The sequence below is a fragment of the Ctenopharyngodon idella genome, chromosome 21 (assembly GCF_019924925.1).
Source record: "Ctenopharyngodon idella isolate HZGC_01 chromosome 21, HZGC01, whole genome shotgun sequence".
In the NCBI taxonomy this organism is placed as follows: domain Eukaryota; kingdom Metazoa; phylum Chordata; class Actinopteri; order Cypriniformes; family Xenocyprididae; genus Ctenopharyngodon; species Ctenopharyngodon idella.
This window is the reverse complement of record NC_067240.1, coordinates 2,045,466-2,112,557: the sequence shown is the minus strand read 5'-3', so window position 1 is coordinate 2,112,557 and position 67,092 is coordinate 2,045,466. Positions and strand designations below refer to the sequence as shown.

General features: G+C 36.2%; 6 protein-coding genes across 11 annotated transcripts; 3 read left to right on the top strand and 3 right to left on the bottom strand.

The window, feature by feature from the left end:
- The first annotated feature begins 10,306 nt into the window (after positions 1 to 10,306).
- On the top strand, positions 10,307 to 12,555 carry si:ch211-241b2.4 (C2H2-type zinc finger protein). 2 transcript variants are annotated; one of them, XR_007927092.1, is made up of 3 exons: positions 10,307 to 10,580; positions 10,955 to 11,772; positions 12,056 to 12,555. XR_007927092.1 is itself a non-coding variant. In XM_051877280.1 (2 exons), the coding sequence occupies exons 1-2, from the start codon at positions 10,505 to 10,507 to the stop codon at positions 11,686 to 11,688; spliced, it is 810 nt and encodes a 269-aa protein (XP_051733240.1). In that variant the 5' UTR covers positions 10,308 to 10,504; the 3' UTR covers positions 11,689 to 12,555. The 2 variants fall into 2 exon arrangements, 1 of the variants encoding a protein (XP_051733240.1); XM_051877280.1 differs by having other exon boundaries at positions 10,308 to 10,580; positions 10,955 to 12,555.
- A 123-nt stretch (positions 12,556 to 12,678) lies between these two features.
- LOC127503446 (gastrula zinc finger protein XlCGF7.1-like) lies at positions 12,679 to 15,714 on the top strand. Of its 4 annotated transcripts, none has more exons than XM_051877279.1 (2): positions 12,679 to 12,873; positions 13,836 to 15,714. In XM_051877279.1, the coding sequence occupies exon 2, from the start codon at positions 13,841 to 13,843 to the stop codon at positions 14,609 to 14,611; it is 771 nt and encodes a 256-aa protein (XP_051733239.1). In that variant the 5' UTR covers positions 12,679 to 12,873; positions 13,836 to 13,840; the 3' UTR covers positions 14,612 to 15,714. The 4 variants fall into 4 exon arrangements, with proteins under 4 accessions (XP_051733239.1, XP_051733236.1, XP_051733238.1 ...); XM_051877276.1 differs by having other exon boundaries at positions 12,679 to 13,028; XM_051877278.1 differs by having other exon boundaries at positions 12,679 to 13,078.
- Positions 15,715 to 17,842: 2,128 nt separating this feature from the next.
- Positions 17,843 to 28,399, top strand: LOC127503444 (gastrula zinc finger protein XlCGF8.2DB-like). 2 transcript variants are annotated; one of them, XM_051877273.1, is made up of 3 exons: positions 19,945 to 20,030; positions 24,425 to 24,538; positions 24,721 to 28,399. In XM_051877273.1, exons 2-3 carry the CDS (start codon positions 24,481 to 24,483, stop codon positions 25,590 to 25,592), a joined length of 930 nt encoding a protein of 309 aa, XP_051733233.1. In that variant the 5' UTR covers positions 19,945 to 20,030; positions 24,425 to 24,480; the 3' UTR covers positions 25,593 to 28,399. The 2 variants fall into 2 exon arrangements, with proteins under 2 accessions (XP_051733234.1, XP_051733233.1); XM_051877274.1 differs by lacking the exons at positions 19,945 to 20,030; positions 24,425 to 24,538 and adding an exon at positions 17,843 to 17,915.
- Positions 28,400 to 36,469: 8,070 nt separating this feature from the next.
- Positions 36,470 to 49,747, bottom strand: LOC127503429 (gastrula zinc finger protein XlCGF57.1-like). Its single transcript, XM_051877178.1, has 2 exons — positions 49,241 to 49,747; positions 36,470 to 37,863 (listed from the first exon to the last, which is right to left on the bottom strand). The coding sequence occupies exons 1-2, from the start codon at positions 49,296 to 49,298 to the stop codon at positions 36,641 to 36,643; spliced, it is 1,281 nt and encodes a 426-aa protein (XP_051733138.1). The 5' UTR covers positions 49,299 to 49,747; the 3' UTR covers positions 36,470 to 36,640.
- Positions 41,991 to 47,916, bottom strand: LOC127503434 (gastrula zinc finger protein XlCGF57.1-like). The gene is made up of 3 exons (XM_051877237.1): positions 47,849 to 47,916; positions 46,180 to 46,302; positions 41,991 to 46,058 (listed from the first exon to the last, which is right to left on the bottom strand). The coding sequence occupies exons 2-3, from the start codon at positions 46,235 to 46,237 to the stop codon at positions 44,932 to 44,934; spliced, it is 1,185 nt and encodes a 394-aa protein (XP_051733197.1). The 5' UTR covers positions 46,238 to 46,302; positions 47,849 to 47,916; the 3' UTR covers positions 41,991 to 44,931.
- Positions 49,748 to 51,610: 1,863 nt separating the features above from the next.
- LOC127503442 (gastrula zinc finger protein XlCGF7.1-like) lies at positions 51,611 to 58,224 on the bottom strand. The gene is made up of 4 exons (XM_051877271.1): positions 58,148 to 58,224; positions 56,962 to 57,038; positions 56,718 to 56,834; positions 51,611 to 53,185 (listed from the first exon to the last, which is right to left on the bottom strand). The coding sequence occupies exons 2-4, from the start codon at positions 56,972 to 56,974 to the stop codon at positions 52,365 to 52,367; spliced, it is 951 nt and encodes a 316-aa protein (XP_051733231.1). The 5' UTR covers positions 56,975 to 57,038; positions 58,148 to 58,224; the 3' UTR covers positions 51,611 to 52,364.
- Between the last annotated feature and the right edge of the window lie 8,868 nt (positions 58,225 to 67,092).

The window sequence follows — 67,092 nt, the reverse complement described above, 5'->3', positions numbered from 1 at the left end:
TTATTGCTTTATAACAGCATTAGATGAACAGACAGGGAAATGTCTGAGGGGAAATTCAGTTACAAAAAAAGAAACATTAAATGTAATGAATACAAAAATCACCTATATGTCTGAGGCTGAGACTAGTAATGCATATATATATAGGGGTGTAACGGTACACAAACATGACGGTTTGGTACGTACCTCTGTATTGAAGTCATGGTTCGGTACGGTTCTGTACAGCAGGGGGGAGAAAATTAAACATAAAATTGCTTTTTTTGGAAACACTGTATTGTACAGTGTCATTGTTACTTATGTTACATGTAGTTACTATAGTAATAACTATAAATTATGCATAATTACATGCAACTAAACCAAACCAAACCCTAATCCTAACCCTATAGTAAGTACAAGAAGTTACTTAACAACAGAGCCTAAATTATTAAAATAAACGCTATTTATTTTTAGATATAATAATCAACACTCAAATAATAATAAAATGCACATAAGACAGGTTTTGCATTAACTTCAAAATCTAATTCTAAAGTTAATTTTCTACACCAATTCATTTTTGACATATAATCATTTGCACAGTAGCTGTCATAACATGTTTTCATGACATACAATAAAATAATCAAGACATGAAAAGGCTAATATAGACCTTATGTAACCCCACCCCTTTTCAGCGCTGCGCTCGTTGTCTCTTGTCTTCCGGTTTGTATTTCCATCTTATGTATTTATGAATGAACTGCTAGTTTTCAAATCTTCCCGGTCTACTGACATTTGTTAAGACATCTGCTTTAAACATTACAATGTTCATGATAACTTTCGTTAACTCTACAGTAAGTAAATCCACTTCACCAACTAATTACTCTTCATTTCTCTGGAGAATAAGGCGCATATATGAAATTCTCCCCTTAAGAGTTCATTTCTCTAGTGAACTAACATGCTGTGGACACTGAAAGACTTGCCTGAGGTAAATGTAATGCTATGCGAAATATTATTTTCAAGCTGTTTTATTGATATCTTTACACAGTTGAAACACTGGTTGAGAGGTTACATGTAAACATCGACTGATCGTCTCTTTTTCTTCTGCGCTTTTTAATGGTAGCAAGCAGTGTTGCATTACCGCATGCACCCCCTTCTGGATTGGAGTGTGATCGCCTGTGACTGACTGTATTTGTCGTGTGACTGCATGTACCAAACTGTGACGTCCGTACCGTATGGTTTGGGACGAATACATGTACCGCTACACCCCTAATATACATATATATTACTAGTCTCAGCCTCAGACATCACGCCCATGGACCGTTGGCTGAAGCCCTGGGTATACTTCGTTACTTCGTACACTAGTGTATGTGCACCCATGCGCAGTTCTCTCGCCACGAGTTACAACCCATGTAAATATCTTTGCATTCTTTCATGCTAGAGTTGTACAAATGAGGGTACTTTCTAACCGTTTCACACAATCTCTCGTCTATGTAGGCCTCCATTGTCGCTGTAGCTTGCATGTGTTCCGGTCTGATCTGTTTATGCAGTTTTTCTCTGAGTAGCTTGTGAATCGACGCCCCCAGGGCACGGTTGCCACCCTGTGGATAAACAAATTACTGCAAAAAAAATTAAATGTGCATACAAGTATGTGCAGTTACAAAAATCTGGCGGTGTGCGTACAGTACGTGTGTACTCTTCTGATGACGAAAGTCATGCGCACGCTTAACAAAATCAACTAAACACTGGATTTTCAAAGTTTGTGTAGTTCGCCGCCGCATTGTTGCAGTAAACTTGCACAATGTTCTCGAATGAATTACATGCCGGTCTGTTATTGTAGGGACATCGACTTTACATTTTCACGCCCCTAAGCATGATGCTGAACTGTGATTGGTTGCCTCTGGGTGGGCGTAGAGTCCAAAGCTGCGATAGAGTCCAGACCTTCTGCCGTCAGTCTGGTGCATCAAGTGTTAAATAAGTACATTCTTTTCATTTTTGCAGCAATTCTCTGTCCATTGCAAGATAATAGTAATGGTTATGTTATCTTGAACTCAAAAACACAAAGGACAGTCATGGGATTATGGTAAAGGTCATCATCAAACAAGATAGTGTAACGACTGAGATAAATCAGACCCAAATATTTGTTTTATTTAACAAATATTCTTAACACCCTCACTGAATGCAAGCCAAGGTGTCTGCCCAACCCCCAAGGTAATAGAACTGGTTGCCATGGGGGGTTTTTATGACCCTGAACTATGCAGACATCTGCACCTAAAGTCCTTGTGAATCAAGTTACAGGGAAGGCACAAAGCCTGTAGAAACAGACTCTCCTGCATTCATTTATAGATGAACTGATCTATAAACGAACATGCATCCCAGAACAATGTGTGTATGATTATAACTGTCTTGTGAAGGGGCTCTTGCACTGCATGTTGCTTTACGCACATGAACTATAAGTTTAGATAACCCTGGGTATACCGTGTCTCCTATCAAATTAATGCTCATTTCACAACTTATATTTTCATGTAAGTGACTTCCTCATTGGATGCAGTGTGTGTTTGTTGCATTAATTGGAGTATAAAGGGACACAAATCCACACGGCCCAGTTTAATCATGCTCAGTCGGAAAAGCTCCCACAGGAGGATTTTTGCCGCTCGGAAATCCTACCCATCTCATTGGTTAAACATCGTATAGATTTTAAAATCTTGCTAATTACTTACAAAGCACTAAATGGTTTAGCTCCCCAGTACCCGAGCGAGCTCTTAATGCATTATAGACCTTCACGTCTATTGCGATCTCAGAATTCAGGCCAGCTGATAATACCTAGAATATCAAAATCAACCGCAGGCGGTAGATCCTTCTCCTATTTGGCATCTAAACTCTGGAACAATCTTCCTAGCATTGTTCGGGAAGCAGACACACTCTGTCAGTTTAAATCTAGACTAAAAACACATCTCTTTAACATAACACATCATCAATTTATATTTTCAAATCCGTTAAAGGATTATTAGGCTGCATAAATTAGGTCAGCCGGAACCGGGAACACTTCCTATAACACCTGATGTACTCGTTACATCAGAAGAAGAATGGCATCTACGCTAATATTAGTCTCTCTGTTTATCCCGAGGTTTACCGTAGTCAACCGGATCCGGGTCGTATCCAGCTGAGATCGAGGACCTGCGCCTTGACGCGACCACAACGCAGCCCTGAAGTGTCAGCAGAGATTGAGTCAACTAGATCATCCATTGTGAAGGCCTCATCGACACGACAGCCAGTGGCACAGATCCTCAACAAACCGTCCATACCAGTGTGATGAATACGATCCTCAACTGGATTGAACTGGAATAAATACTTTGAATGTTGTGATCCTATCGGACTTATGATAGCTACCTGAATCGTAACAAAGCACTGTTCGCTAGAGGAGAACTGGCCTCCCGACTAAGCCTGGTTTCTCCCAAGGTTTTTTTCTCCTTTTTAACACCTGTTTGCCACCTGATGTCACCTGTTGGAGTTTGAGTTCCTTGCCGCTGTCGCCTTTGGTTTGCTTAGTTGGGGACACTTGATATTCAGCAGTGCTTTGATCTGCCTGCATTGACACCATTCTTTAAGAGCTGCTGTGCAGCCAAAATTATATACCAGTTATCACTGTAAAGCTGCTTTGACACAATCTGCATTGTAAAAAGCACTATATAAATAAAGGTGACATGACTTGATTGGTTAGGTCAACCCTCAGGGGTGTGACTTCTCCCGGATCTTAAAAGCCAGCGCACAATGCTCCTCCCTCTCTCTCTTGCTTCTTTGACGGACTGAAGAGACCCCCTGCTGGGCAGCCTCTTCAGGCCAAGGCCTGAGGGCCGGGCTGGGCCTGCCCTGCACCCCAGCCATGTGCTTAACTAGGAGAGAAAAGGACTCTTTCACACTAAGATTCAAACTAACCATGCAAGTTTGTCATCGGTTCTTCATTCAACACAGAAGACATCGATTTTCCCCCTTATCACCATTGGACTGAATTCTCAGGACTTCCTACGGCAACAGTGTATCCAGACGCTCTTCAAAAAGGCAGAGGCCTAATGCAAGTATCGTACGATATACTAAATTGCTGCTAGTTAGTTAAAGTTATGAACCTCCTTTGTTAACAAAGGAGCTTTGTAATGAATACTGATGATTCTTTCCGGGTTTTTGACTTTTCCCCATAGCTCCTCATAAATGATCAGATCTTATTACCAGCAGTAAATGCTAAGAAAGAAATGTTTTTCTGTGGCCATGAAAAATACCCTTCTCTTAGAATTAATTAATAATCAATACTGAGTGTTCACAGGATGAACTGATTTATTGATTGTAACTTTAATGTAGCTACATCAAGTTAATCTGATTAACTGATTAAAATATTCATAATTAATCATAATTAATAATCATAATGAGTTATTAATAATTAATAATATTTCCCCTTTGAGTTAATTCGCTACAATGGTGTGAATGTAACATCTCATATACAGGATAACTGAAATAGTTTTTAAAGATCTTTTTACTGTAATATCTACCCGATCTGACCCTAAAAGGTGTAACCTAATGTAATCAGGTCTATTAGTCATATTAAATAATACTGTGACGTTGTTATTTAGATGTTACCACTTACAGCACATTTCAGGCTACTCAACAAACAGTACAATGCAACCAAACTAGATTAGGCAAGACAGAAGTGTGTGGGCATCGAGGGATTCCCCATGGCTCCTAACCTCTGTTATTTCCTGATTCCTAGTTCAATGAGACTTAAAAAACAAGCCCAACAAAAAAGGAACAAATACCTCTTTTTTTGTGTCCTTTCTGATTCAAGCTATGCTATCCTAAAACCACATACATGCAAAGGTTCTGGATGTATAAACCCCCTTAAACTCCCATAACTGAATGAAATTTTCAGCGTTAAAGTCGACTAAATGCAACCGTCACTTGCACATCTAAACTGCATCCCGATTCAGAGGCTGCATCCTTCAAAGGCTGCATTTCCTGCAAACCATGTTTAAAGCAAAGATAGCTATCGTGATCTATATATCATTATCATGAAATAAAATTACCCATATTGTGAAATAAGATTTTCTGCATGGAAGGTTTTGGGATTGACCCTTAAACCATGTTTAAATTAAATTGTGTGTGACTCCAGGAGTGACTCCAGATCTTGCATTGGTCTCCAAAACAGTGTCTTTAGTTTGGTTCTGCACTTATTTAATTTAAATCCAGAAATCACTAGTTAAACTTTTTGGTAGCAAATTCATTTGTAAAATGCAGCTGTTAGTCCTGTAAATAATCAAACCGTGCACGTAGAGAATGTGTTTAGATGCTCAGATGACAAATGCTTTGAGCTTCGTGTATTAGGTTCATAGATGTGTTCAAGTTCAATGCTTTCACTTTCATATTAAATGTAAAATGAGTCATTTTTGTTGATAAATTTGCAGATAAGAATGCTATTTCTGTTTCTTCAATCCATTTCCTTCTTTCGCATCTCCTCACATCTATACTTTAATTTAGATTTGGTTTGGTTTCTACCGTCAATGTGTCACTATAATCTATAATCAGAATTAACTTGAAATTCGTTCCTCCTTCTGGGTGTCTGGTTTTGTCTATAAATGCTGTCATTCTGTGTCACAATATATAATTTTTGCAATCCAGTGTTGTCCATGAATTCTTATATCAGGACGGACGTTCCCCATATTGAAAGCATTCGATTTTTGTAAACCAGCTGCTTTTGTTGGCTAATGTCCGTGTTTGTGTGTTAAAAGTGCTCAGTGGACGACACATGTAACCTCAGGGCTGTTTATGATCAGGCTGGACTGAACGGTACTTTCCAAACCACTTGACCTCTCTTAACCACTGCTGGACGAGATAAACCACAGACACGTTCTGCAGGGGGAATTAAAAAAACATTTATAATTGTTCTTTTAAAAATGAACACTTTATCGGTGTGGGCTTTTAGAAAATCTTTTTACACAAACTAGTTTGCACTAGTTTAATTAGTCCACTGCCAATCTCCAACAGTGGACATACATGCATTAAATAAAGAGTCATTTTTGCCCTTTTTTCTGAATGTCATTGAACATTTTTGGATTATACACTCCATATACATGATTTAATAATACTGTCACATTTCTTGCATTATTTGACAGCTTGATTGGAAATTATGTGCAATAAAAACATTGTTCTTCACACAAGCTAAAGAAACACTTGAAGTGCTCTTGTATTTCCATGCATTTTTTATCAGAAGGAGATTATTTTCAGGACAGGCTTCTACAGTAATGCAGTGTAAACAGTGAAGCATTTCAGCACGCAGAATAAAGGCACAAAGCATGATTAGATCACTGACACTAATTGAACAATGATCCACCTAAACACTTTGGCTCTGTACCGTCATGGCTACAAATGCAGCTACCTGCACAAGCAATGAGAACTAAGTGGTTAATGTGGAACACACTAAATAGGCAACAACTGTGTGCAACAATGCAGCACAAGCACAAGCAGATATTTTTTTTAAAATATATATTTAAAAAAAATATAGAGATTAAAAAAAGTTCAAAAATATATCTTTAATATAGATGTAAAAAAATATATATATAAATATATTATATAATTATTAATATTATTAATGTTATTATTATTTATTTATTTACACACACACATATATATATATATATATATATATATACACAGTACTGTGCAAAAGTCTTAGGCATGTCAGTATTTTCACCCCACAAAAATGGTTTTAAGCCAGTTATTTATATCTTTTTCTAGTGTGTCAGTAGGAAACATCAGTTCACATTTCCAAACATTCATTTTGCCATTAATTGTAATAATCCATTGAGATTTTTGAATGCACAAGGAGTCTGACAAAAATGCTGTAAAGTGAGGATACTATCCTGCTGAAAGAGGCCACAGCCACCAGGGGATACCGTGTCCATGAAAGGGTGTACATGGTCTGCAACAATGCTTAGGTAGGTGGTACGTGTCAAAGTAACATCCACATGGATGGCAGGAACCAAGGTTTCCCAGCAGAACATTGCACAAAGCATCACACTGCCTCCGCCGGCTCGCCTTCTTCCCATACTGCATCCTGATGCCATGTGTTCCCCAGGTAAGCAACACTCACGCACCCGGCCATCCACGTGATGTAAAAGAAAACGTGATTCATCAGACCAGGCCACCTTCTTCCATTGCTCTGTGGTCCAGTTCTGATGCTCACGTGCCCACTGTTGGCTCTTTCGGCGGTGGACAGGGGTCAGCATGGGCACCCTGACTGATCTGCAGCTATGCAGCTCCATACTCAACAAACTGTGATGCACTGTGTATTCTGACACCTTTCTATCAGAACCAGCATTGACTTCTTGAGCAATTTGAGCTACAGTAGCTCGTCTGTTGGATCGGACCACACGGGCCAGCCTTCGCTCCCCACGTGCATCAATGAGCCTCGGCCGCCCATGACCCTGTCGCCGGTTCACCACTGTTCCTTCCTTGGACCACTTTTGATAGATACTGACCACTGCAGACCGGGAACACCCCACAAGAGCTGCAGATTTGGAGATGCTCTGACCCAGTCGTCTAGCCATCACAATTTGGCCCTTGTCAAAATCGCTCAAATCCTTACGCTTGCCCTTTTTTCCTGCTTCTAACACATTAACTTTGAGGACAAAATGTTCACTTGCTGCCTAATATATCCACCCACTAACAGGTGCCGTGATGAAGAGATGATCAGTGTTATTCACTTCACCTGTCAGTGCTCATAATGTTATGCCTTTATATTCCTCACATATATATATATATATATATATATATATAAATATATAATTTGTAATGTTTTTGAACCAAAAATAAACAAATTATCTATCTATATCTATCTATATATATATATATATATGAATGTATGTATATAATGTGCCTAGTCATGCTAGAGAGAGGAAATGTTCCCAGCAGAGAACATGTTTGCATAAGAGGATCATAAACACCTTCTCTTTATGAGGAAGATTAATGTCCTGTTTATGAGAAGGATGTTCAGCCCTTCTCAAACAATCACAAAGTCAAATATGAGCTTTATAATACAGCAGCTGCAGATGAACCTTTGAGGGAACAAGGAACAAGGAAACTGACCCCACAAACACTAACATGAAGCTGATCTTTCATAACAGTCTTCATAATAGCGCTGCTGCCAGAAAAAACCTCTTCCTGATTCCTTTATAGTGTCTCCCTCCTGTTTTCTTTTCACTTCCTGGTGAACTTTAGGAAAAATATTTGAGGAAACACTTCATTCTATTTATTGTCCTGTAGTTCTATTCAATTCTCTTATGTTTTGTTTAAGAATTTTATACATTGAGGTCCTTGTGTTAGTCGGATTGAATGCTGCTGTCGTTAAAACATGCAAAAACAGGATAAATGCATAGTAATATAATTAGTAACAAACATATTGTAAGACTGCAGAATAAAAGCATTCTTGACTTTTGGACCCCATTGTATGCCTTTCTAAGTAAAAGCAAAAATGATTGACTTCCTTTCTCCTGAGGGAAGCAGAAAGTGGGACACTGTAAACCTAATCATTAACAGAGTCAGAGAAGGAAGTGAATAAACAAACAAGTCAGCACGTGCTCCATTCCCGCACAAGATTTCCCTATAGATTCAGAATAAACTTTTATCAGTTAAAATCATAGGTGCACAAAACTACACAAAAAAACATACATGGGTCAATGGCGTGATGCTAATTTAGTTTATCCTGAAATAAATAAATAAATAAAAATCATACACATAGTGACTTGAATATAAGCTACACCTCTTCTGTTTCCAGTTTTAGTTTTCATTTTCCAAATAAAAATACTGGATGTAATACAAAAATGCTGCTTTGACGCTTCACCAAAGTAATAAAGTGATTAACAATACAGCATGTTCTTCTTCTTCTTCTTCTTCTTCTTCTTCTTGTGTGATTCGCTTCAAAGGCGTATTGCTGCCCTCCTCAGGTCATCTGATGAACTCCATCTTATATATTAAATCCTCTTATAAAGTCCGGTGTAAAGTAAAAAGTTTACAACAATCTTTGTGGTCTCAAAATCCTTATTTTCAAGAATTGATTTAAAAGATATAGATGGGAATCCAGACTCCAACAGCTCAGAAAACATGCGGATTCTTGCATCACTATGAATTACACACTCCATTACCACATGCTTCACAGATTCCAACTCTCCACACAAACATCTGCCATCTGTATGCTTGCCAACCATTGCCAGCCCATAATCCAGTGCACAATGTCCCAATCTTAATCTTGTGACTATCACACTATCCCTCCTCTCTAATCTTGTGAATGCTGTGTGCATTAATGTAGGTTGAATTGAAAAATAATGTCTGCCCTTATTCCCTTCCTCCCATTCTTTCTGCCATATTTGTGAATTTTTTTGCTCTTGCACTCAACTCTTCCATACATTACATTCAAATCAACTTCACTCTTGTGTGTAGCTTTTTTCCCCATCTCATCAGCCTCTTCATTCCCCTGAATCCCTTTATGTGCTGGAACCCACATAAAATCCACCGTGTTTCCCATTTTTATCACCCGATTCAATGCAACAAACTAAATCTGGTCTGGCCTCACTCCTCCTACCCTTTATTGCCATTAGTGCGGCAGTGAATCTGAACATAAAACATTTTTCCCAGGTCTTTCTCCCTCCACCCACCCAAGGGCCCAAGCATGTTGCATTTGAAAGTGAAAATAAAGTGCGCTGTAGCGCTGCTGCCATCTCGTGGTTGAAAGTGGCACCAACAAATTTTCGATTCTCTTTGTACAGATCTCTCATATAGCCTAAATTGTTTTATATAAATGAATATTTAATTTCCCCCCCTAGCATTTTAGAATATATATATTTCTAAAGATCTAATAAGCTTTCCTTTAGTTTACCACACGATGGCGCATCACACACAGGTTCAGTGTAACGTCCAAAATCGAAAGATGCGAAAATATATTTATATAAATACATTTTCAACAAGTTATAATTTTTGAACATACATGGCTCAATGGCATTTCGGACCCTAAAATTTAAAAATAAGCAATTAATACAGACAGTGACTTGAATGTACACTGCTTCTGTGATTAAATTTTCGTCGTAAAAATAAAAAAGCTGCTAACGATACATTAATACATTTCCGTATACATGTCTTAAACATGTTTACACCGCGTCGCATCACACGGTTCAGTGTAACGTCCAAATTGAAAGATATTTCATGCTCTCGTGCACACACGCTCGTGCATTAAAGTTTCAAAAATATATATATTCAATTTTAAGTGCTTCATTAGAATTATTGCTTTACTTAGAATATTACCAAAACATCAATACACATTCAAAAAGTGATATAAAAGAGGGTTAAAGCCCACTTCACATTCTAGCCCGTTAGATGGCGGAATGCACTGTCAATACAGCAGAAGACAGCGAAGAAGAAGAGTAACGCTAAACAGTTGAAAATGCTGGTGAATGTTCCCATCTTCAATTAATCCAGGAGAAACAACTGACTTCTACATGACATGTTAGAGGAGAATGAGAGCATGAGTGATTCAGAAGCCTGCAGAATGAAGAAAGATGATCCTGAGCAACAAACAGGTTGGTGTCTATATTGATTCTTCACTGATGATTGTTGAAGAACATTGAGGTCACAAACCTTAATGCATTTCAGCAGATTTGGTGGTTGTAGATAAATATAAATATGACATAATGCATATAAATAATAATAATGCTTAATATTTAACATTAAAATATAAAGTTACTATTAGATAGATAGATATTGGCTTGATCTCTATGTTTAGGCATGCATATAGAATAATCTTGTGTGATTTTTTTTTTTTTTTTTTTTTCAGATCTCAATGCATCAGTTTTCATCATCTTGGTTGTGAAGTGTCTGGACAATGTTTTAAATCACATTTTTCCCTTTTTAATTATATTGTGACTCTTTAATATGTGTTAACATGTCATTTCAGATCTGTTGGAAGTCATTGAATTGGAGGTTTCACCTAATCATTTCTTAACTGGAGAAAAATCTTCAAGCCGCCCACAGACCGAAAGTAATTTTTCGCAGAGAACAAGAGCCAAAACGTCTTTCCTCTGCCCTCACTGTGGAAAGAGATTCACGCGTAAAGGAGACTTCATTAGACACGAACGGATCCACACTGGAGAGAAGCCCTTCACGTGCCCTCAGTGTGGAAAGAGTTTCACATTAGCAGACGGACTCAAAAAGCATCTGCGCTCTCACTCTGGAGTCAGATCGTTTAAGTGTGATCAGTGTGGGAAGACATTTATTTTGCCATCACACCTGAAGAGACACATGATAATCCATGCAGATTTGAAGCCTTACTCGTGTTCTCTTTGTGGAAAGAGTTTTTCTCAGCTAGACTGTTTGAAAAAGCATCAGAAAACACACAGCGGTGCAAGACCTCACATGTGCTTCGAGTGCGGGAACGCCTTCCATTCAGCCGACACCTTGAAGCGACACCGGAGGATTCACACCGGAGAGAAACCGTACAAGTGCTCCGACTGCGGCAAGAGTTTCACTCAGTCGGGACACCTGAAACAACACGAGAGAGTTCATACGGGAGAGAAGCCGTACTACTGCTCGCTTTGTGGGAGGAGTTTCAGCACATCGAGGAATCTGCCGGCTCATATGAAAAAACATTGTCCAGACAATTATCAGATCAAGGAAGATGATGAAAACTGATGCAGTGAGATCTGAACAAATCACTCAAGCGTGCCTGTAAACTATTATTACAGCATGGATGAAAATATATCATCATATCAATAAGTAAATAAGATCGGTTTCGGTCATTTCTGCATTCCTGTAATTTGCAAAAAAAGGAATTTATATTACCTACAGAGGAAAAAGCACAAAGTCCCCCACTTTATGTTCAGCACCATTAGCAAGCATCATTTCCCCTTTTTAAAGTCACAATGAAGTCATAAGTGACAATTCTTAGTTTTAAGGAATATTGGAGTATTTATTATAATGATTTATCCACACACCTCATTATTTTTAAAACATTTTAATGAGATACTTTAATCAAAATAACTTCCCCTCCCTCTTGCAGCGACTTCTCTTCTCTGGTGATGAGGGCGTGGCAACCTGTCAATCACATGAGATCCACCAATAGCAAACCACAACCATCCAATCAATTCCCTATAGACAAAATCAAACATTTTTTCTTGTCTGCGAAGCTGTTTCACATGGATATACGTCACTATAGGGAAGAAAAGACAGTCGCAACTTCCATTTCTTGCTTGACTTTAAAAAATAATGCTGTTTCTGACATATGTAAAGGAGTGACATCTCTTAAAATACTAAAAGAAGTATTCCTACCATCAATATATATATTTTTTTGGTTATGTTATAGCAACACGTTTCTTTGCACAAAGTACAAACATATTGACTGTGAATAATTTGTTGTGTTGTGGTGATATTTGCCATTTAGGGTTAATATTAGTTTCAGATTTGCAGCTCTGTAATATTTATCTGTGTACAAATGGCACTCTTTCTAAAAACAGCCATGTAACTCAACAAATGTGCAAATAAACTATTTAAAAACAAAAATGCAGCAGATCTTTTCAGTTTATGTTTACAGTCAGCGCCCGTAGAAGCCTAGTTCTGAAACAGTCACGTGGTTTTCAGCTGACTAAAGCGTCGAACGTCATAGATCACGTGCTTATGGCTTCGAATCTTCGGCGTCGAACGTAAACAGTCTTTCGAATCATTTCAAACACGCCGCGTTTCGATTTCCGTTTGCCGAGTTCCACGGCGGACTCATTTCCGACAGCATGTCAACAAAGTGTGGACGCGGAGAAGCACAGCAGGGGCTTTTATGGCGCGTTTAAGACAGACTGCTGGAGAACATTCACATCCTTCCTACATGTGAGGAAGACGCGTTCAAAACATGAGGAATTAACTTTAGCTGAGTTCTGCACGACATACTGCTGTAAAGATGGAGTTTATTAAAGAGGAGAATGAAAACATGAGCGATTCAGAACCCTTCAGAATTAAAAAAGAAGAATCTGAGGAGCAAACATGTTGGTGTCTATTATTTGTTCTTCATCCATGACTGCTGAGGAATATTAAAGTCACAAAACTTCAGCAGATTTAGTGGCTGTAGGTACAAACATTCTTGAAGCTGTCAAATGTATACATATTTTAGTATTAGTATTATTATTCAGCAGTATAATGTAACAGTAGATAACATTATTAATATCTAACATTGTTTTTGTTATGCTATTATACTATTATATTATTTAAATCCAAATATTAATGATAATAATGATTATTATTATAAAACAACTTCCAGATTTTTGAAAATATACATTATATAATAGCTACTAAAACATTAACATAAAATTAAATATTTTAATGGCCCTCGTACCATTAAATATTATTATACATTTTATTATTATTATATAATTTTGACAGCTAATATTAATAATAATTGTATGTAACATTGTTACATAATTTGACAGCTTCCAGGTGTTTTTGTAAATAAATACATAATGTACTAGTAAATTATATATTATATACTTATATAATACCAAAAATTTAACATAAAATTAAAGACCTTCCTGCCATTAAATGTTATTGTGATATATTTTTTTATTGCTAATATTAATAATTAATAAGAATTGTATACATTATTATTATTTGACAGTTTCTAGTGTTTTTATGAATATATACATTATGCAGTTATATAATATTAAAAATATATCATAAAAATAAAAATTGTAATGGCCTTCCTGCCATTAAATTTCACCTTGAATTGGTTAATCGTTATTTCATTGTTTACATTTCACAATTGTTCCTCTTAATTGTTCCTCGTATCTTCATTTTAGACCTTATGGAACAGAATGAGTTGGAGGAGAAACACCATCAGCATCACTTCACAACTGGAGACAAATCAGGAGGCAAAAATTATTTCATCTGCCCGCAGTGCGGAAAGAGCTTCCCGCATAAAGGAGACCTTAATAAACACATACGAATCCACACCGGAGAGAGACCATTCACATGCATTCAGTGTGGAAAGAGCTTCACGCAAAAAGCAAACCTTAACAGACACCTGCGAGTTCACTCTGGAGAAAGACCCTTCACGTGCTCTCAGTGTGGACGCAGTTTCACATCAACAAACATCCTCAAAAACCATCTGCGTCGTCACACTGGAGTGAGCTCGTTCAGCTGCGATCAGTGCGATAAGAAGTTTATTTTGGCCAAACTACTGAAAAGACACTTGAAGATGCACGCAAACCAGAAGCCTCACTTATGTTCTTTTTGCGGGAAGAGTTTTTCACAACTGGAGTATTTCAAGGAGCACCAGAAGATGCATATTGGTGGAAGACCTCACAAGTGCTCTGAGTGCGGAAATTCTTTTAATACGGCCAACTCCTTGAGACGACACCAAAGGATTCATACTGGAGAGAAGCCGTACACGTGCTCGCATTGTGGAAAGGGTTTCATTCAGTCTGGACACCTGAGAGCGCATGAGAGATTGCACACGGGAGAGAAGCCGTACCAGTGCGCTTCATGTGAGAGGAGCTTCACACACTCGAGTAAACTACTGACTCATTTGCGAAAGCGTTGCCCAAAGTTGTCACTGAGCAAAGTTCATGCCTAGATCCTTCACTTTAAAGTTACTGTGAATGCTTATCATCCCATTGGTCAATCAAAAGCAACTTCAGGCTATAAAATCTCCATCTTTAAAGGGTTAATTCACCCAAAAATGAAAATTCTCTCATTAATTACTCACCCTCATGTCGTTCCACACCCGTAAGACCTTTGTTTATCTTCGGAACACAAATTAAGATATTTTTGATAAAGTCAGTGAGGCCTCCATTGACAGCAAGATAATTAACACTTTCAGATGCCCAGAAAGCTACTAAAAACATATTTAAAACAGTTCATCTGACCACAGTGGTTCAACCTTAATGTTGTGTAGCAAGGAGAATACATTTTGTGCGGCAAAAAAACAAAATAACGACTTTATTCAACAATATCCAGTGATGGACGATTTCAAATCACTGCTTCATGAAGGTTTACGAATCTTTTGTTTCGAATCAGTGGTTCGGAGCGTGTATCAAACTGGCGCACAAAAAGTATTCTCGTTGCTTCTTATGGGTGTGGAATGACATGAGGGTGAGTAATTAATGACAGAATTTTCGTTTTTGAGTGAACTAACCCTTTAACAGATTAATTTTGTAAGTCTATATGCTGAAAGCTGATGCATTGAGATCTGTAATCTTAATGTGACTTCTTTTGCACTTGAACCCGTTTCTTCTCACAGCATGTGAAAATGCAAGATGTGTTGTTGTTGCTGTACATGTTCATTTTTCTGTCATTTACAGATGTAAATATGGACACGATGCTTTTCCAAAGTTGTGAATTTACATCTAAAGTATGTAATATTGTGTAGACTTATATTTACCATGCATACAAGTTCAAGGTTTTTGGTTTAAAGCAAAAGTACATTTAAATGAATGCATTTGGCAGATGTTTTTATCCAAAGTGACTTTATTGCATTCAAGGTGCACATTTCATCATTTCATGCATTGCCTTCGAAGTGTTTATTTTAGGTGTTGACTGCTCACTGTTTGTTTAACTTTTTTACTTGCATGTTTAATTTCAATGATCTTGTGGTGTGACAAATACATTTTTAAAAGTGCAAATATTCAGTGTATTCTCTGAAATAACATGCCTTCATATACAGGCGTAATAATTCTACGTGATTAAAAAGTGTTTTAAATGGCATAAATTGTCACAGCAGGATAGAAATCACAAATTGTCTAATGCAAGGGTCTTCAACCGGGGGTCCGCAAATTAATGTTTGATCACAGTTATTTTTTGTTAAAAAAATTAAATACATCACAAAGTCAAATTTAAATATAAGCACTCTGAAATGAAAGCAAGAACACTAATATATAATAATATAATATTATTGGTGAAACAGATTTGTCAAACTCTATTGCATTTTTGAGTTTGCACTCTGGAGAAAGTAAATGTTCCTACTTTCCTACTACTGAGAAGTGTTACCAATCACAGACATGTTTGTTGCTGTCGATGCATTGGCCAATCACAGCACTGTTGCCAAGTCCGCAGTTTTCCCGCGGAATTGGGCTACTGACTGTTGCCGTGGGTTGTTTTTCATGTCCGTGGGTTGAATCGACCCAAAATAACGTGATATTTGGTCCCTGGAATGTGGATTTTACCAGGGGAGCCCCGCCAAAAACGCCAATTTTACCCCCCCCGGAACGCAATTTTTTACCGTGGGACCCACCTGAAATGCCATTGGGCTAGTTTTGAGAAGCAATTGAGCGGGTTTTGTTGTGAAAACCTGGCAACCCTGAATCAGAGGTGTTTAAGTTAAGAATCCAGTCACCAGCCGCTCAAAACTGCTTTTCACTACGCCCATAACGTATGATTGCAGACAAAACATATATGTTTGTATTGAACATTTATGGAGCAACAGATTTCGTGTGAAAATAAATCATAAAAGTGGTTTATTTTGTTAAAAAATCTTAAAAATGTATTAGGTGGCGAGGGGGACCTTTTACCAGACACATGGGGTAAAAAAGGCACACAGTATTACAAATACTTTAGATAAAATAACATTTTTAATAATGTGTAAGTTAATACTTGATCAAAACAATCACTTTAGCAGAGTTTGTACTATTTTCTGTTCATTTTGATAAATAAAATAATTCATTTTTGTTCAATAAATATACTGTCATTAAAATGTTTATATAAAAATATATTTTAAAAATACAGAAACGAAATGATCTTAAAAAGTAAAGATTCTGAAAGCATTGAAAGAGATCCCATAATATTTTACCATAGATTTACATTATGATATAATTAAAATGATTAATATAAATATAATGGTTTCATTATAAATATGGTATCTCTAAGGTGGATACCCAACTAAATATATGATATTTACCATCTAAATCTAACCATGTCATGTCAACAAATGGAGAAGTTAGTCAGCTGTTTATCATGTTAATTGTTGTGCCTTCAGCCCCAACAGCAGAGGCTGTATGGTATTAAAGTATGGTATTTGTACCCCAAAATACCATACTTGGACATATTCTTCCATTATTGAAAAACTAATTACCTTGAACAAAACTGAAAATCATTAAGAACACCTTTATCTCAAAATATATTCAATAATTTTAGTGATTCTTATTTTGCGACTTAAATCTGTTCAGCACAGAATCAACTTTGCGCTGCTGCCCATATTGCGTCAAGGATCAGGCAAATTTTCATGTGCATCTTGAAAAGCGGATGTTTTGGAAAGTGTTATGGCAAGTCTTTGTGCCATTAAGTGTTTTAAAATCAAAGGCGCCTTTAGCCCTGCTGTACCCTATAGCTACTAATCCATTGAATACAAGTTTTTCATGCTTCTAAGGGGAACGATGGCCAATTACACAGTGCAAAAGTTTTGGAAGTGACATATACATATAAATGCATGATTCACTCTCGATTAACAGTAATAACTAGCCCAGGACAAAAATATGGCATGTCAAAATATATACAATCAATGCAAATGCTGACTCATAGATTACTAAAATATATTCCTATCAATATATTTCTGAAATTCCATTTGAATTAGTTGTAAAAATAAAATGTCCTTACTTGTAAATGATCTTAAAGGTCTCACTGTACATTGCTATTCTTGTTATGGTGGAGCCATTGCTTACACATTACATCTGCACTTTACTACAGAACCCGCACTCATTTCAGTCAGTGAAGCCGCTCACACAGCCGTTCATGAGAGTTTAAATGCTGGGGAATATTCCCATCTCCCCACAGGAGAAGAAGAAGCAAGCTGGAGGAATTACTCCAGGAGAAACTACTGACTTGTAAAATGGAGATTAAGGAAGAACCCTGCAGAATAAAAGATGAAGATACAGAGGAACTAATAGGTTGGTGTTTTCCTTTATTCCCTTTAATGACTGATGAGGAACATTAAGATGAAAACTGACATATAAAATTTAAAACTAGATACTAGTTGACTGTTGTAGTACTGTAGGCTGTACTAGTAGAGTTGTAAAGTAGATTTTTGTTAAATACAAGCTCACTTATATTTCTGTTTGTTCTCATTTGGCTTTCTTTAATTTAATTTTGGGAATTTAATATGTTGATTTTAGACTCAATGGAAGTGAATGAAGACAAACACCACTGGTTTCAAAAACCTCAACATTTCACAAATGAAAATGGAAATGCTGCCATTTCACAGACTGAAGAGAATTGCACACAAAAACAAGATAAAAAAAAAACTAGACAAAGGACCTCTTGCCTGATCTGTGTGTGGAAATGTTTTCATGCGTAAAGAAAATTTAAATGTGCACATGAGAATTAACACTGGACAAAATCTGTTCTCGTGCACTAAGTGTGGAAAGAGTTTCACTATGAAAGGACACTTAAATGTGTACATGAGATCTCATACTGAAGAAGGACCTTTCTCCTGCTCTGAGTGTGGAAAGAGTTTCATAAATAAAAGAAACTTTAATTTTCACATGAGAATTCACACTGGAGAAAATCTGTTCTCGTGCACTAAGTGTGAAAAGAGTTTCACTCTGGAAGGACACTTAAATGTGCACATGAGATCTCATACTGAAGGACCTCTTACCTGCTCTGAGTGTGGAAAGAGTTTCATGCGTAAAAGAAACTTAAATCTGCACATGAAATCTCACACTGAAGAAAATATGTTCTCATGCACTCAGTGCAGAAAGATTTTCACATCCAAAATCATTCTCAAAAATCATTTGCGCATTCACTCCGAGGTGAAGTCTGTGATCAGTGTGATAAAACATTTGTTAAAACATTGTTTTATCAAATGTTCATTCTGCTGAGAAGCCCCACATGTGTTCTTTTTGTGGAAAAAGTTTTTCATTTCTGCAAAATTTACAACAGCATGAGCGTATTCATACTGGTGTGAGACCTTATTTGTGCTCTGACTGTAGGAAGACCTTTACTTTATCCTGCGACTTGACAAAACACCAGAGAATTCATACTGGAGAGAAACCGTACAAGTGCTCACACTGTGGAAAGAGTTTTACTCAGATAGGTCCCTTGAAATCTCATGAGAGAGTTCATACTGGAGGGAAATATTCATAAGAAAAAGCATTGCCAACTTAAAAAGAGACTGGCTGTTAAGAGGCGATGGCAGATGCATTATTATTAATGTCATAATCCATATCCAATTGCATTTTGTGTAATTTATGTTACATTAACAGAAAAAGAACAAAACGTTGTACTTACTGATTGAGTTAATCAACAAATTTTCTTCAGGCGACTGTAATCAAAGGCTTTCAATTGTAGCTGTGCATAGGAATGAATCAACTCTGCATTAGTAAATCAGTTTTAAACAAAAAAAAGTTCAGATTTTTTTTCAGTTTTCTTTCACAAATACACACAATAGAAAATCAAACTGGATATGAAAACTGTACTGTCTGTGGAGGTGAAAAAATACCTGTTTTTAAAATGGCCAATATAGATAAAAAAATAACGTAAGAACTTAATTACACAGTCTTTGTAAGTATGGTTAAAAAAAAAAAAAACAGCCACTAAAAACCTACAATAATTGTCCATCAATATGAATGTCAAGACATTTATAAGGGTTTTCCCAGTAACTTACTGGCAACACTGTGTTGTATTAGTATTTTAGTATTTCAGTGACTACTGAAATCAAGAGTATGCATCCCTGTGTACATCAAATGGGTTTTAATATTGTATTTGATGTTTTATCTAAATAGCAAATTGTTCTTTAAAACAAAGTGACTCCTATAACATTGTTTTGAATATAAAAATTAACATGAAGCGAAGGACGTGATGTTACATTATGAAAATCTGGAGCATTCAAGTTCCAGTAAAAATGACTGAATCATTTCTGCTTCATATTTTCCTTCATGAAATTATGACATTAGTTAATATTACAGATCTTCCTCTAGGTGGCGGCATTTGTTTTCATTTCAACCACCTACGTTTGTTGAAGCCATCTTGGGTTTGTAAAACTGAGCTTTGCTGTTTCAGACTCTGTGAGTACATTTATTTAGTCATTTTTTATAAGAAATCTACATCTGATCATTTAATCATGTACTGAGTTAGACCAGTGTCCGATTCCTGAACAAATGACTCTTAAGAGCCGGTTCATTTTAGTGAATCAAAAACAGTCTGCCATAGAGGCTACTGAAATATCTGACTCTGATAAACCTAACGAATTGAAACTGTACAAGAGTGAAACACGACTTTATTTTCTCTTCACGTCTTCACTCAGGTAGATTGCATGTTTTCTTGCGTGGCTGGAATTTAGGCTCATGAACAATAATCAAGTTGTCTGGATCAGCCCAAAACAAAAGAAACTGTACGCCATAGGTGCTTCATGATTATCAAATAATTACACTTTTACGTTCTGGTGACCAGAATTTTATACTTAAAATTAATAAAAATAATTCAACGTCGGTCACAAAATTTAAATTTCCCTCGAAATGTAGTTATTTTCACCAAGTCAGAGGGAATGCTCTTTATATGAAGTGATACAGCGCGCGCCTCCACATTTGCGCGCCCAATTGAAGAGAGCGCGCGCCGCAGAATAACCACTGACAGAGCAGGAACATTTTTTCTGAGGTGTGAGACGTTTTATTTCGAATAAAGTTGTGAAAATAATGACACGCATATAGCCTGACAACATAGCAGATACTGAACCAGCACAACTCCTTTTTCTTAATCAACTTCAACAGCAGTCCCCGTTCGGGGATGTTCAAAAAACGCTTAACGTGAAAAAGCTTAACTTGGCTTAATTTACTAAGACAGTGTTATTAACAAAGCAAACTTAGTAAACACTATAGGGCTGTGTATTGCCAAGAATCTCACGATACGATACGTATCACGATACAGGGGTTACGATACAACATATTATGATATATTGCGATACTGTAAGAAAAGCGATATATTGCGATATTTCTTGATTTTTTTTTAGAAAGAGGATCTAATTTTAGAAAAAACGGTCATAAAGAACACACCACCATGCATAAAACCTGAAAACAACTTTATTTTATTTAACCAATACAGCATCATTTGCATTTATATCACTAATCACTATTTTGTGCAATCTATTTAGGTTATTTAGGTGTATGTTTTAAAGGTTTACTGTATAGCAGTTTTTAATTTCTAAACTATTTAACAACTAGTACATAGTCCATTTCATGAATGTCTGTTTTATATTTAATACTGTAGCTGCTTGCTTTAAAGCAGTCTATTGCTATTTAAATAAACGTGCCTTGACTGAAGTGCTGAACAGAGCTGGTGCAAACATATCCACATCACTATGATCAGATGCTTTCTTTTTGCTGTCACCGCTGTCATTTTTGTTGTATTTATTTTGTTACTGAGAGGAAAGCGTGCAGTACATATCACATTCTGTCGAACGCCTCTCTCAGCAGCGCGGATGGCGTCGGGATATTAAGTGAGCTCTCAGATTCAATGCGTTTCCCGAGTTTTGGATGGCCTATTTTGCAAACAGCTGACTCTTGTCGATCTCCTTAGTGGTTTCTTTATAGTTGAAGCCAAAATGAGTCCACACTTCAGCTCTGTATACCGCGGGAGCGGAATAATTCTATCGTGTTGTGAGCTGGGTTTGCTAATGCTAACGCTAGCTATGCACCTTGCGCTCCGGCTCCGCGTCAGTTTACGCTCTGAGATAACGCTGACATCTAGGCTAGCGGTTGGGTTTTATACAGTGTGTGGTATAAGCCGAACAAACCCACGAATGTTGGATGTAAATAAATAATTAAATAAATATCGATACAGTGTTTTTGAGAATCGATACAGTATCGCTAAACATAATATTGCGATATTCACGTGTATCGATATTTTCTTACACCCCTAGTAAACACCATACTAATAGAGCATACTACGTACAGAAAAGCAGATGAGCCCAGAATATGAACGTTTAATTACACGTTAAGCGTTTTCCTCCCATAAAGAAAACTCTTAACGTGGCTTACTGTATAAAGACATGCCATTAAAAGATCAAACTTAGTAAACACTATACTAATAAAGCATACTATACAGAAAAATTGGTTTGTGCAGAATTTGATCTTTTAATAACACTTAGTATAGGCTACATTAAGCGCTTTCTTTATAATGGTTTTCTATGGGAGGAAAACGCTTAACGTGAAATTAAACGAATTGCGTTCATATTTTGGGCTTGTCTGCTTTGCTGTACATATGGTTCATTAGCATGGTGTTTACTGAGTTTGGTCTTTTAATATCACTGTCTTAGTACATTAAGCCATGTTAAGCGTTTTCTATGTGAGGAAAACGCTTAACGTGAAATTGGGCTCAACTGCTTTTCTGTACATAGTATACTTTATTATTATCATATTGACTGAGTTTGGTCTGTTAATATCACTGTCTTAGTACATTAAGCCACGTTAAGAATTTTAGAATGTCCCAAGAGTTCGTTTTTCTGAGGTTAGAAACTTAATACTTTACAATGAATAAGTTGTTTTTATAAAAAGTATTAAAATAAATTGTATTTTCAAATATCACTTGATCTTTGAAAAGGCGCTAAACGTTTTTATCATTATTATTATTATTAATATGTAGTACTGGTGGCGGTTGAGAGGCTGGAGGCATTTAGGCTGCTGAGGGTTAGTTCACCCAAAAATGAAATTCTGTCATTAATCACTCACCTTCATGTTGTTCCACACCCGTAAGACCTTCATTCATCTTCGGAACTCAAACTAAGATATTTTTGATAAAATCCGATGTCTCAGTGAGGCCTCCATAGCCAGCAAGATAATTAATACTTTCAGATGCGCAGAAAGCTACTAAAGACATATTTAAAACAGTTCATGTGACTACAGTGGTTCAAACTTAATGTTATGAAAAATACTTTTTGTGCGCCAAAAAAAACCAAAACAAAATAACAACTTTATTCAACAATGTCTAGTGATGGGCAATTTCAAAACATTGTTTCATGAAGCTTCAAAGTAGAGCCCTGCGCGGGACTGTTTTCTTAAACCCGCACCCGCACCATCCGTACTGTCCTGGTCAGACATTCCAGGACAGTAAACAAACAGTTTAACCATTAACAAACAGTTTAAGTAAATAAACCAAAGCACAATAAGAAATAGGCTAACTTTAACTTATTAAATAAATAAACACATAGGACTTATAAAATAGGCTAGATATACTTTAAACAAATTAAACACAAAACGAAATAAAATAAATAGAATGCCTCCAAAAAAAAAAAAATCTCAGATAGCAATAGCTTGCTTAACAGGCTATTGCAAAAAAGAAAAATAAATAAAAATAGCATGGCCTACTTAACAAACAAATGAATTTGATCACTGGGCCTTGCATTGCTTACTCCATATTACTATGAAGGAAAAGTATATTGCTGACTGACTGCGGTCCCAGACTTGTGCGTCCCACTCCCGCCCGCAGCAAAGGTAAAACCGCCCGCTCCCGCGAGATTTGCGTTGGGTCCCGCGGGAGCCCAAACCCAATGCAGCCCACTACTTCGAAGCTTTACGAATCTTTTGTTTTCAGAAGTTACGTGATTTCAGTAAACGAGGCTTCGTTATTTCAATGGTTCATTTGGTAGTTTGATACAGGCTCCGAACCACTGATTCGAAACAAAAGATTTGTAAAGCTTCGAAGCTTCATGAAGCAGTGTTTTGAAATCGCCCATCTAGATATTGTTGAATAAAGTTGTTGTTTTTGCCGCACAGAAAGTATTCTCGCCGCTTCATTCTCATCGCAACATTAAGGTTGAACCACTGTAGACACATGAAATGTTTTTAGTACCTTTCTCGGCATCTGAAAGCACCTTTCACTGAGCCATCGGATTTTATCAAAAATATCTTAATTTGTGTTCTAAAGATGAACGAAGGTCTTACGGGTGTGGAACGACATGAGGGTGAGTAATTAATGACAGAAATTTCATTTTTGGGTGAACTAACCCTTTAAAACATGCCACTCCGTTTCTCGTCACAAGTTACATCAAAAAACATTAATGAACTGCACTGAATTGGTCGGGTAACATCACCCACAGTCTATCTGAAGTAGTTTTGTTAATATGTATGCCTCTGTGTTATTTGTTGACTATAACTAATCATGAAATGTCTGCTAGCAGCGAATGCTTTCATTCATTTAAATGTTTAATATTATTTGTTAATGTAAATGTAAATGCTTTTTTTAGTATTTCTCATGTCACAATAAATAAGGTCACAAGTTATATTGTTGCAACGAATCCAGGAATTTAACTTTTTTTGTGACAATGCCACAATGAAAAAAAAATACCTGGATAATTCCAAATTGATCAACAGCATCTGCTAAATGAGTACATAGTGACCACAATTCACACCTTCACTAAAGCCATGCATAAGAAATGCTATATTGGTATATTCCCATCTTCCCACAGGTGAAGAAGCAAGGAGGAATTACTGCAGGAGAAACTACTGACATACTATTGTAAAGATGGAGTTTAAGGAAGAACCCTGCAGAATAAAAGATGAAGATACAGAGGAACTAATAGGTTGGTGTTTTCCTTCATTCTCTTTAATGACTGATGAGGAACATTAAGATGAAAACTGACATATAAAAATTTATTTAGAGTAAGATACTACCAGACTTGATAGTAAACTGGATTTTTGCTTAATCGAGGTTCACCTATATTTATTTTTCTCATTTGTCTTTCTTTAATTGAATTTTGGGAAGTGAAAGGAGACCAATGGCATCAGTTTCAAAAACCTTATTTCCTAAATGAAGATGGAAACGCAATCATTTCACAGACTGAAAAGAATTTCACACTGAAATGCACTCAAAAAACTGGAATCAAAGATTTTTTCACCTGCTCTGAGTGTGGAAAAAGTTACATGCATAAAAAAAACTTAAATGTGCACATGAGAATTCACACTGGAGAAAGACCATTCACATGTGCTCAGTGTGAAAAGAGTTTCATTCATAAAGGTCATTTAAATGTGCACATGAGAATTCACAGTGGAGAAAAGCTGTTCACATGCACCCGTTGTGAAAAAAGATTCTTTCACAAAAGAAGCTTAAATGTGCACATGAGGATTCACACTGGAGAAAAGCCGTTCACATGCTCTCAGTGTGGAAAGAGTTTCATTTACAAAGAAAGCTTAAATTTGCACATGAGAATTCACAATGGAGAAAAGCCGTTCACATGCAGTCAGTGTGGAAAGTGTTTCAATAACAAAGGAAACTTAAATGTGCACATTAGAATTCACACTGGAGAAAAACCGTTTACATGCTCTCAGTGTGGAAAGAGTTTCATTCACAAAGAAAGCTTAAATTTCCACCTGAGATCTCACACTGGAGAAAGGCCTTATACATGCTCTCAGTGCGGAAAGAGTTTCATTCAGAAGGGACACTTTAATGAACACATGAGAATTCACACTGGAGAGAAAACGTTCATATGCACTCAGTGTGGAAAGAGTTTCAATCACAAAGGAAACTTTAATGAGCACATGAGAATTCACACTGGTGAAAGACCATTTACATGCAATCAGTGCGGAAAGAGCTTTAAATTCAAAAGTGTTCTTAACAATCATCTGCGCTCTCACTAGAGAGTTGTTAAGCTGTGATCAGTGTGATAAAACATTTGTTGTGGCATCAGACTTTAAGAACAAACCTTCATGCTGCTGAAACTTTTGTTCTTTTTGTAGAAAGAATTTTTTACCACTGCATTCTTTAAAAAATGCACGATCTTATTCATACTGATGTGAGACTGTGGGAGGACCTTTATTTCATCTGGCGACTCGGAGAGTTCATACTGGAGAGAAACCTCACCAGTGCTCACACTGTGGAAAGAGTTTCACTCGGTCAGAATCCGTGAAAGATCACGAGAGAGCTCCTAGTACACCAGTACTCTTCACGTGGGAGGAGCCAATCATCTAATCTACAGTTTCATGAGAAAAGGTTGTCTAGAAAGCAATGTTCATGTTCAGGTTCTTCACTTTCAAGTAAATATCTTGATATAATTCTAATAGAGCAAAAGATGGAATTTATTGCAACATATCAGCATCATCAAAGAGAGACATTTGTTAAATTTAGTAATAAATATTGGTTGTATGTTCAACTCAGGAAGGTCAAAATGCCCAAATTTAGTATGAACACTTTTGTTCATATTGGGGAGTAAATATAGTAAAACTTTGTGTAAAAATAATTGTGTACAAATTTACTTTGTTATTCTGGTGAAGCACTGTTGTTGTTGTTATTATTATTGTCATTTGTTTTATTTATAGCAACTTACATTGTGTTACATCAAAATTGTTACAACAAGAAAAAAAGAAACTTGTATATTTTGAATCGCTTAAAGATAGTTCACCCAAAAATGAAAATGTTGTCATTAATTACTCACCTAAAATCCTTAAGTCTTTAGTTCATCTTATGAACACAAATTAAGCTCTTTTTAATGAAATGGATTGACCTCAGTTTTCTGAAGCGATGGGAGTGTTTTGTTTGTGATTTACTGCCGTTGTTTGAATAATATGTAATCATGTAATCAATAAAAAGCTCTCTGTAGTATTTTACAACGTAATATAATCTAATTACAAGTACTTCAATTTTGGAATCGGATTATGTAATCCAGATTACATGCAATCAGTTACTACCCCAGCACTGCATTTGAAAAATAGCAAGGATTTTTGAATACTTTTTCACAAAATGTACATGAATTAAGAACTGTAACTGATTTTATAACAAGTAAATCACCCCATTATACAAACATAATTCTCTTGACATGACTCCAGTGCAGTAGATGGCAGACTGTTCATTTATAATGAACTGTTGTGTGCAGTAGCCTGGGGGAGGTAGTGACGATAGGAGAAATGTAGCTTTCAAAATAAAAGGTAAAAACACTCAAACTGCTGTTAGAAATAGTGTAAATGCAACAAGAGCTCAGCCCACATGTGTAATGACACCTTTACCAAACAATTGCACGTTATCATAAAAGCATAATAAATTACATTTACTAATATTAATGATCAATTAATGAAGTGTATAATTTGTGTCCTCATCACTAGTTGTAGTTATACAAGTTAGTGGTCTGATTACAGCATTCAACCCTCATCAATATTCTTTCAACTTCTCTCTGAACTGAATTGAAGAACTGATAGTTTAACAGTGCTGGAAATATAGAAACAATAACACCACTTTTGAGAGGATAAAATACTAAGATGCGTTAAAGAAATAACCGTAAGTTGGCAAACACAGCAGCCATTTGATGCTCATCTTTATTTACAGTCTGGATGACGTTCTCCCAAATCTCCCAACATCTTTAATTTAATCAGTCTATGATAAATCATATCTCATGTAATAGATAATTTCATTATAGCTATAAGTAATTTAGTATTTTTCTGAAGAACAGTGGGCAACACACAGTATCAAATCTGAAACATCTGTGAAATTGATTATTCAAGGCAGTACTAAATGTAAATTACAAAACAAAATCTTTAATTCCACTTTATTTTTTTAAGTGATTAACTTTTTGTTGATTCTGGAAGGACTATTTACACATACGATCTCAACGGTAGAAGCTAAAGACAAAAGCTCATGGAATTGTTTCTAAATGACTATTGAAACAAAACACTTAAAGACACCCTGTGGTGAAAATCAAGTTTTTAATGTTTATATGTCTATGTGGTGTTTTTAATATGCTTTCAGACAAACCATGTGCATCTGTTGATATGAAAAATCATGTACTTTTAGCAATATAGCGGGTGAATTATGTATATGATGTATATTATGATGTTATGATGAACTATATGCCTTTCTCCACTGATGTTCCAAGTTGTTCAAAGCGTTTCTAAAGATTGATTTTGAGAACATGGTTTGTGTAACATTAGCAACACATTATTAGCTGTTTGACAATGCAGTCAAGCAAAAGGCTAATCATATTAATTACCATTATATGTCTGACATTGTAAAGAGTGATACCTTTGTGCAGCGTTTACCTCAGTAATTTGAGTAAAAGTTGACCACGTGGGTCTCTGGGCTAGTGTGATTGAATGAAGGCAGAGATTAATTTGCATATTCATAGCCCTGCTTATACTGCATGAAGCAAGGGTGTAGAGTTACATTCAAGCTATATAAGGCTTTTTTTTTTTTACAAGGATAAAATTAAACTGGGGGACTTTAAAGATGGATAATTGAGAGTGATTGTAAGTGGGATGAGCATTGCTAAATGAGAACCACAATTCACACCGCTCCCACAGCCGTTCATGAGAGATTAAATGCTGGGGAATATTCCCATTTTAAGGTGTTTGGGAGACCTTATATGTGCTCTGACTGTGGGAAGACCTTTACTTTGTCCTGCGACTTGAAAAAACACCAGAGAATTCATACTGGAGAGAAACCGTACAAGTGCTCACACTGTGGAAAGAGTTTTGCTCAGATAGGTGCCTTGAAATCTCATGAGAGAGTTCATACTGGAGGGAAATCTAAACAAAATATTAGAAAAAGAAAAGAAAAAAAGAAAAAAGCATTGCCTCACTTTCAAGCAATTAGTTTGATATTCTTCCAAAGCTAAAGATGGTTTTCTTGCAGAACTTTTTATTTTTATTTTTTTAAATAACATTTATGAGGATTAGTTAAGATTGTTTGTTCAACATTGGAAATTGTGGGGAGGTCAAAATGCCACAAAATTTAGTGGGATTGCTTTTGTTTATGTTGGGGAGTAAGTATAGTAAAACTAACTGAATGACATCAGTCAGTCTATTATCTAACAAATTCAGTTTATTTGCTTAAAGTTAGTATGGCTTTCAAGAGGTGATTTATTATTATTATAATTATATAATGTCATTACATATATATCCACTCACATCTTGTGTAATTTATTACATAAACAGAAAAAAAGGAACAAAACATGCTGATTGGTATTTCCAGGCAACAAAGGGTTCCAATTGTCTATGCATTGTAATGTATCAACTCTGCATTAATAAATCACTGTTTTAAACTGAAAAGTTTTTTTTATTTTCCAGTTTCTTCTTAAAATATCAACTTTCACAAATGTACAAAATAGGAAATTAACCTGGGTATTTAAACTGTACTGTGTCTGTGGATGGGCGATTTCAAAACACTGCTTCATGAAGCTTCAAAGCTTTACGAAACTTTTGTTTCGAATCAGTGGTTCAGAGCGTGTATCAAACTACCAAAGACACGTGATTTCAGTAAACAAGGCTTTGTTTCGTCATAAGTGTTTCGGAATTTCAATGGTTCACGTGACTTTGGGAGTTTGATACACGCTCCGAACCACTGATTCGAAACAAAAGATTCATAGACCTTCATGAAGCAGTGTTTTGAAATCGCCCATCACTAGATATTGTTGAATAATGTCGTTATTTTATTTTATTTTATTTATTTTTATTTTTTTTGCCACACAAAAAGTATTCTCATCGCTTCATAACATTAAGGTTGAACCACTGTAGTCACATGAACTGTTTTAAATATGTCTTTAGGAGCTTTCTGGGCATTTGAAAGTGTTAATTATCTTGCTTTGTATCTTGCTTCGGAATTTTTGTTCCGAAGATAAATCTTACAGGTGTGGAATGACATGAGGGTGAGTAATAAATGACAGAATTTATTACCCCTTCAAAACTAGAAATGGTCTGAGTGATCTGATACATGAAGGCAATGAGTTCCAAAGTTTGGGGCAGTGACTGAAAAAGCACGATCCCCCCTGACTTTTAATCTGGATCTAGGAACCACTAAAAGAAGCTGATCAGAGGAACTCAGGGGCCTAGCAGAGGTGCCGGTTTGCTAATGTCTCCAGGTATTTTGGTGCCAACCCATTTAGAGATTTAAAAACAAACAATAAAAGTTTATATTCAATCCGGAAACAGACCAGCAGCCAATTTTTATTTAATCACTACATTAACATCTTTATACTCTACAAATTATAAAAGAGCAACAAAAACACTCCAGTGTTTCCTCTAAGAGAACTTGCTACTGGTCAGCATGTCTAGTATTGATAAAGTTTAGACAAATATCATCAAATATCATGTTTATTATGCACTGTAACATGTTTGCAGAAGTTGAGCTACATATAAGCCTACCATATGTCTACCTATTTTTAATTCACATGGACTTTGCACTTTTTGCATGATGCAACTTATAAAATAAAAATGTTTTGATAGACTTCTTCAGTCTGTACTGGTTTCGGTGTGCGGCCAGCAACCTTTGTGCTCATTTTCATTTTAAAAATACAGAAATTATTTCTTGCATAGGCTACTATTATTTTACCCTAAATACCATACTTTTTACATATTCTTCCATTATTAAAAAAACTGTTGCGTTAATTACCTTTAACAAACTGAAAACCATTAACAAGGTCTTTGTCTTTTGATATAATAAAACATTAAATGTTAAATCAAATTTAGCGCAGAATCAACTTTGTGTTACTGTCTGAGATAGTGTTAAAGAAATAGCCAAATTTCCATGTTCATCATCAAAAAGGTGCTAAGCAGAATGAGAAAAATGATTTTAATCATTAAATTTTTTTTTTTAATATATATATATATATATATATATATATATATATATGCTTATCATTAGAGCCTCTGCATTGCTATTCATCATTAAAAACGGCTTGACTGAACAACCTAAGTGCAGTCGGCCATTTTGTAAATATGCGTAAGGCCGCGTAATTATCATAATGAGGTAGTGCAGAATAGAGAGCTCTACAATGCAATTCCTACTAGTAAAAATTCAATTAGAGAGCTCAGCAATTGCATTTTTGCTATAGTAAGAACTGAATTAGAGAGCTCTAATTGGAATTCTGACTAGTGAGAATTCAATTGTAGAGCTCTCTAATTAAAAATGAGTCAATGGACAGATATGACTAGTAAAAATTTGTTTGTAGAGCACAACATTAATAACTACTGGGACTGTCATTTACATAACATTATAATGAGAACACTATTGTAATAAAACGTTGTGAATTCAATGTGTTGTTTCAGCGCGTTGTTGTGGGAAGAGCTACTACTGGAGTTAAACATTCTGATTAGCGCATAACTTAGTTCAAGCTTCATTTGTGCAGATAAAAGGCGTAATGTTAAATTTATGTAGTATAAATATCTGATTAATATAGGATGCGTTTCGTTGAGGTAAATAACCCGCAGAGCTTTATTGTACTGATGATAATTTTTAGCTCAGCGCGAGCGCTCAAACAGCAACGCAAAACATTAATAACTATGATTGTGGCTGTCATATTAATAACATTATACAGGTGCTGGTCATATAATTAGAATATCATCAAAAAGTTGATTTATTTCACTAATTCCATTCAAAAAGTGAAACTTGTATATTATATTCATTCATTACACACAGACTGATATATTTCAAATGTTTATTTCTTTTAATTTTGATGATTATAACTGACAACTAAGGAAAATCCCAAATTCAGTACCTCAGAAAATTAGAATATTACTTAAGACCAATACAAAGAAAGGATTTTTAGAAATCTTGGCCAACTGAAAAGTATGAACATGAAAAGTATGAGCATGTACAGCACTCAATACTTAGTTGGGGCTCCTTTTGCCTGAATTACTGCAGCAATGCGGCGTGGCAATCAGTCTGTGGCACTGCTCAGGTGTTATAAGAGCCCAGGTTGCTCTGATAGTGGCCTTCAGCTCTTCTGCATTGTTGGGTCTGGCATATCGCATCTTCCTCTTCACAATATCCCATAGATTTTCTATGGAGTTAAGGTCAGGCGAGTTTGCTGGCCAATTAAGAACAGGGATACCATGGTCCTTAAACCAGGTACTGGTAGCTTTGGCACTGTGTGCAGGTGCCAAGTCCTGTTGGAAAATGAAATCTGCATCTCCATAAAGTTGGTCAGCAGCAGGAAGCATGAAGTGCTCTAAAACTTCCTGGTATACGGCTGCGTTGACCTTGGACCTCAGAAAACACAGTGGACCAACACCAGCAGATGACATGGCACCCCAAACCATCACTGACTGTGGAAACTTTACACTGGACCTCAAGCAACGTGGATTGTGTGCCTCTCCTCTCTTCCTCCAGACTCTGGGACCCTGATTTCCAAAGGAAATGCAAAATTTACTTTCATCAGAGAACATAACTTTGGACCACTCAGCAGCAGTCCAGTCCTTTTTGTCTTTAGCCCAGGCGAGACGCTTCTGACGCAGTCTGTTGTTCAAGAGTGGCTTGACACAAGGAATGCGACAGCTGAAACCCATGTCTTGCATACGTCTGTGCGTAGTGGTTCTTGAAGCACTGACTCCAGCTGCAGTCCACTCTTTGTGAATCTCCCCCACATTTTTGAATGGGTTTTGTTTCACAATCCTCTCCAGGGTGTGGTTATCCCTATTGCTTGTACACTTTTTTCTACCACATCTTTTCCTTCCCTTCGCCTCTCTATTAATGTGTTTGGACACAGAGCTCTGTGAACAGCCAGCCTCTTTTGCAATGACCTTTTGTGTCTTGCCCTCCTTGTGCAAGGTGTCAATGGTCGTCTTTTGGACAACTGTCAAGTCAGCAGTCTTCCCCATGATTGTGTAGCCTATAGAACTAGACTGAGAGACCATTTAAAGGCCTTTGCAGGTGTTTTGAGTTAATTAGCTGATTAGAGTGTGGCACCAGGTGTCTTCAATATTGAACCTTTTCACAATATTCTAATTTTCTGAGATATTGAATTTGGGATTTTCCTTAGTTGTCAGTTATAATCAAAATTAAACGAAATAAGAATTTGAAATATATCAGTCTGTGTGTAATGAATGAATATAATATACAAGTTTCACTTTTTGAATGGAATTAGTGAAATAAATCAACTTTTTGATGATATTCTAATTATATGACCAGCACCTGTACTCTCTCGTGTATTATAACAAATAGGCCTCACCCTATACAAAGCCCGCAACAATAATTTTGGTCATGTAAATTAAAATTTGTAAAACAAAAAAAGAGATTGTTTTATACATTATTTTTATGCAAGTTATAATTTGTAAGTGAAAAAATAAATTATTCTGTACGTTTTTTGTCATGTCAATTAATTTATAAATGAAACAAAATAAATTTTTCTATACATTTTTACTTACAAAACTTTACTTGCAAAGCCGTTCTATGACTGCAGAGTTAACTCTGCAGGACAGCGGCCCTCCAGGACCGACGTTGCCTATCCCTGATCTATAAGACCAGATTTTTACTGTTTCTATCATATTCTTTTTATATTTTTAATCTAATATCAAAATCTAATATCCATGTGTAAAAATAATTTTTCTGTAAAAAAGTTCAGTATTGCCTCTGAGTTGAATAAAAATCTAAAGTACTTTAAATTTATACTTCCTTACATTCCACCACTGGTTATTTGGAAAATGAAATGAACAAAATTTATTGTCACAATATTAACAAATTGTTGCTAACTGCGTCCCGGGAGTTGTTCAATGGGACAGTCTGTTCTTGTCGTCTAGCAACTGTGACAGTTGCAGTTGAAGTACGAAAGTACTAAAGTTTGTACTAGATTTTTTAAAATTATATTCAACTGCCTACAAACAAAACAAAACAAACATCTAAAAATGTTGACCTTGGTCCATTTATTTATAAAGATAAGAACTATATAAAATCACATGTTGGTAACATATAAGTCAACATTTGAACCTTTATTGTATTTTTTCATTTGTGTCATTACATGTATTAGATTATTTGAGTAAACTGAAACCTAATACTTACATTTAAAAGTGTAATCTGGCAATTTCTCTAAAAAAAAAAAAAATAAAAAAAATAAAAGTCGTCACTGGCACGCAATGAATTCTGGGGTAGGCAAAGCCACGAAGGATACATCTGTTGTATGCTTAATTTCACGGGAAACAAAGGACGTGTTTGTTGGCCGCATTTGAAGGAGCCTTCGAATTGGGACAGCCTTCATCATGCCGTGGTGACGCAATCAGCTATACCGTCCACTTTAACAAGTCTTGGTGTGTCCTGGAAAGGCCGTGTCAGCTGCATCCTTCGAAGGATGCACCCCCTGAATTTGGACACAGCTGATGACGTACATTCGAGTACTACTGACCAATACGGAATGTCGAAAGGACAAAACACGCAACACTTAGAATGCAATACATTACAATTTTGACCTTCCCCAGAGGTTCCCCTTGTCAAACAATCCAACTTCACTACTAATTAAACTCTATTAAAGGTAATTCTATCTTTTGCTTAATCTAAATATAAAATTATTTAAAAGTCATGGATCTGAACATGAACATTTGCTCACTTAGACACCTTCATGCAATGCTTTTTCTTATGTTTCTATAGATGAGATATTTGGGTGAAACTCTTTTCACAGTGTGAGCACTTGTACAGCTTCTCTCTAGTATGAATTATCTAGTGTGATTTTAAGGCATTGGATGCAGTGAACATCTTTCCACAGTGGAAATATATATGAGGTTTCTCACCAGTATGAATACGCTGGTGAAATTGTAAAGTTTGCAGTAGTGAAAAACTATTTCCACAAAAAGAGAAAAAGTGAGGCTTCACACTAGTATGAACTTTAAGGTGTGTTCTTAAGCCTGATTCCACAACATGTGTTTTATCACACTGATCACAGCTGAATGATCTCACTCCAGAGTGAGAGAGCAGATGATCATTGAGAGAGCTTTTGCGATTGAAACTCTTTCTATACCGAATGCATGTGAACGGTTTTTCTCCAGTTTGAATTCTCGTGCACATTCAAGCCTCCTTTCTGAATGAAACTCTTTCCATTGAGTGCATGTATAAGGCCTCTCTCCAGTGTGAGATCTCATGTGCTCCTTTAGGCGTCTAAAACTCTTTCCACACTCAGAGCAGGTGAAAGATCCTTTGACTCCAGTTTTTCGAGCTCGTTTTTGTGTGAAACACTTTTCAGTCTGTGAAATATCTGTTTTCTCATCTTCCTTTGAGAAATAATTTAAGTGATGATTTGAATGATTTGAATCTCATGTTGTCTTCATTCACCTCCATCGGATCTAAAATCAACATGTAACGTTTTCAAAATTTAAATAAAGGAGAAATGAGAACAGCAATAATCTATAAAAAGGTGAGTCACAATTAAGTAAAAATGTTGTCCTTTTTTTAGATTTGATCTTAATGTTCCTCATCAATCATTAAAGAGAATGAATTAAAACACCAACCTATTTGTTCCTCTGTATCTTCATCTTTCATTCTGCAGGGTTCTTCCTCAAACTCCATCTTTACAATAGTATGTCAGTAGTTTCTCCTGGAGTAATTCCTCTTGCTTGCTTCTTCTTCTCCTGTGGGAAGATGGGAATATTCCCCATCATTTAATCTCTCATGAACGGCTGTGGGAGCGGCTTCACTGACTGAAGGTGTGAATTGTGTGAACAGACATTTATGTTCAAACACTTTCTTGCAACAGGCTCTAAATAATGACAAAAAATAATGAATGTATCTTCTCAAAAGTGGTGTTATTATCAGAAATGAGCTCTATATTTCCAGCACTCTTAAACTACGAGTATGAGCTGAAGAAAGTACTTCCATCCACATCCAGCCATCATAAACGTACTTCACACGGTTCCGGGGGTTAATAAAGGCCTTCTGAAGCTAAGTGATGCGTTTGTGTAAGAAAAATATCCATATTTAACAATTATGAAGTAAAATATCTAGCTTCCGGCAGACCGCCTTCCGTATTCAAACAGAACTGACGTTGCGTCAATTAAAGGTTCAGTTCACCCAAAAATGAAAATTCTGTCATTAATTACTCACCCTCATGTCGTTCCACACCCTTAAGACCTTCATTCATCTTCAGAACACAAATTAAGATATTTTACATAAAATCAGATGGCTCAGTGAGGCCTCCATAGCCAGCAAGACACTTTCAGATGCCCAGAAAGCTACTAAAGACATATTTAAAACAGATCATGTGACTACAGTGGTTCAACCTTAATGTTATGAAGCGACGAAAATACATTTTGTGCGCCAAAAAACAAAATAATGACTTTATTCTACAATATCTAATGTTGGGCGATTTCAAAACACTGCTTCATGAAGCTTTACGAATCTTTTGTTTTACAAATCAGTGGTTCGGAGCGCGTATCAAACTATATATCAAATCGCGTTTAACATTCTTCTTTCTCATTTTCATATTGTGCAGAGAGTGATGCAATAAAGTCTTCAATATCTTAATGCATCACGTTTAAACAGCTAAAACAAGTTGTTTGAAAAATGGATTATGATTAGACTATTATTGCCACTTTTACACAAATGCATTATATGCACAATTTATGCAAATAATTGAACTCCACTAAGAATCAAAACACATCCCGTCACAAATCATTTTATGGCAACACACTGGTTTTCTAAACTATTACTTTGACCTTCCCCAAAGGTTTCCCTTATCAAACAATCAACCTTCACTACTAATTTTAGCAAATTATGCAGCTTTTGATTAATCAAATAATTTACTTTGTTAGTGTATTATTTTGTAAGTGATGGACCTGAACATGAACATTTGCTAATTAGACACCTTCGGGCAACACTTTTTCTTATGAGTCCATAGATTAAATAATCGGGTGAAACTCTTCCCACATGAAGTGCACTGGTGCGGCTTCTCTCCAGTATGAACTCTCATATGATCTTTCAGGTTTCCTGACAGAGCGAAACTCTTTCACAGTGTGAGCACTTGTACGGTTTCTCTCCAGTATGAATTCTCTGGTGTTTTTTTAATGCACCTGATGTAATGAAGGCTCTTCCCACAGCCAGAGCACATATAAGGTTTCACACCAGTATGAATACTCTCATGCTCTTTTAAATGCTGCAGTCGTGTAAAACACTTTCCACAAAAATTACAAACGTGAGGCTTCACAGCTGCATGAAGTCTAAGGTGTCTTCTTAAGCCTGATTCCACAACAAATGTTTTATCACACTGATCACAGCTGAACGACTTCTCTCCGGAGTGAAAGTGCAGATGGTCATTGAGAGCGGTTTTGGATGTGAAACTGTTTCCACACTGAGTGCATGTATAAGGCCTCTCTCCAGTGTGAATTCTCATGTGTCTTATAAGGTTTGATTTTTGTCTGCAACTCTTTCCACATTGAGTGCATGTGAACAGTTTTTCTCCAGTGTGAATTCTTGTGTGTCTGTTAAGCTCTGATTTAGTCGTGTAACTCTTTCCACACTCAGAGCATGTGAACGGTTTTTCTCCATTGTGATTTCTCGTATGTACATTTAAGTCCTCTTTGCGACAGAAACTCTTTCCACACTGAGCGCATGTATAAGGCCTTTCTCCAGTGTGAATTATCATGTGTACCTTAAGGTGTGCTTCATGTCTGTAACTCTTTCCACACTCAGAGCAGGTGAACGGTTTTTCTCCAGTGTGAATTCTCATGTGTCTGTTAAGGTGAGATTTATATGTGAAACTCTTTCCACACTCAGAGCATGTGAATGGTGTTTCTCCATTGTGAACTCTTGTATGCACATTTAAGTCCTCTTTGCGACTGAAACTCTTTCCACACTGAGTGCATGTATAAGGCCTTTCTCCAGTGTGAATTCTCATGTGTACCTTAAGGTGTGCTTCATGTTTGTAACTCTTTCCACACTCAGAGCAGGTGAACGGTTTTTCTCCAGTGTGAATTCGCATGTGTCTGTCAAGGCGCGATTTATACGTGTAACTCTTTCCACACTCAGAGCAGGTTAAAGATCCTTTGATTCCAGTTTTTCCAGCTTGTTTTTGTGTGAAACTCTTCTCAGTCTGTGAAACGACTGCATTTCCATCTTCATGTTTGAAATGATGAGGTTTTTGAAACAGATGTTGTTCATCTTCATTTTTAAAAGTTAGTTTTCCATCTTCATTTGTGAAATGATGTTTGTCTTCATTCACTTCCATCAGGTCTAAAATCAACATATTAAATTCAATTAAAAAAGAACAATTGAGAAACAAAGAAATAAATTTCATTCATAATTTAGCACAAATCTAGTTTACTACTAGTAGTATCTAGCTCTAGATATATTCTTATATCAGTTTTCATCTAAAGCCCAAAGTATACTTCACTTTCACGAGTACACATGGGTCAGTGTACTTTGCGCGTGACGCGAATTTCGTCATCAGAAGAGTATGCGCATCCTTGCGCCGCCCGATTTTTGTAACCACGCATACTTATATACACAGGTTGCAAATGTGCATTTAATTTTTTTAGTTTATCCACAAGGTGGCACGGTTGCCTGGGGATGTCGATTTACAAAGTAGTCAAAGAAAAACTGCATTAACAGAACAGACCGGAATGCATGCAAGCTACAGCGACAATGGAGCCAAACATAGACGAAAGTACCCTCATTTATACAACTCTAGCATGAAAGAATACAAAGATATTTACATGGGTTGTAACTCATGGCGACAGATTGATCAAAACTGCGCATGTCGAATGCCTGTGTTTGCGTATGAGTCAAATGAAGTATACTTTGCAAGGCTGTGCATTCGACTGTCCACGTTCACTAGCATACGCTTAAAAAAAACCAAGTATACCCAGGGCTTCAATGTTCCTCATCAGTCATTAAAGACAAAGAAGGAAAACACAAACCTATTTGTTCCTCTGTATCTTCATCTTTTATTCTGCAGGGTTCTTCTTTAATCTCCATCTTTACAATAGTATGTCAGTAGTTTCTCCTGGAGTAATTCCTCCTGCTTGCTTCTTCTTCTCCTGTGGGAAGATGGGAATATCACCATCATTTAAACACTCATGAACGGCTGTGGGAGCGGCTTCACTGACTGAAGGTGTGAATTGTGGTCGCTGTTGATCATTTAGCAGATGATCATCACACTTACAATCACTCTCAATTATATATATGTATAACATTTCAGCAGACCCCATAAGTCATCCTGTTTGTTTTCCTCAGTTTTTAAAGCATTTCAAATATTAAACTCTACAGTAAATCTTGATTTTATGGAAGGGTAGGTTTAGGGTAAGGTTGGGGGTTAGGTTTTTAGATAGATTTACTATGTGTATGTCTAGTGTATTAATCTGATTGTATAATTTATCTTATGTTTTACAAATATATGTTATTTTATACATTATAAGATTCAAAAGCAAAATAAGTTAAATATGAAATAATTAACTTCAAAAGATTGTTTTAGTCAATCACATCCACACTTGTTTCTTTGCTTGGATCATGATTAAAATACAGTGGTCTCTAATTTCAAATGGCTACAGATGTTTTTTTAAGACCAATTTGGCCTGTTATAGAGCAAATAAACAACAAATAAATTAGCTTAAAGAAAAGAAAAAAAAACAGCCACAATATCAGATTTTGCCAATTTGCTTGTTAAAAAAATAAATAAATAAATAAATGGAATCGGCCATGATCGTTGCATCACTACCATTTTCATTTGTCTACAAATCGTGGTGTTGTTTTTAAATAAAATAACTCTTTTAACCGGGTGCTCCTAAATTTTTGCTGGTGCTCTTAACTTTATGTTGGGGGTACCAGTGCTACCAAGTAAAAAAGTTAATTTCAAGCCCTGTTAATAAACTTTTTGGGAAACATATTAGCCATTAATGCACAAATGAGATGTTACATAAATGCTTATGTAGTTGCAACTTGGTGCCAAAAAATAGAGACGAACTCAGAGTAACGTAATCTGTTAAATCATGTCCCAATAGACGTAACTTTACATGAATTAAATAAAACATCCATGAATGAGTGCATGTTTAAGGAGTACACAACCCACTCCTTAAAACTCCTTAAATTATATTAACGTCTACTACATATAATTTATTTAGATAATAAACATATAAATAATTACAGCTCTGTGAAAATGTATTATCTCCGTGAGAGAAGTTCTGTGTAAAGCAGGCATTTCATAATCTTCTAGACAGACAAAATCATTAATAATTCTGATAACATGCCAGATGAGATGGACTAAGTAATTGCGATGTATTCACTGTTTTGTTTATTTTTCTGACAAAGTTTGTTTATTTCAGTGAATGCATGCATAATGTATTTGTATTCCAATAAATATACCATTCTCTTCACTCTTTTTAGCCTATCAAACAGCACATAAACCTTTTAAAATTGTAATTTTAAAACGAATGCAAATATATTTATGGGGAGTTGATAGTCTTTTATTTATGTTCTCCATTTGAAAACATTAAGACTGTAAATTTATTTTGCCTGTTGTTAATATTAATGCTGTTGTTATAAATAAAAAGATGCAACTGGCATTATTAAGCTACACTAAAGCAGTAATGTTTTTTTTATTCAGGCAGATTAGAATGTTTCATGATTTTTTTTTAAAATTTGTTAGAATTATTTTTACATGCTATATTCATTGAGACACTTTAGTGACAGTGTAGTTATATATATATATATATATATATATATATACACAGAAATTACAGTATTCAAAAATTGTTAAATAAAACGGTTTGTTCAGTTCAGTGCTGTTGTTATAATTGTCAAAATCAGAAATAAAACTTTGAATAAAAAGCGATTCTGTATATCGGTTATCGGGCACATAAACATGCAAATAATTGGTATTGGTTATAAAAATTTGGTCAATCTTTACATTCAACCAGCTTAACAAAAACTGTTTCTGGAACAAATCGCCTACCCTGCCTTTAAGTGTTTTACCCAAACAACTCCTCTAGATGATTTGTAAGCTGCTTACATTAGATATGATTTACATGAATTGAAAACTGTTTATTAAGTTTCATTCGTTCATTACATAAAATGAAAACACAAATCAATCATAATATTCACAAATTGTATTATGAAAAAACAGTCAGTATAGCGAGTTTACGTTTCACGAGCGTTTACAACATCAGTCGATTCATTTCGATTCATGTCCAAATGATTCACTAAATGTACCGACTCGTATAATTTACTTCTCCAAATAAATGTACTCACAGTCTGAAAAGGAGCAGATTTAGATCAGAATGAACGGCTGTGTTTCACTTCTCATGTTTATGTTCCCTCGCTCACTTCTCTTCTTCTCCTAGACTCGATGTGTGTCATTGCTTCGGTTGCACGAGCGCCCTCTACTGGCGGAAACCAATTCCTATTATTCAAAGACTAGTTGCAGATTATACAAACACTATTCATCTCCCCAAATATGTTTGATTTGGGATAAAGAATCAAACTTCAAATATCTGCTAAAAAGTTTGTAATTGTATTTACCTTCTGAACTCCTTCAACTGTTGTGTGTTACTGATGTTGTTCATTTTAATATAAATCGACTTCATTTTAAAGTTAGATGGTACAACTATTAATAATAAAAATGTGAGAGATATTAAGAGATATGAATATTTAACTTAAAAACTTTATCCACGCAGTTCAATGCAAGTTGTCAGATTTAGATTTCTCCCAACAAAAATAAATTGTTAAATTGTTTCAAGAATCACGATGGATTCAACTAGTACCCAAAATCTGAAAATAAGTTAATTTTCATTACTTTTTTGGACTAAATTGTTTGTCAAAATATAACATATAACCATATAAGAGCCTGAATTACCTTAAACCTTATCCCCAGGCACGGCCTTTCAGAGTTTGTCGCCATTTTCTGAATATGAATACGTTTTCACAAAAACAATATTGACATATTTATAGCACTAAAACGTAAAAATACTTATGTATTGACAGCAATAAAACATAAATCATTTACGTATCCAAGTGTGAATGTGTATGAATTCCCATGTATTAATATTAAAATCGTGGCATTAATGTTTTAAATCAATTGTATTCAATTGTCATATCAATACATGTTTTAGTCGAATTTATTCAATGCAGTTTACTCATCTACTTAATATGAAATATAATTTCTGTTCACGACTTGTGTTGTGAACTCGTTTCGGAGGATTACATAATGTTAAACAACACTTTGAAACCTTAAAATTAATAAAATTTCTGTAATTGTTTAACCATTTTGTAATATTTAGTTTGTTTGCTGTGAGACACAGAAGGCGTTTTCTCCTATGCAGCGACTGACAATACAACCATAAGATACAACAAAAACACAACATAAATTAACAAATCACATCAATTTTATTTGTTCGCTGTACTCCAAATCTTTAGAATTCATATATTTGTAAGGAACAGATACAAATTCAGCCCTTTATCCATCAATCTTCATCTTCATTCTCAGCATGACCGTCACGTTCAAAGCCCGCGCTTTTTGAAAGTTGCACCCTCGAGATGCGCTACAACATGGTTTACGGCACTGATATCGAACGCTCACTGGTCCTCACCTGCTTCATCACAGATGGCGACATGCCGTTTCAGTGGATTGACATTTGAAATGTGCGCGCGCCTTCACGGACTAAGCCGGATTGATATTTTCATGGATTAGTAAATTAAATTCTGCTCTGTAACCTATAAAAAAAACTATTACCGCCAGGACTGCGACTGCAACTCATCATCATTTGAACTACTTTTGACATTTTCGCAATAAATAAATTATTGTGATTATGCTTGTTTGTCTGTTATTCTTTTATTTATAACAGTAGGTAGTTTAAAGAAATGGTTATGGGTAGGTTTAGGGGTAGGTGTAGGATTAGTGGCTCAAAATATCGTTTAAATGCTATATTTTTACAACCCGAATTCCAGAAATGTTGGGACGTTATTCAAATTTGAATAAAATGAAATGTGAGTTTCAAATCACATGAGCTAATATATTATTCACATTAGAAAACAGATAACATAACAAATGTTTAAACGGAGAGATTTTACACTTTTATCCACTAAATGAGCTCATTTCTAATTTGATGCCTGCTACAGGTCTCAAAAAAGTTGGCACGGGGGCAACAAATGGCTAAAAAAGCAAGACATTTTGAAAAGATTCAGCTGGGAGAACATCTAGCAACTAATTAAGTTAATTGATATCAGGTCTGTAACATGATTAGCTATAAAAGGGATGTTTTAGAGAGGCAGAGACTCTCAGATGTAAAGATGGGCAGAGCTGTGAAAGAGTGCGCAAAAAGATTGTGGAAAACAATGTTCCTCAACGTCAAATTGCAAAGGCTTTGCAAATCTCATCATCTACAGTGCATAACATCATCAAAAGATTCAGAGAAACTGGAGAAATCTCTGTGCATAAGGGACAAGGCCGAAGACCTTTATTGGATGCCCGTGGTCTTCGGGCCCTCAGACGACACTGCATCACTCATCGGCATGATTGTGTCAATCACATTACTAAATGGGCCCAGGAATACTTCCAGAAACCACTGTCGGCAAACACAATCCGCCGTGCCATCTGCAGATGCCAACTAAAGCTCTATCATGCAAAAAGGAAGCCATATGTGAACATGGTCCAGAAGCGCCGTCGTGTCCTGTGGGCCAAGGCTCATTTAAAATGGACTGTTTCAAAGTGGAAAAGTGTTCTATGGTCAGACGAGTCCAAATTTGACATTCTTGTTGGAAATCACGGACGCCGTGTCCTCCGGGCTAAAGAGGAGGGAGACCTTCCAGCGTGTTATCAGCGTCTACCAGCATCTCTGATGGTATGGGGGTGCATAAGTGCATACGGTATGGGCAGCTTGCATGTTTTGGAAGACACTATGAATGCTGAAAGGTATATAAAGGTTTTAGAGCAACATATGCTCCTCTCCAGACGACGTCTATTTCAGGGAAGGCCTTGTGTATTTCAGCAGGACAATGCAAAACCACATACTGCAGCTATTACAACAGCGTGGCTTCGTCGTAGAAGAGTCCGGGTGCTGAATTGGCCTGCCTGCAGTCCAGATCTTTCACCTATAGAGAAAAATACGTCAAAGACGACCACAAACTCTTCAGCAGCTGGAAACCTATATCAGGCAAGAATGGGACCAAATTCCAACACCAAAACTCCAGAAACTCATAACCTCGATGCCCAGACGTCTTCAAACTGTTTTGAAAACAAGAGGAGATGCTACACTATGGTAAACATGCCCCCGTCCCAACTATTTTGAGACCTGTAGCAGGCATCAAATTTGAAATGATCTCATTTTGTGCATAAAATTGTAAAATTTCTCAGTTTAAACATTTGTTATGTTATCTATGTTCTATTGTGAATAAAATATTGGCTCATGTGATTTGAAAGTCTTTTAGTTTTCATTTTATTTAAATTTAAAAAAAGTCTCAACATTTCCGGAATTCGGGTTGTACTAAAATTGTCATTTTCCAACACATTTCTGTCTATTATGTTTTATTCTTTTAACATTCTGTATAAAATGGGTATGTTTAGATTCAGGGTGGCCAGGGGTTTAGGGATCTTACATTTATCTACAAAACGATAAAGGGAAATTATACATAATGTTATATCTTAATGACATGAAAGATTCGTAAATATTTTACGTTATTTCGCTGAAAAAACAGAAGTATTTTTACGTTTTAGTGCTATAAATATGTCAATATTGTATGTTTCAGCACCTTTCTAAACACACAAAAATTTACATTTCGTGTCTTTGAAAGTTACATATTTATACCTACGTATTAAGAAGGAGACCAGGCTGGAATGCACGGAACCAATATGATGAAACACATCTGACTTCTTCCTCAAGTTTTCTCAACTGTTTAGGTTCACTTAAGACTTTATATCCAACTTTGTGAGCGCACGTGCTTTGAGTGCGTGAAATTTGCCTCTTCTTCTTGCATTTGAATTGTTTAAAAAATCTTGAGTGTTTTAAATTGATAAGACTTACAAACACGTGCAAATAATAAACTTTCACTATATAATGGCTAAATGCTTTTAATCCACGAATCACATGCGTTCCAAAACGTGGGGCCTGGTTCGTACGGATCAACTGCGATCCGTTACACCCCTACTTAGAATGAAATACATTACAATTTTGACCTTCCCCAAAGATTCCCCTTGTCAAACAATCAAACTTCACTACTAATTTTAAACTACTCTATTTAAGGTAATTCCATCTTTTGCTTAATCTAAATATAAAATTATTTAAAAGTCATGGATCTGAACATGAACATTTGCTAATTAGACAACTTCGGGCAACACTTTTTCTTATGAGTCCATAGATTAAATAATCGGGTGAAACTCTTCCTACATGAAGAGCACTGGTGCGGCTTCTCTCCGGTATGAACTCTCATATGATCTTTCACGTGTCCTGAATGAGCGAAACTCTTTTCACAGTGTGAGCACTTGTACGGTTTCTCTCCAGTATGAATTCTCTGGTGTTTTTTTAATGCACCTGATGTAATGAAGGTCTTCCCACAGTCAGAGCACATATAAGGTTTTACACCAGTATGAATACTTTCATGCTCTTTTAAATGCTGCAATCGTGTAAAACACTTTCCACAAAAATAACAAATGTGAGGCTTCACACCCGTATGAAGTCTAAGGTGTCTTCTTAAGCCTGATTCCACAACAAATGTTTTATCACACTGATCACAGCTGAACGACTTCACTCCGGAGTGAAAGTGCAGATGGTCATTGAGAGCGGTTTTGGATGTGAAACTGTTTCCACACTGAGAGCATGTATAAGGCCTCTCTCCGGTGTGAATTCTCATGTGTCTTAAAAGGTTTGATTTTTGTCTGCAACTCTTTCCACATTGAGTGCATGTGAACAGTTTTTCTCCAGTGTGAATTCTTGTGTGTCTGTTAAGCTCTGATTTAGTCGTGTAACTCTTTCCACACTCAGAGCATGTGAATGGTTTTTCTCCATTGTGATTTCTCGTATGTACATTTAAGTCCTCTTTGCGACAGAAACTCTTTCCACACTGAGCGCAAGTATAAGGCCTTTCTCCAGTGTGAATTATCATGTGTACCTTAAGGTGTGCTTCATGTTTGTAACTCTTTCCACACTCAGAGCAGGTGAACGGTTTTTCTTTAGTGTGAATTCGCATGTGTCTTTTAAAGTGTGATTTATATGTGAAAATCTTTCCACACTCAGAGCAGGTTAAAGATCTTTTGACTCCAGATTTTCCAGCTTGTTTTTGTGTAAAATTCTCTTCAGTATTTGAAACGACTGCATTTCCATCTTCATTTTTGAAATGATGAGGATTTTGAAGCAGATGTTGTTCATCTTCATTTTTATATGTCAGTTTTCCATCTTCATTTGTGAAATGATGGTGTTTGTCTTCATTCACTTCCATCGGGTCTAAAATCAACATATTAAATTCAATTAAAAAAGGACAAATGAGAAACAAAAAAAAAAAAAGTATACCCAGGGCTTTAATGTTCCTCATCAGTCATTAAAGATAATAAAGGAAAACACCAACCTATTTGTTCCTCTGTATCTTCATCTTTTATTCTGCAGGGTTCTTCCTTAATCTCCATCTTTACAATAGTATGTCAGTAGTTTCTCCTGGAGTAATTCCTCCTGCTTGCTTCTTCTTCTTCTCCTGTGGGAAGATGGGAATATTAAACTCTCATGAACAGCTGTGTGAGCGGCTTCACTGACTGAAGGTGTGAATTGTGGTCGCTGTTGTTCATTTAGCAGATTATCATCACACTTACAATCACTCTGGATTATCCAGCTTTAAAGGTAGGGTAGGTAACTTTCAGGAAGGCTATCCACCCTCCCTTCAGAGCGTCTCCAAAGCCACACCTCCTCCAAAACACATGAACGCGTACAGCAGGGAGCAAAAAAAGCAAGTGTTTCCGACTGCGTCCCTCAGTACTACAAACCACATGCCAACAAATTACACTCCCTACCTCAAGTTATGCCCCCATAATGAAACAGACATTCGCAATGTCATCAGAGCCCCTCCCTCTGGATTTGTCGACATCATCACTACTACTACTACTCTTCTTGCTTCACTTTTTAAGCTTCACTATCGCCACCTTGTGATAAGGCATACAGATCGTATAACATTTCAGCATAACATTTTTGTTTCCCTCAGTTCTTAAAGCATTTTAAATATTAAACTCTACAGTAAATTTTGATTTTATGGAAGGGTAGGTTTAGGGTAAGGTTGGGGGGTAGGTTTTTAGCTAGAATTACTATGAGTGTATTAATCTGATTGTATAATTTATTTTAGTTTTATAAATTAGTTTCACTAATAGATGTTATTTCATACTTAAGATTCAAAAGCAAAATAAGTTAGTCTTACAAACATTTCATGCATAAACCAAGAAAAAATTTACGCCAACAGATTGTTTTAGTCAATTACATCCACGCTTGTTTCTTCACGGGAGGCGTGACTTGTTTAGGAACGATAAAAGGAGGAGTAATGACAATGGAGGATGAGAGAGGACCAGGCCTGGGACATTTAAAGGGTTAGTTCACCCAAAAATGAAAATAATGTCATTTAATATGCTTTTTTTTAAATTTGTTAGAATTATTTTTACATGCTATATTCATTACCTGGTTGTTTACCTTATCAAAGAGTTTGTTTTTTTTAAAAAGACACTTTAGCGACTGCAGTTTATATATATATATACACAGAAATTACAATATTCAAAAATTGTTAAATAAAACAATTTGTTCAGTTCAGTTGTTATAACTGTCAAAAACAGAAATAAAACAATGAATAAATATCGATTCTGTATATTGGTTAATCGGCCACATAAACATGCAAATAATTGGTACTGGTTAAAAAAAAAAAGTCAAATCGCCTACCCTGCCTTTAAGTGTTTTGCCCAAACAACTTTTTTAGAAACAATTCAACTCCTCTAGCTAATTTGTACATATCATGCTTACATTAGATATGATTTACGTGAATTGAAAACTGTTTATTAGGTTTCATTCGTTCATTACAAAAAGTGAAAAAACAAATCATAATATTCACGAATTGTAATATGAAAAAACAGTCAGTAGCGAGTTTACGTAATGTACAACATCAGTCGGTTCATTTCGATTTATTTCTAAATGATTCACTAAATGAACCGATTCGTTCAGTCGTTTGGATTTAGATTTATCCTAATAAATAAAATAAATGTACTCACAGTCTGAAGAACAGCAGTTTTAGCGCAGAATGAACGGCTGTGTTCCACTTCACATGTTTATGTTCCCTTCCCTCATTCACTTCTCTTCTTCTCCTAGAATCGTGTGTAATTGCGTTGGTTGAGCGCCCTCTACTGGCGGAAATCAATCCCTATTAAACTATCTAACCTTCATAGACTAGTTGCAGATTACACAAACACTATTCATCTCCCCAAATATGTTTGATTTGGGATGAAGATTCAAACTTTAAATATCTGCTAAGAAGTTTGCAATTGTATTTGCCTTCTGAACTCCTTCAACTGTTGTGTGTTACTGATGTTGTTCATTTTAATATAAATCTTGACTTCATTTTAAAGTTAGATTTTAGATTATTAATAAAAATGTGAGAGGTATTAAAAGATATTAAGATTTAACTTAAAAACTCCGTCCAAGCAGCTTAATGCAAGTTGTCAGATTTAGATTTCTCCCAACAAAAATGTTTTGGCATTTTCCCCTATTAAATCCAGTCATGCAGCAGGCTCTTTTGCCACTCAGTCCAGCTGTGCGAGCGTGTTCCAGCGGGAAAGTGACGTCAGTGCATACACTCTATACATATAATTTTCTTTTTATATGAGCTGTTTTCACATTGATTTTGATTGGATCGATATCTACAATATTTAGCAATACTTTTAAATAAGGTCATTTTTCAATTCATACATATATACATACCATTTTGCAATAATGACTTACCAAAAGATGAACCCTAGATATTAAGCAAAAACAGAAAAAAATAAAATAAAAATGAATCTCACCACAGTTCACCTGAAAAACTTTAGAAATATTTTAATGCAAAACAAGTGTTTGAAGTTCAGCAAAGTTGAACCATATCATTATAAATCATGTTACAATGGTTGAGAAAAGAGAAGGGCAATGCTTGACCAAACTGTTACCAGATTTAAACTTCACTACTAATTTTAGTAAATTACCCTCTTAGATTAAATCACTCTATTGAAACAATCTAAATGTCAAATTAGTTGTGAGTGCAATATTTGTAAATCATGGATGTGAATGTGAACTTTGCTCACTTAGACAACTTCAGGCAATGCTTTTTCTCATGAGTCCGTAGACTAGATGATCATCTGAAACTCTCCCCACATGTTTTTGTGTAAAAAAACACTTTTCAGTCTGTGAAATTACTGTTTCCCCCATCTTCATTTGACGTCTGTCTTCATTCACCTCCATCTGATCAAAAATCAACATATAAAATTTTCAAAATTTGAATAAAGAAGGAGAAGTAAGACCAACAATAAACTATAAAAGGTGAATCACAATTAAGCAAAAATTTAGTCCTTTTTTTTAGCTTTCATCATAATGCTCCTCATCAGTCAATAAAAAGAATGAAGGAAAACACCAACCTATTTGTTCCTCTGTATCTTCATCTTTTATTCTGCAGGGTTCTTCTTTAAACTCCATCTTTACAATAGTATGTCAGTAGTTTCTTCTTCTTCTCCTGTGGGAAGATGGGAATATTCCCCAGCATTTAAACTCTCATGAACGGCTGTGGGAGCGGCTTCACTGACTGAAGGTGTGAATTGTGGTCGTTTTTTCCTAATTTAGCAGATGATCATCACACTTACAATCACTCTCAATTATCCAGGTGCAAATATTTTGCTCTTATTGTAATTTAGGAACAATTCCATTAATTGTTTTTTTTTATAAAGCAGGACACAATATATGAAACAAACAAAATCACATATTTGAAGTTTAAAATAAAAAATAGGTAAATAGATAAAAAAAAAAAAAAAAACAATTTAAAAACTAATAATAACATAAATGTACACATATTTAAATCCACAAGCATACATAATGACAGAAATATTTAGAACAGAAAATATAATAAATTGTGACTATATTGTATTTCATTAGAACATCAATCTTATAATTGAATCAAAACTAGTTTGCACATACTTTATAATATAACATTAAAGTTTAAATAACAATTTTAACTAAACTTCAAATGGTTACAAATTGTATGTATGAAATAATGATGATAGGTTAATTGTTCCCAGAATGTTATACCTAAAAAAAAAGCAGAGATTTATGTTCAAACACTTTCTTGTAACAGACTCTAAATAATGACAAATTAATCTGTCTTCTCGAAAGCTGTGTTAATATTTGAAATGATCAATTCTTCAATTCCCACAGCAGTTCAGAGAAAAGCTGAAAGAATACTGATAAAAAAAGCTGATCGCAAAGATTTAACTGTTAACGGTTATATGTGTCACTTAATACTATATCATCATTTACAGCAGTACAATTAGAAAATAATGCAAAATAACTAGAAAAATAAACTTTGTTGTATGGTATGTCTGAAATAAACAAGTCAGTTGTTTGTGCATTTTACATTGTGTTTGCCAGATTTCATTTATTCATTATGGGGAATTACAGTCAGACACCATAAAGGGATCGATCTGCTCAATAAAGACCAGGAGTCAAAGATGAAGTTCAACAAGCTAAAAGAGAGTTTACTAAAGACCAAGTTTTCCGCACTTCCATAGGCACAGAAAATTAGCAAGAGGATCCAGCTTCTAACTAACTTAGACATCATCTTTGATGTCCTATATACATAAGAAACTTTAGTAAGGGTCACAGGTGAGTCACTTTTTTGAAGGACTCTTCTTATCTTGGCTGCTGTTGAATTCTCCTGGAGACTATTCCTTTGGCATGGTCACATGCCTCTACTTTAAATCTGAGTTTTGTCAGGACTTCACTGGAACAGAACATCCACACAAAGAACATTTCCATTTCATTATATAATAGAAGAAGAGGGATTATAAATCCACACCCCTTCAGTTACTAAGACCCTGCCAAAACGTCCTTTGTCAAATGATGAAACTAATTTTAGCAAATAACCCTCTTAGATTAAATCACTGGAAACAAATTCTAGAAAACAAACAAATTAAACAAATTTTGCTTAAAGGTACACTTTAACACTATGTAACTTGTGGCCCTTTAGCGGTTAAAAAACTGCATGCATTTTGCAGAATACCATTGTTTTGGTTGTGCTTCGGCTCCGTGTGACTACGCGGATGAATATGGTTTTCCAACTACTCGTAAAACATTCATTACTAGCCTTAAGATATATAACCAGCTTAGATGAAAAGGATCTCAAGATGAGTAGCTGAAGACATTAGCTTTACCCATTAATAGACACGGTACTTTCTTTAAAATAAATTCCAGCACAGTGCTACAATAACTATAATGAAATGAGCCTTCACAATAAATGATGCTTTACAATGACAGTTACTTATGGCAATTTATCTGTTCAATGAAATACCTTACTCACCTGTTCCAGGTCACTTTTACAATGTTGGGGATTAACAGTTAAGGATCCGACACCAGATATGATGAATGAAGAGATCAGGAGTCAGAAGCGCAATCAACTGAAGAAAATTTTACTGAAGTATAGTTTGAAGTTTCATCGTCTTACAAGGAGTTCGTAGGCCACTCTGCGTACATTCACATTTCCACAGCAATTATACTCTAAAAGAGTCTACTAACTACGTCATTACTTAGGTTAAACAATTCTGATTGGCTAAGAAAAATAAACAAAATTAGTAATCTCCAACACATGGACAGATAGTCAGAAGCATATCTCCATCCATCACGATGCTGATGTTCGGACCCGGAATTTAGGCACAAGATGTCCTTCTAGATCATGACAAGGCGTCTGCAGGTCTCAAGCAGAGTGCCAGTTGTCATCAGTACCAGTACAGGACCTGCGCACATACAAAGATACACAATTCACAGCTTCTTCAAGGTTGAAGTTGGCCCGAGCTTTAACTATAACAGGAAATATTCCCAAAACATACTGATAAGTTGTACTTTTCTCTCAGTGAGAGGTACAGACAATATTCATCATTATTCTCCAGTGTTTGAAAATGAAAATGAAAATAAATGCTTTAACATACGTTGAAGAAGTAATTCAAATAATTTAATATTTAGAAGAATAACTTGATTATAAAACACTCAAAAGTTATATATTGAGGCGGCAGTGGATTCCAGAATCCAACTCTTCAACAACATTTCAAATCCCTCAGTTCTCTCCATCTCCAAAAAGCTAATGTTGATTCTTGTTTTATTGCAAGCTCTTGTCTTTCTCTTTTTGTCAGCAGAATCTCCTTTGGTCGGCATTTGTTTAAAATGGGTGATTCCCCAGAGGTTTGAGATTTAGCTGCTCAACCTTTCTGGCTTGTAGTGACAACTAACCTGTGCCACTCCCACATTGGTCAAAGTAGCTGGAGCAACTTTTCTCTATTTACAGATATGACAAGACACAGTTTAATATATAAACACAACAGGCTTACCATAGTGAATAAAGGTAGGACAAAATCATGTTTTGAAAGAAGGATTGATGGTGTATTGGTGTATCATTTTGAACAAAAAAAAAGTTACATAGTGCATCTTTAATCTGAATGTTATATAATTTACTTGTAAGTGTATTATTTGTGAGTGAGTGATCTGAACATGAACATTTCCTTATTGAGGCAACTTCGGGCAATGCTTTTTCTTATGAGTCTGTAGATGAGAGATTTGGCTGAAACTCTTCCCACATGAAGAGCACTGGTGCGGCTTCTCTCCAGTATGAACTCTCTCATGATCTTTCAAGGATTTTGAGTAAGAGAACCTCTTTCCACAGTGTGAGCACTTGTACGGTTTCTCTCCAGTATGAATTCTCTGGTGTGATTTTAAGGCACTGGATGTAGTGTAGGTCTTCCCACAGTCAGAGCACATATGAGGTCTCTCACCAGTATGTACACGCTCGTGCTGTTTTAAAGAGTGCAGTTCAGAAAAACTCTTTCCACAGAGAGAACAAATGTGTGGCTTCACATCTACATGAACTTTAAGGTGTGCTCTTAAGCTTGAAGCCAAAACAAATGTTTTATCACACTGATCACAGCTGAATGATTTTACTCCAGAGTGAGAGTACATATGATTGTTGAGAACGCTTTTGCGTTTGAAACTCTTTCCACACTGAGAGCATGGGAACGGTCTTTCTCCAGTGTGAACTCTCATGTGCTCACTTAGGTGTCTTTTATGTATGAAACTCTTTCCACACTGAATACATGTGAACAGATTTTCTCCAGTGTGAATTCTCATGTGTCGCTGAAGGTCTGATTTATGCATGTAACATTTTCCACACTCGGTGCAGATGAAAAGTTCTTTGACTCCAGATTTTCCAGCTTGTTTTTGTGTGAAATTCTCTTCAGTCTTTATAACAACTGCATTTCCATCTTCATTTTTGAAATGATGAGGTTTATGAAACCCATGGTGTTTGTCTCCATTCACTTCCATCGAGTCTAAAATCAACATTTTAAATTCCCACAATCAATTAATCTTAATTCTCCTCAGCAGTCATTAAAGAAAATTAAAGGATTAGTCCACTTTCAAATAAAAATTTCCTGATAATTTACTCACCCCCATGTCATCCAAGATGTCCATGTCCTTCTTTCTTCAGTCGAAAAGAAATTAAGGTTTTTGATGAAAACATTCCAGGATTATTCTCCTTATAATGGACTTCAATGGTCTCCAGACGGTTGAAGGTCAAAATGTCAGTTTCAGTGCAGCTTCAAAGGGCTTAAACGATACCAGACGATGAATAAGGGTCTTATCTAGAGAAACGATCGTAGGACATTTAGCTTAAGCTTTTTGAAGAATACAGAATCGTGTTCTGGTGGAAGCACTTGTGATGCGATCATTTGTGCCTATAAAGCATATACATTTAGATTTTTTTTAGAAAATGACCGATCGTTTCTCTAGATAAGACCCTTATTCCTCGTCTGGAATCGTTTAAAGCCCTTTGAAGCTGCACTGAAACTGTAATTTTGACCTTCAACCGTTTGGAGACCACTGAAGTCCACTATAAGGAGAAAAATTCTGGAATGTTTTCATCAAAAACCTTAATTTCTTTTCGACTGAAGAAAGAAGGACATGGACATCTTGGATGACATGGGGGTGAGTAAATTATCAGGAAATTTTTATTTGAAAGTGAACTATTGCTTCAAGGAAAATGTCTCAGGTTAGGACAGTAACCATGTTTCCCCTAGAGGGGGAATGAGACACTGCAACTTGGATTGATGCTATGGGGAAAGTCATCAGCGTGACCGGTGTCTGAACCACGTGTGAACACACTCCAATTTCATTGGCTCGCAACCACTGTGACATCATTAGCAGAGCACCCGGAAGTATAAGAGGGCGCCCGTAATTAGGGCTGAACGATTCTGGAAAATAATCGAACTGCGTTTTTTTTTTTTTTTTTACGAATATTGCAATTGCAATTTAATATGTGATTATTTTTTAAGCTCTTTATCTTCTGTATTATTCAACAAACACAAGCAATAAGTCACTGTATAGTAGGGGTGGGAATCTTTAGGGACCTCAAGATCCGAGTCCAAGAGTCACGATCCGATTCCAAAACGATTCTTAATCTTTTTTTCTTGTTAATTATTCTTATTAATAAAACTTAATATCTTTTTTATTTAATTACATATATCATTTTAAGTACTTTTTAAAATAATTGCACATTAAAAAATTAAAACAATTTCATGTTAAGAATTTTAAATCTATAAACTAAAATAGCTTCAAAATGTAAAAGCTAGTAAATAATAAAGAGGAACAATAAAACATATTACAAGCAATAAACAAAGAGTGCTTTCAGTATTTAAGTGTACGCTATTTGAACGTTTTCCTTTCAAGAGCTGTGAGTGATTTTTCTTTCTCATCTTTACTGTGGTTCGATTATTACTGATGACATACACCATGGGAGATCTAATAAGCTGCATTCACACTAATGCACAGATCTCTTTTGAATTATAAGATGTGGTTTGTCCTGTCTGTTTAATACTTTGAGACATAACTGTCACAGTTCCCTCCTGTCCTGGACTCCATTTCCCATCATCCTCCTTGTTTCCACACCTGCACTCACTTCCTCGTCATCTCCCCATCATCATGGATTACCTGCACCTGCTCCTGATCATCTGCACTCCCTTTATAATGGACTCACTCCCTGCACTCGTCTGTTCTTATTGTTAGTTAGATGTGATTGGTTGTGTTTCTCTCCTTCGTTGAATAAATAACCCTATTTTGTATAAGTCCGTGTAAGCTTCATCTCTACAGCAACCTAAACCGTAACAATAACTGACTGTTTTTACATTAATTTCACGTCATAACAGCATTTTGAGATGCAAGTAGCCTACAATTAACCACTCAAACGGAGTCGCGCACAGTCGCATGCGCGATCACTCTTCACAAAGCGCACGTCAGCATTTAAAATTGACATAACATAAATTATGCCTTCATAAAGCATTTGTAAGGAAAATACGGGTGGGTGAGACCGCACACTGCAAGCATAACATCAAGCAAAGCACCCATTTCTCACAGCACATGTCCTGTGCAGTAAAGCCGTGAATGTCATTGTAATTCTGTGGCATCTGTGGTTAAAAACAACGCTCAGAATCGTTAAAAAGAGAATCTTTTCTCCTACCCCTATTATATAATATGACCAATACAATATTAGATAGATTAAACATAAACTGTTCTTTCCTGTAGGCCAAGCCTATGTGTAGCGTGCCAAGTTGATGCTTCCTCTGCAGACTGCTTTACTCTTGTGCCATGTGACCAGAGTGTAATCGCAGCCTTTGCGGTTAAAAAAATTGCGTTTTATCATATCATATTCAACCAACCTCTGCCCACAGTCACTGACCCATGCCACTCTCACAGACACGTGCCCATCCTCCTACCTAAACTGAAGTATCTTTCCCGAAAATGCCCCAAACAGGTGACAGAAATTGCGGTTTCCGATTCTTGTTTTGCCAAAAACCTGCTCTAATCCTGTGCCAAATTAGCCATGGTTGCTCTCCAGAGGAGGGGGCCATGAAGATAATGTAGGGTCCGAACATCAAGAACCTCTACGATCTATTAATCCGGCCCCGGACCTAGGTCTCAGAGGAGCACACTGAACCCCAGCATTGCTCTAGACTAGAAAAGAGAGCAGAACGCAACCTTTCTTTTTTCCGACTCATGCCCTTAATGTCCATACTCTGGTGCCTATCACTAAGGTCCATGAAGGCAGACCTCAGCATTTTTCTAGGCTACAAGGAGGGGGGATAATACCCTCATGAACTACCGCAGTGGGACGTATCTCCTGGAAGCTACTGACTTGAGACTCAAAAGCTCTGAGATCAAAGCATCAAGGAGAAAGAATTTATAGCAACCATTAAACGCCCAATTTCTTTGGCCGTGTGCTTTGTGGCATGGATGGCTAGATCTGCCTCAGGCCCAAACGTTAAGGAGTAGGTGCTCAACTCTCATCCCTCAAGAGAGCCGAGCATGGTTGGAGCTCCTTAGAGCAACAGCATCACAAAAAATACATTCAACTCCCTTGAGAGCCTAACGTGCTCCATTCAAACGTTAGATTATCACTATTGACAGTCAAGCGAGAACAGAGTCTGCTATCATGAGTGCATTGCTATGAGTGCCTCCAACTCCCTCGAGAGCCAAACACGCCCATGCAAACACTAGATTATCGTCCCTCGGGAGGAATCGAAGAAGAACAATGCATCATGATAAATGCATCATGATGAGCATATCCAGCTTTCTCGTCAGTCAGACGTGCTGCACCACAGTGATTCTTACACGCACATACAAACAAGTGGCTCCTGAAGACAAAAAAGATGATGACGTGTATTACGGTCACCCTTTTATACTTCCGCTAATGACTGTCGTCAGCCAATGAAATTGGAGCGTGTTTAAACATGTTTCAGAGATCGGCCACGCTGATGACTTTCCACATGGCGTCAATCCAAGATTTCCACTTCGAAAGGGAACACCAACCTGTTTGTTCCTCTGTATCTTCATCTCTCATTCTGCAGGGTTCTTCCTCAATCTCCATCTTTACAATAATATGCAAGTTGTTCCTCCTGGAGCAATTCCTCCTGCTTTCTTCTTCACCTGTAGGAAGATGGAAATGGGGATTATGCAAAACAAACTTCCATATTCTGTAAAACAGGTTGCATCATTACTGGTTCAGGTCTTTTGCAGTGCTTCATTAAATATACAGCTTTTTTACTCAAGATACCTTCAATGAGCATTACCAGTGTCCAAGGGCGTCTGATGGGTAATTCAAATGATCCCGTGCATATTCGTGTTTGAGCTCTGAAGAGTGTGTAAAACAACATTTCTATTTGCAGTGTTGAACATTGTAGCCAATCACAGAGAATTTTTTTCAGCGCATTAAATGCAGTGATGATCTAAAGATGATTACCGGTAAACTTAAGCGCTTAAAAGAGATGATTACCGGTAAACTGAAGCGCTTTATTACATCGTTAATTAACTTAAACAAACACATCCTATATGTGATAAATCAGATATATATAAACAAAACATACATAATATTACAACTTACAATTGCACAAAAGGCTGCGAATGCACAAGCGAACTTGACTGTGCTAGTCATGAAGGTGCAAGTTCTGTTGTAGTATTTACTACTTCTCTGGACCTTGTAATTTCGTTGCTCTCTATGGGAGATAAAAAAACCTCCCGGATTTCATCAAGAACATCTTAATTTGTGTTCCGAAGATGAACTAAGGTCTTGTGGGTTTGGAACAACATGAGGGTGAGTACTTTCATTTTTGGGTGAACTAACCCTTTAATGTGAACCCCTCTATTGTTCAGTCAGATGCTTTTTCACCAGTTGCAATCTCTGAGGTGTGCTTCAAAATTGGCAGGTCCTGAAAAACTGGAACCTTACTTTTTAAAGCTAGCAGCCGATGTTATTGCCCCGCCTCTAACTCATATTTTTAACCTTTCTCTTGTCATTAATGAAATTCCACTTATATGGAAATCAGCCTTCATTCTTCCCCTGTTTAAAGGAGAGGCTTTAATATTTTATCTGCATGAGAAGTTTTACATAACAGCTACTCAACACTGTTAATCTAACGGGGTTGGTTTTACAGAGGGATGCTTTTTGTCTTTTTCTCAACAAGGGGGTCAAGTCGAGCTCTGCTTACATTAGATATGATTTATAATTAAATACTCTGTTTACCAGGTTTTATTTGTTCATGACATAAAAACGAAAACACAACTCATAATCTTCACAAATTGTAATGTGAAAAACGAGTTTACGTTTCACGAGCGTAATGTACAACATCAGTCGGTTCATTTCAAATTAATTCCTAATCCGACTAATGATTCACTAAATGAACCGACTCGTTGTCTTTTGGATTTAGACTTTTCCTAATAAATAATAAAATAAATGTACTCACAGTCTGAAAAAACATCAGATTTAGCGCAGAATGAACGGCTGTGTACCACTTCTCATGTTTATGTTCCCTCCCTCGCTCACTTCTCTTCTTCTCCTAGACTCGGATGTGTGTCATTGCTTCGGTTGCACGAGCGCCCTCTACTGGCGGAAACCAATCCTATTAAACTATCTACGTAACCAAAAAGACGACCAAGATCTGTTTTCTTGCTTGAGATTATACAAACACTATGTATCTCCCCAAATATGTTGATTTGAGATAAAGATTAAACTTCAAATATCTGCTAAGGAGTTTGCAATTGTATTTACTTTCTCCTTCAACTGTTGCATGTTACTGATGCTGTTGATTTTAATATAAATCTTGGCTTCCTTTTAAATTTAGATGATATTATTACTAAAAATGTGAGATATTAGAGAGTTAAGAGATATAAAGATTTACCTCCAGAACTGCAGTTCTGTCCAAGCAACTCAATGCAAGTTGTCTGATTTGGATTTCCAACAATAAAAATAATACCACAGTCTGATAAACAGTGAATTAAATCAGTTAAAGGTACACTATTTAACTTTTGGCACTTAATAAACAAAACGTAATGCCTCTTGCGAAAGAACACAGTGGCCGGAGCTACTTTCTCTCTGTTTCTGTCTATGGCGAGTCACACAGATACTCGGTTACTTCGCAGCGGTTGGCGTCCTGCTGTCTAAAATATGCAGAATATAAACACTTATTATAGCCTAGGTGTACAAACCCGATTCCAAAAACGTTGGGACACTGTACAAATTGTGAATAAAAAAGGAATGCAATAATTTACAAATCTCATAAACTTATATTTTATTCACAATAGAATATAGATAACATATCAAATGTTGAAAGTGAGACATTTTGAAATGTCATGCCAAATATTGGCTCATTTTTGATTTTTTTTCAAAAAAGTTGGCACAGGTAGGAATAAGAGGCCGGAAAAGTTAAATGTACATATAAGGAACAGCTGGAGGACCAATTTGCAACTTATTAGGTCAATTGGCAACATGATTGGGTATAAAAAGAGCCTCTCAGAGTGGCAGTGTCTCTCAGAAGTCAAGATGGGCAGAGGATCACCAATTCCCCCAATGCTGCGGCGAAAAATAGTGGAGCAATATCAGAAAGGAGTTTCTCAGAGAAAAATTGCAAAGAGTTTGAAGTTATCATCATCTACAGTGCATAATATCATCCAAAGATTCAGAGAATCTGGAACAATCTCTGTGCGTAAGGGTCAAGGCCGTTAGACGGCACTGCATCACATACAGGAATGCTACTGTAATGGAAATCACAACATGGGCTCAGGAATACTTCCAGAAAACATTGTCGGTGAACACAATCCACCGTGCCATTCGCCGTTGCCGGCTAAAACTCTATAGGTCAAAAAAGAAGCCATATCTAAACATGATCCAGAAGTGCAGGCGTTTTCTCTGGGCCAAGGCTCATTTAAAATGGACTGTGGCAAAGTGGAAAACTGTTCTGTGGTCAGACGAATCAAAATTTGAAGTTCTTTTTGGAAAACTGGGACGCCATGTCATCCGGACTAAAGAGGACAAGGACAACCCAAGTTGTTATCAGCGCTCAGTTCAGAAGCCTGCATCTCTGATGGTATGGGGTTGCATGAGTGCGTGTGGCATGGGCAGCTTACACATCTGGAAAGGCACCATCAATGCTGAAAGGTATATCCAAGTTCTAGAACAACATATGCTCCCATCCAGACGTCGTCTCTTTCAGGGAAGACCTTGCATTTTCCAACATGACAATGCCAGACCACATACTGCATCAATTACAACATCATGGCTGCGTAGAAGAAGGATCCAGGTACTGAAATGGCCAGCCAGTCCAGATCTTTCACCCATAGAAAACATTTGGCGCATCATAAAGAGGAAGATGCGACAAAGAAGACCTAAGACAGTTGAGCAACTAGAAGCCTGTATTAGACAAGAATGGGACAACATTCCTATTCCTAAACTTGAGCAACTTGTCTCCTCAGTCCCCAGACGTTTGCAGACTGTTATAAAAAGAAGAGGGGATGCCACACAGTGGTAAACATGGCCTTGTCCCAACTTTTTTGAGATGTGTTGATGCCATGAAATTTAAAATCAACTTATTTTTCCCTTAAAATTATACATTTTCTCAGTTTAAACATTTGATATGTCATCTATGTTATATTCTGAATAAAATATTGAAATTTGAAACTTCCACATCATTGCATTCCTTTTTTATTCACAATTTGTACAGTGTCCCAACTTTTTTGGAATCAGGTTTGTACCATAGATAAGACAAAAACATGGTTTGGAAGATGGATTCGTAATGTACTCGCAAAAATATAAATATTTGTAAATTTTGAACAAAAAACATGTACATAGTGTACATTTAATTCACAATGGATTCAACAGATTGAAATGAAAGCAAGTGGCGCCATAGAGGAACATCTGTGGCGCTGCCAAACTATTGCCATAACTACATATAGAGAGAAGATCATGCAAATTATTCAGAGAATCGAGACGACATAAAATCAGCTTGAAACACGAGTTCCAATTTATGACTTTTTTAACCAAATTTCTTGTCAATATACAAGGTGTAAACCACAGTGTAAGAACTTAAATAATATTAAACCTTTCATAACTACTAAATAGCAGCTGTAAAAACGAGTATGTCACAGACACATTCACATTCATTTTTCCTGAGCAATTTCATCTTCTCTCAGTGATGTGTTTGTCAGAGTCCATATTATGAGAGGAGTCGCCTCTTCAAATACACATAGAAAAAATCTGCCATTTTAGTCAAAAGAATAAGTTGTTACTACTATTGGTTCATTAGCAATGCTGAATACAATGTTAAACCCTTTGATTTAATTTAAACCACTATATAAGCTCTGGAAAAAAAATAAGAGACCACTCCAAGTTCAGAAATCAATGTTAATTGGTCTCTTAATTTTTTCCAGAGCTGTATATAATCACATTTTGTTAATTCTATTCTCATATTTTCAGTGTGCAGTGATTTCAATGCAAAAAGGTCTTTAACATCTTAATCAGTCCTTGGGGTCAATCTGACCCCGCTGACAGTTTGTTTCATTTTTAAAAAGTGTTCCCTTCATCTCAGGGACATGAAACTCGGTGAATCCTCCTAAATAATCTATCTAAACATGCACAAAAAATCTGGGCTTGATTTGGTTGTTCTAAGGGTGCGTAAAAAAAAAAATCACCGATTTAGTCCCTTGGGGTCAGATTGACCCCACATTGAAAATGAATGGGAAAATTAAAAAATGTACCTTTTTTTTCATTTCATTTGTCAAAATAAATAAATCCAGTATAAATCTGAAATGTTCTACATTTCCATAAAGGTCTGGTCCTTGACCATAAACACAAAGTGGAACGAACTTTCTATCTCATACACACACACACATATACACACACACAAACACACACGTGTGTGACTGCAACAGAGGGCATTTCTATAGAAATTGGCAAATAAAATCAACAAAACTGGCCTAAATCTTGAAAAATTTTACATGTAAATAAAGGTCTGGTCCTTGACTATAAACACAAGGTAGAACGAACATTCTATCTCATACACACACACACACACACACACATATAAACACAAACATACAGTCTCTATTGACCTCTATTGGAGATATGTGGTCATTGCACTTTTTTCTTTCACTATAATTCCTAAAGTTTTTCCACAAACCTCTAGATGGTAGTATTCTATCCCTAACACATAGAGCAATGTCCAAATACAATTTAGATTTAATTAAGTTCATCATTGAAGTGATTTTTTTCATTAAAAATCAATTTTTCATAAGCCAATTTATGACATGCCTAAGTAATTGTGCAGTAAATAGGTAAAAAAAATACAAAATATCCACAAAAACACAGCATAAATGCATAGAAGAGAAGTAAATAAAAAATGATATATAGTTTGTCATATGAAAAAAATGTATATTTCCTTATGCAATCGCTCTGTAAAAGTTTGGGGTCAATCTGACCCCAAGGGACTAAATCGTCGAAAATGACGAAGGGACCTACAAGGGTTTTAATGCATCACACCTAAACAGTTAAAACAAGTTTAACTCAGAGCTCGAGCCGAGCCTCGGGTTCGAGCCTCCTTCGAGGATAGCAAGCCAAGTTTGTTTTACCATTAACCATTCAGACTGAAAGGGCAGGTGAACTTGCGAATTTTAGCGAATTATACAGCTTTTGATTAATCTGTATGTCAAATTATTTACTTGTAAGTGCATTATTTGTAAGTGATGGATCTGAAAATGAACTTTCCTCATTAGACAACTTCGGACAACATTTTTTCTTATGATTCTGTAGATGAGTTAATTGGGTGAAACTCTTTCCACAGTGTGAGCACTTGTAAGGTTTCTCTCCAGTATGAATTCTCTGGTGTTGTTTTAAGACACTGGATTTAGTGAAGCTCTTCCCACAGTCAAAGCACATATAAGGTCTCACACCAGTATGAATACGCTCGTGCTCTTTTAAAATCTGCAGTCGTGAAAAACTCTTTCCACAGAGAGAGCAAAAGTGAGGCTTCACACCAGTATGAACTATAAGGTGTTCTCTTAGGTTTTGTTTGAAAACAAATGTTTTATCACACTGATCACAGCTGAATGATCTCACTCCAGAGTGACGGCGGAGATGATTGTTGAGAAGGTTTTTGTGAGCAAAACTCTTTCCACACTGAGTACATGTGAACGGTTTCTCTCCAGTGTGAATTCTCATGTGATCATTAAAGTTTCCCTTCTGAATGAAACTTTTTCCACACTGAGTGCATGTATGAGGCTTCTCTCCAGTGTGAGATCTCATGTGTCTTATAAGGTTTGATTTGTGAATGCAACTCTTTCCACACTGTGTGCATGTGAACGGTTTTTCTCCAGTGTGAATTCTTATGTGCACATTTAAGTCCACTTTGTGACTGAAACTCTTTCCACACTGAGCGCATGTATAAGACCTTTCTCCAGTGTGAATTATCATGTGTACCTTAAGGTGTGCTTCATGTCTGTAACTCTTTCCGCACTCAGAGCAGGTGAACGGTTTTTCTCCAGTGTGCATTCTCATATGTCTGTCAAGGTGAGATTTATAAATGAAACTCTTTCCACACTCAGAGCAGGTTAAAGTTCTTTTGACTCCAGATTTTCCAGCTTGTTTTTGTGTGAAATTCTCCTCAGTCTTTGAAACGATTAAATTTCCATCTTCATTTTTGAAATGAGGGTTTTGAAGCAGATGTTTGTCTTCATTTTTATATGTCAGTTTTCCATCTTCATTTGTCAAATGATGCTGTTTGTCTTCATTCACTTCCATCAGGTCTAAAATCAACATTTTAAGTTCAAATAAAAAAAGGACAAATGAGAAACAAAGAATTCGTTATTTAGTTATTAATTAGTTAAAAGTTATTAATAAAGCACAAATCTAGTTTACTACTGTGTCTACTATTATCTAGTATTAGATGTATTGTTATGTGTCAGTTTTCATCTTAAAGGGTTAGTTCACCCCAAAATGAAAATAATGTCATTTATTACTCACCCTCATGTCGTTCTACACCCGTAAGACCTTCGTTAATCTACGGGTGTAGAACGACATGACAGAATTTTCATTTTTGGGTGAACTAACCCTTTAATGTTCCTCATCAGTCATTAAAGAGAATGAAGGAAAACACCAACCTATTAGTTCCTCTGTATCTTCATCTTTTATTCTGCAGGGTTCTTCCTTAATCTCCATCTTTACCATAGTATGTCAGTAGTTTCTCCTGCTTGCTCCTTCTTCTCCTGTGGGAAGATGGGAATATTCCCCAGAATTTAAACTCCAATGAATAGCTGTTGCTCATTTAGCAGATGCTCATCACACTCACAATCGCTCTTAATTATACAGGGTTTTTTTTTTTCTTTACTTTACATTCTATCTCATCTGGCTGATGTTTATGTTGCTCTTACATTAGATTTGATTCATCATTAAAAATTCAGTTTACCAGGTTTAATTTGTTCATTACATAAAAATGAAAACAACTTATAATCTTCCCAAATTGTAATGTGAAAAAACAGTCAGTAACGAGTTTACGTTTCTCGAGCGTAATGTACAACATCAGTCGGTTCATTTCGATTAATTTCTGAGTAATTCAATAAATTAACTGACTCGTTTAGTCGTTTGGATTTAGATTTCTCCTAAAAATCTAAAATTAATGTACTCACAATTTATAAAACAGCAGATTTAGCGCAGAATGAACGGCTGTGTTCCACTTCACGTTTATGTTCCCTTCCCTCGCTCACTTCTCTTCTTCTCCTAGACTCGGATGTGTGTCATTGCTTCGGTTGCACGAGCGCCCTCTACTGGCGGAAACTTCATGTCTAACCTTCATAGATTAGATACAACCAAGATAAAAAAAATTTTTTTAAAAGATACAACCAAGATAAAATCTGTTGTCTTGTTTGAGATTATACAAACACTATTTATCTCCCCATATGTTTGATTTGGGAAAAAGATTCAGACTTCAAATTTGTTTGTGCATTTACCTTCTGGACTCCAACTGTTCTGTGTTACTGATATTGTAGATTTTAATATAAATCTTGACTTCATTTTAATTAAGTTTTTTGAGCAAAAACTGACAATACTGTGTCTAAAATATTAACATCTTATTTATTGAATCGTTGAATAAAATCAATATCACATTTGCTCTTACATTTTGACTATGTGACTTGCTGTGGAGTCTTGAAGTCGTTGTGGTGTTCACACTACGTGACACTACCTAAATGACCTGCAACAGGAGGTTACACACTACACGAGCTGACGACAACTGTCACCCAACAACTTTATTTGAAAATGGATGTTGGGAGGAAATTAGATTAAATTTTGAATTAAATTCAATTAAAATTAAAATAACCGACTTAGTTAAGCCGACTGTTATTTAAGAACATTTCCCTTTATTGTTTCCATGCTTGTCACGTGACACACCGCGGCCAGCTGGCCACACTGTAGGACAGATGTATTACTTTCTCACCATGTCATGAACTATCTGATATTCCGATTCTCAAATATGTGCAAGTGAGTGTTTTGTCATTTAAAAACCTATGTAATGACCTTGATCTTAATATATAACATGAATTCATCCATTTGTCCCGAAATACATGTAGCTGGTGAACTGGGAGAACAATAGAGTGAGTGAGCTTTATAGTTACTTACACAATGTGTATCTGATATGAATAAACGTCGGCAAATTATATTTGAATGGATTGTTATTGCTGCTTCCATAGACATGATATTTCATTGGCTGTCTCGTTGCGACACGTGACACCACAGGATATCGAGTCGGCCGACAGCTCCAGATATTTAGCATGCTAGATATCTGTCTGGCGTCAGCGAGGTGTTTGATGCGTCGTTGAGTAGTTCACATATAAAGATTGGCGAGCGCTGATCACTTGCTGATTTTCCCCCAATCACAGCCACATGTCGGCGAGCTTGTTAACTTGAAAATCAGGGTTAAATCAGGCTTAAAATCCTGTAGTGTAAACTTGGCATTAGACAACTTCAGGCAATGCTTTTTCTTATGAGACTGTAGACTAGATGATTGGGTGAAACTCTTCCCACATGAAGAGCACTGGTGCGGTTTCTCTCCGGTATGAACTCTCTCATGATCTTTCAGGTTTCATGACTGAGTGAAACTCTTTCCACAGTGTGAGCACTTGTACGGTTTCTCTCCAGTATGAATTCTCTGGTTTGATTTTAAGATGCTCAATGTACTAAAGCTCTTCCCACAGTCAGAGCACATATAAGGGCTCACACCAGTGTGAATACGCTGCTGCACTTCTAAACGTACCAGTAGTGTAAAACTCTTTCCACAAAAAGAGCAAAGGTGAGGCTTTACATCTGAATGAATTTTAAGGTGTCTACTTAAGCTTGATTCCAGAACAAATGCTTTATCACACTGATCACAGCTGAATGACTTCACTCCAGAGTGAGTGCAGATGATTGTTGAGAACGCTTTTGGATCTGTAACTTTTTCCACACTGAGTGCAGGTGAACGGTCTTTCTCCAGTGTGAACTCTCATGTGTCTCTTAAGGTTTGATTTCTGTGTTAAACTCTTTCCACACTCAGAGCAGGTGAAAGATCCTTTGACTCCAGATTTTCCAGCTTGTTTTTGTGTGAAATTCTCTTCAGTCTTTGAAATGACTGAAGTTGCATCTTCATTCTTAAAACAAAGAGGTTTTTCAAACAGATGATGTTTGTCTTCATTTTTATATGTCAGTTTTCCATCTTCATTTGTGAAATGGTGTTTGACTTCATTCACTTCCATTAGGTCTAAAATCAACATAATAAATTAAATTTACAAAAGGACAAATGAGAAAAAGAAATAAATTCAATTCTTAATTTGGCACAAATATACTTTACTACTGAGTCTACTTGTATCTAATTTCAGATGTATTGTTATATGTCAGTTTTCATCTTAATGCTCCTCATCAGTCTTTAAAGAGAATGAAGGAAAACACCAACCTATTTGTTCCTCTGTATCTTCATCTTTTATTCTGCAGGGTTCTTCCTTAATCTCCATCTTTACAATAGTATGTCAGTAGTTTCTCCTGGAGTAATTCCTCCTGCTTGCTGCTTCTTCTCCTGTGGGAAGATGGGAATATTCCCCAGCATTTAAACTCTCATGAACGGCTGTGGGAGTGGCTTCACTGACTGAAGCTTTAGCAGACGATCATCACACGTATAATCACTCTCAATTATTCAGGTGCAAATGTTTGCTCAAATCATTTAGAGACAATCAGTACTCATCTTGCTGGATCTGCCAGTTGTTTTTGCTGTCAGCTGATTCAGAATGCTGCAGCAAGAGAGGTCTTTAATGAGCCGAAGAGAGCACACAACACACCTCTCTACATAAACTTGTATTGGTTGCTAATTGCCGCTCACTTAAAATTCAACATACTGAT

Excerpts from the sequence above, each read along its gene's own strand:
- LOC127503446 (XM_051877276.1), top strand. The coding sequence starts at position 12,944 with ATGGAGTTTATTAAAGAGGAGAATGAAAACATGAGCGATTCAGAACCC. Across the intron at positions 13,029-13,835 it reads AGAATCTGAGGAGCAAACAT|ACCTTATGGAACAGAATGAG; the intron begins GTTGGTGTCTAT and ends TCTTCATTTTAG.
- LOC127503434 (XM_051877237.1), bottom strand. The coding sequence starts at position 46,237 with ATGGAGATTAAGGAAGAACCCTGCAGAATAAAAGATGAAGATACAGAG. Across the intron at positions 46,059-46,179 it reads AGATACAGAGGAACAAATAG|ACCCGATGGAAGTGAATGAA; the intron begins GTTGGTGTTTTC and ends TGTTGATTTTAG.
- LOC127503442 (XM_051877271.1), bottom strand. Across the intron at positions 53,186-56,717 it reads AGATACAGAGGAACAAACAG|ACTCGATGGAAGTGAATGGA; the intron begins GTTGGTGTTCCC and ends TGTTGATTTTAG.
- LOC127503429 (XM_051877178.1), bottom strand. The coding sequence starts at position 49,298 with ATGGAGTTTAAAGAAGAACCCTGCAGAATAAAAGATGAAGATACAGAG. Across the intron at positions 37,864-49,240 it reads AGATACAGAGGAACAAATAG|ACCTGATGGAAGTGAATGAA; the intron begins GTTGGTGTTTTC and ends TGTTGATTTTAG.
- si:ch211-241b2.4 (XM_051877280.1), top strand. The coding sequence starts at position 10,505 with ATGTTAGAGGAGAATGAGAGCATGAGTGATTCAGAAGCCTGCAGAATG. Across the intron at positions 10,581-10,954 it reads TGATCCTGAGCAACAAACAG|ATCTGTTGGAAGTCATTGAA; the intron begins GTTGGTGTCTAT and ends ATGTCATTTCAG.
- LOC127503444 (XM_051877274.1), top strand. The coding sequence starts at position 17,858 with ATGGAGATTAAGGAAGAACCCTGCAGAATAAAAGATGAAGATACAGAG. Across the intron at positions 17,916-24,720 it reads AGATACAGAGGAACTAATAG|TGAAAGGAGACCAATGGCAT; the intron begins GTTGGTGTTTTC and ends AATTTTGGGAAG.